At 40.0% G+C, this 72,089-nt stretch overlaps 4 protein-coding genes across 4 annotated transcripts; 2 read left to right on the forward strand and 2 right to left on the reverse strand.

Moving 5' to 3' along the window:
* The first annotated feature begins 27,163 nt into the window (after positions 1 to 27,163).
* Positions 27,164 to 30,562, forward strand: LOC137041880 (uncharacterized). Its single transcript, XM_067418555.1, has 3 exons — positions 27,164 to 29,641; positions 29,909 to 30,127; positions 30,227 to 30,562. Exons 1-3 carry the CDS (start codon positions 28,794 to 28,796, stop codon positions 30,432 to 30,434), a joined length of 1,275 nt encoding a protein of 424 aa, XP_067274656.1. The 5' UTR covers positions 27,164 to 28,793; the 3' UTR covers positions 30,435 to 30,562.
* Positions 30,563 to 31,533: 971 nt separating this feature from the next.
* On the reverse strand, positions 31,534 to 33,827 carry LOC137041881 (uncharacterized). Its single transcript, XM_067418556.1, has 5 exons — positions 32,853 to 33,827; positions 32,597 to 32,721; positions 32,198 to 32,513; positions 32,016 to 32,101; positions 31,534 to 31,762 (listed from the first exon to the last, which is right to left on the reverse strand). Exons 1-5 carry the CDS (start codon positions 33,010 to 33,012, stop codon positions 31,706 to 31,708), a joined length of 744 nt encoding a protein of 247 aa, XP_067274657.1. The 5' UTR covers positions 33,013 to 33,827; the 3' UTR covers positions 31,534 to 31,705.
* A 16,857-nt stretch (positions 33,828 to 50,684) lies between these two features.
* Positions 50,685 to 55,246, forward strand: LOC137041035 (cell growth-regulating nucleolar protein-like). Its single transcript, XM_067416960.1, has 8 exons — positions 50,685 to 51,023; positions 52,679 to 52,844; positions 53,519 to 54,061; positions 54,385 to 54,414; positions 54,547 to 54,582; positions 54,707 to 54,774; positions 54,921 to 54,964; positions 55,160 to 55,246. Exons 1-8 carry the CDS (start codon positions 50,817 to 50,819, stop codon positions 55,206 to 55,208), a joined length of 1,143 nt encoding a protein of 380 aa, XP_067273061.1. The 5' UTR covers positions 50,685 to 50,816; the 3' UTR covers positions 55,209 to 55,246.
* Positions 55,247 to 59,642: 4,396 nt separating this feature from the next.
* On the reverse strand, positions 59,643 to 66,971 carry LOC137041882 (uncharacterized). The gene is made up of 20 exons (XM_067418557.1): positions 66,935 to 66,971; positions 65,576 to 65,845; positions 65,078 to 65,192; positions 64,710 to 64,787; positions 63,963 to 64,161; positions 63,634 to 63,803; positions 63,454 to 63,555; positions 62,961 to 63,193; positions 62,702 to 62,880; positions 62,518 to 62,608; positions 62,211 to 62,355; positions 61,783 to 61,982; positions 61,526 to 61,643; positions 61,355 to 61,446; positions 61,166 to 61,277; positions 60,891 to 60,977; positions 60,629 to 60,811; positions 60,387 to 60,539; positions 59,977 to 60,172; positions 59,643 to 59,822 (listed from the first exon to the last, which is right to left on the reverse strand). Exons 2-20 carry the CDS (start codon positions 65,675 to 65,677, stop codon positions 59,795 to 59,797), a joined length of 2,583 nt encoding a protein of 860 aa, XP_067274658.1. The 5' UTR covers positions 65,678 to 65,845; positions 66,935 to 66,971; the 3' UTR covers positions 59,643 to 59,794.
* Positions 66,972 to 72,089: the final 5,118 nt, after the last annotated feature.

The raw sequence follows: 72,089 nt of genomic DNA on the forward strand, positions 1-72,089 counted from the left end.
CTACTTGGGTCAAATGACAGCTTCCATTTCCAATGTCCCTCTGTAATAGTAAACATCCGGGAGGCATTTGCAGGTATCTCACCACACAGCAATTTCTTAAAGGAAGGAAGCTGAAAAATCCTATTCTTATCAAAGCCAAAAATGGAATTACAGGCGGCAGGATGGAAGAGCGCCAGAGTTGTAGAGACAGCGAGGAATAAAAAGAATGTAGGGGGCTGTAGTGTTTTACTCAGAGACCATTTCCCTTTCTCACTAATCTCTAAACTCCTACATAAAGCAAGCACTCTACAAAACAAGCCCTCCAAGAACCTGCTACCAATGTGATGAATGCTTACCCCTTGTAGGGAGAAATTACTCATTTCCTAATTGACTCAAAATTGCTTCATCACTCCACAAGTGCTCATTTGAATGCAGTGAGACGGCTAATTAAAATGCTCTCAGCAAACATCGACAGGCTTTTCCTTCAATTACTTGGAGCCAGATCACACTCAAATAAACAAGTGTACTGCTACTGCCAATGAAAGTCCAGTTGTTTATGTCTCTGTATTGGAACTGAGCTATGAGCTGAGAAGGGCATCTTGACCTTGGGGGTTCTTGCATGAACCTCATTTAATGTGCTCGAAGCACCCGCTGAAGCTAATCTCTGCCTCATGGTCCTGGACTGCCCACAGACCATCTGATGCATATTGCACACAAACATGCCAATTGCTTTCTCAAAACAGCAATATATAATCTGGCGGTTTTCAGGGTGTACATGTTTTTAGATAAACAAAGTTGTGTTTACAAGTTGCTAAAATGAGTGTTCCAAGAAGAGGGTTTCATTGCATCAAATATTTAAAAAATATCCTGGGGCACCATTTACAATGATGTGTGTAGAATTATCCTAAATGTGAATGTTTTGGAAATGTCCCTATGAATGATTTATAAAATGCACACAGACATTTTGTCTGGGTATACATGAACCAGTACACACATACACACATGCACGCACACGCACACGCACGCGCACTCTCTCTCTCTCTCTCTCTCTCTCTCTCTCTCTCTCTCTCTCTCTCTCTCTCTCTCTCTCTCTCTCTCTCTCTCTCTCTCTCTCTCTCTCTCTCTCTCTCTCTCTCCTCTCTCTCTCTCTCTCTCCCTAACCGTAACCCTACCCCTAAACACAACCCTCACAAAAAACAACATAACCCTCACAGAAAAAACGTTTTTTTAACCAGATCTCATGCTTCTTTCAGTTGCACATATTTTCAGTCCACATTATCATTGTTTCACACACAAGAATATTGTAATATGTAAGGAGAACTTTTGTTTTAATCACCGAAACACAACTGTATGATCTTCTTTTAATTTAGTACTTTTACAGTTTTTCTCAATCGCTAAAACGCTAAAACCCATCGGCTGAACAAATTTCTCAGTTGCCTGAACTCTTTTAGCTAATTGTGCAGTCGGTTGTCAATACCTTAAACCATTTCACATCATGAAACACAATTTGACTTTTCAGCTAAACTCTAAACACATTCTCATTGTCAAGACACATACTGCACTCTAATGCACACGTCATCCATACGGGTTAACACAAGTGGCAACAATCAAATACAAATGGAGAACACAATGTCATTGATTGAACACAACCACTCAAAACTGATTTAACCTGTTTCAAATGATGAGACACAACCAATATAAGTACAGTGCATTGTAGGCTGTATACTGTACAATTAACAAATCTTATTGCCCTGAACATGTTGCTTTCCATTTGTTTACAGTACTAGTCAGTACTAGCTCAAGAGATTTTGACTGGGTGCAGGTTCATATCAACAAAGAACGAGTTTGTGAGATGCAGAGTACAGTACTGTAAAAATCAGCCTAATCTAATGAAAATGCATATCTATAGCACAAATTGTATTTATCTTGCGATTTATATGCCAAAATGAGTTTTTATGTGCATATGTTACGCATGCAGTTTTCGTGTGCATATGATATGTCCTTTATATTGTGTTATGTGCACGTACTCCAAACAACTCAACCTACCCAATGGGGTGACAATGCAAACCATATGCACGTAGAAAATAATTATGCCGTATAAATCGCACAATAAATACAATTTGTGATGTATATGCATTTCATGAGAATGAGTTGGTAAAAATAGGGCTACAAGCAAGAGGAAGAACAAAAAATTGCAAAGCAAAGCAGAGTAGGAATAATTTCTGACCAATTTTGAGCTACTATGATCTCAAGACAATGACAGAAAAATATGAAATTTGTTTTGAGATTAAAAATGTACTTCTGCCTGAGAACTATGTTTTGAAGAATGTGTTTTCTATTTTTTGCTGTATTGTTTACTGATTGCTTGATAGTGTTTATCATTTTGATCACTTTGTTTATGATTTGAGAGCAGTGTTTGATTTTGAACACAGGTAAAACTGTTTTGAGGCGAAAGTTTCATTTTGCAAGAGGAGTCAGAGGTTTTGTGAATAGTGCTTAAAGAGGAGGTTTTGTGTTTAATGGTTTCAGAATATGGAGCAAGGTTTCAGAAATAGGGTTTTAGCAATTGAGAAAAACGGCTCGGGTTATGTATATAACCCTTGTTCCCTGAGAGGGAACGAGCACTGCGTCGGAACGACGATTTGGGGATACTCCCTTAGCATGAACGCGTCTGAAGTATGAATGAAACTAGTCCAATCCTTATTGGTCCTACGTCATGACGTAGATGTGACGGCATACCCGGAAGCTATAAAGGGGAGCCCGGCGCATAGTAGCGTCAATTATCGCGATGAAGCATAATGCTCTCAGGCGATACGCGGTGTGGCGACGAGACGCAGTGCTCGTTCCCTCTCAGGGAACAAGGGTTATATACATAACCCGAGCCGTTCCCTATATCGAGGGAACTTCGCACTGCGTCGGAACGACGATTTGGGGAACGAGTACCCACTAGGCCACACCAAGGATACGCCTGCCCTATTGTGAGCTGGAGACCAGGCACAATCAGGACTGGAGTACCCTGCCGCCGGGGGTCGCAGGGAGGTGTAGGCTGTAAAACCTTATAAATGTGTGCTGAGTAGCCCAGCCAGCCGCTTCACAGATGTCCTGCATAGGGACTCCGGACAGAAGGGCCACCGAAGAGGCCATGCCTCTAGTCGAGTGGGCTCTCAAGGCAATAGGTGAAGGCAGATTGCGCACCTGATATGCCAAGGCTATTGCCTGCACAATCCAATTACTGATAGTAGGGGTTGACGCAGGCAGCCCTTTCTTGGGTGAGCCAAAACACACTAAAAGTTGGTCTGATTTCCTCCACTGAGCTGACCTTTCCAGATAGATCCTTAGGGCCCGAACTGGACACAAAAGGAATCATCTCCCTTCTTCCGCCGTCACATGGGGCGGAGGATAAAATGCCTGAAGAACCAAAGACCTGACCGTACTGGATGGAACCTTCGGCACATACCCTGGCCTAGGGTGTAGTACGGCCTTTACTCCTCCCGGGGCAAACTCCAAGCAGGTTGGCGTGATGGCCAAAGCTTGAAGATCTCCCACTCTCCTGAGAGAGGTAATAGCTAGGAGGAACGCCACTTTAAGCATTAGATTCTTAGGTTCTGCTGTCTCCAGTGGTTCGAAGGGGGCCTCAGCCAGGCCTTCGAGAACCACTGCCAGATCCCAGGTTGGAACTGTGGTGCGCACTACAGGTCTTAACCTACGCGCCCCACGAAGGAAGCGTACAACCAACTGATGCCTACCCAAAGGCCCATCACCTAACGGAGCGTGGAAAGCTCCAATAGCTGCCACATACACCTTAAGTGTGGACGGGGTAAGCCCTGCAGAGAAACGATCTTGGAGGAACTCCAGTACTGAAGCCACTGGGCAGTTAACTGGGTCCACCTCACGTTCTCTACACCAAGTGACGAAAACATTCCACTTGAGGCTGTACAATCTCCTAGTAGACGGGGCCCTAGAGCTAAGTAAGGTCTCTATAACGTCTGCCGGCAGGCCCTCCTCTCGGAACCTGGCCCCCTCAGGGGCCAGACCCAGAGGTTCCAGATTCCGGGGCGGGGGTGAAATATTGTGCCCCCCGCCTGTGATAGGAGGTCCCTCCTCAGAGGGACCTGCCACGGGTGATCCGCCAGCAGCGCTATTATGTCCGAGAACCATACCCGAGTTGGCCAACAAGGAGCTACCAGAAGGAGACTGACTCCCTGTTGCCGAACCCTCTCCAGGACCCCTGGGAGCAGAGCGACGGGGGGAAATGCATACAGACGCCGCCTCGGCCACGTCTGTACCATGGCGTCCAACCCCAGCGGGGCTGGGTGCGTGAGGGAGAACCACAGTGGAAAGTGGGACGTCTCTCGAGACGCAAACAGATCCACTTCCACTGGGCCGAACCTCCTGACAATCGCCTCCACCACCTCTGGGTGGAGCCGCCATTCCCCGGGCCTCAGCCCTTGCCTCGATAGTATATCTGCCCCCTGATTCTGTATCCCCGGGATATACATTGCCCTGAGGGATAACAGTCTGTCTTGTGACCAGCGAAGAATGAGATGCGCCAGTTTGCATAGCGGGCGCGACCTCAACCCCCCCTGGTGGTTCAGATATGCCACGACAGCCGTATTGTCTGTACGGACTAGAACGTGGTACCCGCGAAGCTCTGGGAACTCCTGAGAGCCCTGTAAACCGCCATCATTTCCAGGCAGTTTATGTGCCAGGTCGAATGATGGTCCTCCCATAGACCCCTCGCAAAGCGGCCTTCCATGACCGCGCCCCAACCAGTTAGGGAAGCATCTGTTGAAACGGTTTTCCGGCAACATGATGCTCCCAGGACTGGCCCTTGGGACAGAAACCAAGCTTTCTTCCATATACCTAGAGCCCGAAGGCATTTGCGCGTGACTCTGATCATACGGAATGGGTTCCCTCTGGGGGAAAACCCCTTGGTTTTCAGCCACCACTGTAGAGCTCTCATATGTAGCAGGCCGAACGGAATAATGTTGGACGCTGCCGCTAGATGCCCTAACACTATCTGAAAGTGTTTCACAGTGATACTCTGGCCTAGCTTTATTCTTGAGACTACCGCCAGAATGGTCTTGATTCGTGCGGGGGAGAGTTGCGCCCGCATCGAAACCGAATCCCATACTACCCCCAGAAAGGTCGTTTTCTGGGCTGGCGCCAACACGCTCTTTTTTGTGTTGAGCCTCAACCCCAAGCGTTGGATATGTGCTAGAACTACATCTCGATGTTGAACTGCCATTTCGGACGACTGGGCCAGAATAAGCCAGTCGTCGATGTAATTTAGTACCCGGATGCCCTGAAGTCTCAATGGAGCCAGAGCTGCATCCATACATTTGGTAAACGTGCGAGGGGAAAGAGCTAGACTGAAGGGAAGCACTCGATATTGGTACGCTTCGCCCCCGAAAGTGAACCTCAGAAACTTCCTGTGGCATGGAAGGATGGAGACATGAAAATAGGCGTCTTTTAAATCTATCGTGACGAACCAGTCCTTGGGCTGGATCTGACTCACGATCGTGGGAATGGTTAACATCTTGAACCTGAATCTCCTCAGAGACCGGTTCAGATACCTCAGATCTAAAATCGGCCGAAGCCCTCCATCCTTTTTTGGAACTATAAAGTACCGGCTGTAGAACCCGGCCTCCCTCTCCGACGGCGGGACCCACTCTATGGCCCCCTTTGCCAGCAAGGATTTTACTTCTTGTTCCATTACCCGAACCCGCTCTGGCACCACTGCAGTCCATGTCACCCCATTGAACTTTGGCGGGGGGTGATCGAACTGCAGTCTGTACCCTATTTCTACAGTACGCAGGACCCATGTGGATATATTCGGAAGGCATTTCCATGCGGCGAGATAATCTACTAAGGGAATCAGCCTCTCGAGGCTGGTCTCGGGTGTTATTTGAGTCTCGTTTCCCGTCCCCTGAAGCGGATGCCCGGCAGGGGACGAAATACGATTTTCGATATTTGGACACTCGTCCCGCCCAGTCGCAGGTCTTACTCGAGGCGACTGGATCGAAACGTGCCCTAGGAAAAACGATGTGGCCCGAAGCGTCTGTGACGGCGGGATTACCACATCGTTTTCCCTTCGAGAGCGTCGCGCGAGAGACAACCTCGGTTGTTCCCGCGCGAGGGGGACCGCTCTCTGAAGCCCTACCACAGCTAGGACTTCTTCCCAGCAGCCTTCTTAGCGAGAAGGACGTTCCTTAGATCGCCCTTCTGCACGGAAGCCTGCTGGTGAGAGCGCCGCCTCTGTTGCCAAGCTCCCGGAGGAGGGGCTCTAGAAGCGACGCTCTCTTTTTGCACCTGACGGTGCGAGGAGCTGGCTGACGGCTGCGGCTGCCCACTAGTGGCAGCCTTTGCTGGTTTTGGCCGACGAGGGAGAAACTGTCGGAAGGCTGCTGACTGTTTCCTCGCCTCCTGAAACCTGTCGACGACCGAATTAACGGCGTCGCCGAACAGGCCAGAAGGCGAGATCGGGGAGTCTAGGAGAAAAGTCTTATCTTTCTCCTTCATCCCCGACAGATTTAGCCATAGGTGTCTCTCCACTGTCACCATAGAGGCCATGGAGCGGCCGATGGCACGGGCCGTCTCCTTGGTGACGCGGAGAGACAGATCAGCAGCCTTCCTAAGCTCTAATACATCCTCCGGGGAGGGACCTTCTCCCTCGTCAAGCTCTTTTAATAGGTCGGCCTGGTACGCCTGCAATATCGATAGCGTGTGCAGAGCGCTACCAGCCCGACCCGCCGCCATATATGCCCTGCCCACCAACGCTGATGTGTCCCTGCATGGCTTGGTGGGCAGTACCGGGGCTTTTAGGGACGATGCCGATTCGGGTGAAGGATAGCTCGCGAGAGCATCTTCCACCCGCGGCATCGTCCCGTAGCCTGCCTCGCGCGCACCCATAACATTAGCATAATCTAATACTGGGGGGTTGGATATGCGCGCGGAGTATGGTCTATTCCAGGACCTACACAACTCGTTGTGCAGGTCCGGAAAGAACGGCAAGCCCCGGCGAGGCGACTGAGCCCGGCGCGGGAGAAACCGGTCGTCCAGCCTGCTGGATGGCTGGACTTCCTGCCTCTCTTGTGGCCAATCGATATTTAACTTGGCCACGGCACGAGTCAGTACCTCGATAAGCTCCTCTTGGGCGGGTGGGTGCGGTGGTGACATATATGCGGCCCCACCCGCCTCGATGTTGATATCTTCCGGATCCTCGGATCCGGAGAGAATCAACATCTGATTCACCACCCCGGGGGAAGAAGCCGCTTCGCGGGCTTCCACACGAGGTGGGAGAATCTCTGAACTATCAGAGGAAGATTGAGAAAGTGCCTCGGCAGTCTCAATCTCCGCTGATACGTCCAGCTGCGAGCCCCATGATCTGCGACGCCGCGCCGCCTCAGCGGACGCAGGCCCAGAACCACGGGGCTCGCGTGGTTGGCCGGCCTCGTCAAAGACCGCCAACCGAGACCTCAGCACCCTGAGCGTCAGCAGCTCGCAGTGGCTGCAGGCGGCTCCCTCGAGAGCCGCCTGAGCATGCTGAACGCCCAGGCGCTGTACACAAAGAGAGTGCGTGTCCGTTCCCGAGATGTAGCGGGGACACGGATGCACGCACCTCTTGAACTCAGAACTAGACATATCTTCGTTCTAGGTCTCTTTTTACTGATATAATATATTATATATATGGGACAGACAACAATAAATAGACAGACAATGTTCAAACACACACAGAGCGTTATGCTGAAGAGCGATAACTGACGCTACTATGCGCCGGGCACCCCTTTATAGCTTCCGGGTATGCCGTCACATCTACGTCATGACGTAGGACCAATAAGGATTGGACTAGTTTCATTCATACTTCAGACGCGTTCATGCTAAGGGAGTATCCCCAAATCGTCGTTCCGACGCAGTGCGAAGTTCCCTCGATATAGGGAACTGTAACAATCAGTTCATCCAACGGCATACAATGCAAGATACATGTTTCAAATCCCCTTCGTTGCTAAATTAATTACAGTATCACAGGCTGAATGATAAGTAGGTATAGTGTAAGGGGAGAGAATATACAGATTGTACAGTATAAAAATCATTATGCCAATGCCCAGAAAGATAGTGAACCAGACATGCGAGTTGTGTGTGTGTGTGTGTGTGTGTGTGTGTGTGTGTGTGTGTGTGTGTGTGTGTGTGTGTGTGTGTGTGTGTGTGTGTGTGTGTGTGTGTGTGTGTGTGTGTGTGTGTTGTGTTAGTGTGTGTGTGCGAGTAAACATAGAGCAAAATAGAGTATAAGGGATGGATAAGGTGGATGGAATCAAATGCAGCATTTTACATTACAATATGTGATTCTGTAAACAGATTACCATGGTAGAGGCTGCCACATTACTGTAATTAACCCTTATAAAGGTTAGTTACAGTATAAATTCAGTCACATGGCACAGTGAGAACATTTACTGCAGCAAACTCTGTTCTATAGCCTAGAACCTCATGGTTGTGTCATAACTTTATCACACCTTTTGATAACACTGAAAAAATACTATTACAAACATTATGGATTAATTTACATAAGTTAGGTAATGTAAGCATATTTTCTTATGTGGCATCTGTAGCCTGTGATACTGTAATTAATTTAGCAACAAGGGTGATTTGAAGCATGTATATTGCATTGTTTGCTGTTGGATGAACTGATTGTTAAAAGTACTAAATTAAAAGAACATCATACAGTTGTATTTCGGTGATTCAAGCAAATGGTCTCATTACATATTACAATAATCTTGTGTTTGAAAAAATGATAATGTGGGCTGAAAATATGTGCAACTGAATGAAAGCATGAACTCAGGTTTTGAAAGAATGACTAACTGTGTTACAAGTGTGATTTTTGTACTAAGCGTTTTGAAAATGTACACCTTACTTGTGAAAAGAATACCAAAGCAAATAAAAAAATAAAAAAATGATAAACTTGTTTCCTCATACTAGGGAGCAAAAAAATGTCCCCGCAAGGACAAGGATTTAGGATATTGCCATATTTATAGTTGTCCCCATAATGTAGAGTGTACAGAAAATCATGTTTTTGAGAAATTCCAATGTAAACACAAGCTTATTTTTAAAACTACAACACATTTGATGCATAATTATCCTGCATATGAGCCATATACCACATTAAAGCTGAGATTCTCCCATTTTCAGTGATATATGACACATTTATGGGAAAATTCTTAAAGTTTTGTAAAACAGGCCTATTTATTATGATGCGTATGTCCAAAAAGCACAAAAACATTCAAACGAATTGGGGGTACAAGAGCTTGATTGTAGCAACAATTACCAAGTCAATTAATTGAAATTATTTGTATAACTTTATTAATAAAATTAAATATCCATGGAAAAAGTCATTAATAAATAAATAAATTAATATATTACATTTCCGTAGAAAATCTCTAACTTAAATGATTTTACATTAAGTACAGTACTGGAGTAAAAATAAAGAGAAGGATAGTTAAGCCAAAAATGAAAATTCTGTCATTATTTATTTACCCTCATGTACTCTCAACCTGCACTTTCTTCAATAAACCCGGGTATATCCTTATTCGGGGTAATTACACCGAGATTAATATCAGAAAAGCTGTTTAAGCAATCAGCTATTTTCTGTTCCTGCTCCCGTTTAAGTGCTGCCATGTCAAATAGCCTAGATAACTTAATTCATTAATCCAGTGTTTCCCAACCTTTTTTCAGTCACGGCGCCCTTTGAAAATGTTCTAAATTTTGTGGCACCCCCTCGCATACGTTACGCTAGGGGTGTAACTGTCCAGATTGCTCACGATTCGGTTTTAGGTTTTAGGTTCACAGTTTCAGGTTCACGGTTTCTGTATGGTTCAGTATTTGCTGGAAAAAAGGACTACTGTCAAATAAAAATAAAGAAAAAAACAAATAACTTAAATTCAAGCAGCAGCACAAATAATTACTATTGAGCAAAGATAATAAAAAAAAAATGTCTTTTCTTTTCAGGTATGTCTAACATTAGTTTTAGGTAAATAAATTGAAAAAAGTAATCAAATGAAAAATTATTGCACATTTAACTGTTTAAATTAAATATTAATCCTTATTAAACTTACAAAAGCTATTCAATCAAGAGCAGTGAGTGATTCCTTCTTCTTTGACATTAAACAGACAGCAGTAAAGGCTACTGCTCCTTTAAGACCCGGGTATCGCTTTCTCGACTATATGTTAACTTAAGGCATACACAGACTATGTCTGCTTGGATACTCATCAAGATGGACATGTTGACATCGGCTACTTCTTGTGTGAGTTTGTCCGTTCAAGCGCAAGACTTGAAAGAGAACTCAATAGTTTAGCGCTGAGACGTGCATGTGCGCGCTTTCAGATGACCGCACAAAGACCAAACTTTTCACATCGCGATCGCACGTGAGTTCTCAATCGCGTCTTCTGGCTCTACACCCGTATTCATATTCGAAGATACGGCAGCAGTGACATGCATTGAACAAAGTTTACTAAGAGAGACTGTTTGCCCACGTTTTTCTTTTATTATGGCTGTTGTTGTAATGTATAACTGAGGAGCCAGCACGTGTATCCATCGACAGAAACATACATAAAGCATTATTTTCAAGTTACAACCTATATTAAACATGCGCAGGGGCGTAGCACCAAATTTTGGGCCCTGGGTACAAACCATCTTGCTGGGCCCCCGTACCATGTATGTGTATGTATAGAAAACGTCTCAGGTTACGTATGTAACCCTAGTTCCCTGAGGGAACGAGACGCTGCGTCGAAACGCTGTGAGAACGCCTCTGCGTTAATGCGTCGTGAAGCGCCTGTAGAACCATTCCATCGGAAAAAAGATTGATCGTCGGCGTGATGACGTCATCGACCGGAAGCTATAAAACGTCCGTGAAAACAAACAGGAACTAACTTCTGATAAAGCCTGAAGTAAGTGATCACGGACACGCCGGGAGTATGGCAAAGCGACGCAGCGTCTCGTTCCCTCAGGGAACTAGGGTTACATACGTAACCTGAGACGTTCCCTTTCGGGGAACTCGAGCTGCGTCGAAACGCTGTGAGAACGCTTATACCCACAACGCCATAGGACCAAGTGTCTCGTATGTGTGAAGCCGAAGCGCACACGGTTACGAGAGTACCTGTGCCCCAACAGTAGATGCCAGGTCTAGTTCGTAGAACCTGACGAAGGTTAAAGGAGACGACCATCCGGCCGCGTTTACAAATATCGTGGAGGGAAGCCCCCGACAAAAGTGCTTTAGAAGCAGCCATACCCCTGGTTGAATGCGCCCGGACAGCCAGTGGAGACTGCTCCCCGGCCGCCTCATAAGCAAGTGAGATGGCCTCGACCACCCACTTGCTCATCCTCTGCTTAGATACTGGGGCCCCTTCTTAGGGGGCCCGAAACAGACAAACAGCTGATCAGTTTTCCTCCACAGGGCAGCTCTGTGGACATAGTATCTAGTGCTCTAACAGGGCACAGCAGATTAATCCTTCCTGGTCTGACGTCGTGAAAGGAGGAGGACAGAATGCTTGAAGAGTAATGGGGCCCCGTGGGCTCGTAGGAACCTTGGGGACATAACCCGGCCTGGGATGTAGAAATCCCCGGCGCAAACTCTAGACATGAGGGCCCTACAGACAGGGACTGAATATCTCTTATTCTTTTGAGAGATGAAATAGCCAAAAGGAATATAGTCCTGAGGTGAGGAACTTATCCGACACCTCCTACAAGGGTTCAAACGGAGGCTCGGACAAGCCCCGCAAAACACAGGCTAAGTCCCATGCTGGGACCCTCGAGTGCATAACAGGCCTCAACCTTAAAGTGCCACGGAGGAAACGTGTAATCCGAGGGTGTCTTCCCAAGACACTCCACCCAAAGGGACGTGGACGGCACCCAAGGCCGCCACGTACGCCTTTATTGTGGAGGGGGTCAACCCTGCCGAGAACCTTGCCTGCAGAAACTCCAGCACTGTACCAACCGGGCAGTTAACTGGGTCCCACTGGCGTTCTCTGCACCATGCTGAGAAAAGTTTCCCTTTCAGAGCGTACAGTTTCCTCGTGGACGGAGCTCTGGAGTAAAGGATGGTCTCTACGACCTCGGCCGAGAGACCTTCCTCTATGAGTCTAGCCCCCTCAGAGGCCAGGCCCACAGTTTTCCACATCTCTGGGCGTGGGTGCAGGAATCTCCCGCCCGCCTGAGAGAGTAGATCCCTCCTGGTCGGAATCTCCATCAGAGAGCCTTCCAGGAAAGATATCAGGTCCGAAAACCATACTCGGGTCGGCCAGTACGGAGCCACTAGAAGTACCTGGGCCCCGTCCCGGCGTACCCTCTCCAGAACTCCTGGAAGCAAGACAATCGGGGGGAAGGCGTACAGAGGTGGCCTCGGCCACCCCTGTACCATGGCATCCAACCCCAGCGGGGCTGGATGGGTCAGAGAAACCACTGCGGGCAGTGAGAACTCTCCGCCGAAGCAAATAGCTCCCATATACCTTCCATAGGAGCTCCACCACTCCTGGGTGGAGTCTCCATTCCCCGGGCCTCGGCCCCTGCCTCGACAGGCTGTCTGCTTCCTGATTCAGGACCCCCGGGATATATACTGCTCTGACTGACAGCAATTTCCCTTGGGCCCACAGGAGGATCCGATGTGCCAGTTTGTCCAACGGACGGGACCTCAGACCCCCCTGGTGATTTATATAGACGACCACCGATGTGTTGTCTGCACATGGTGGCCCCTGAGGTCGGGCAGGAACTGTTTCAATGCAAGAAACACTGCGAGCATCTCTAGCCGATTTACGTGCCAGTGCCGCTGATGTTCCTGCCATAGACCCTGGGTTCCTCCCCCAGCCCGTGAGAGAGGCATCTGTCGTTAGCGCTACGCGACGAACATGAGCCCCTAACACGGGACCCTGAGATAGAAACCCCGGGCTTTCCCACATGACCAGAGCACGTAGGCATCGCCGCGTGACTGTGATCGTGCGGAGCGGATTTCCCCTCGGGGAGAATCCCTTTGTTTTGAGCCACCACTGCAGTGGCCTCATGTACAGTAGGCCAAGAGGTATTACATTGGACGCTGCTGCCATGAGACCTAACAGTTTCTGGAACTGTTCCACAGTGACGGCCCGGCCTAGCTTCTGTTCTTTGGCTGCTGCCAGGATCGATGCTATGCGTGTTGGCGATAATTGCGCCCGCATTATTACCGAGTCCCAGTTCACACCTAGAAAAGTGGTTCTCTAAGCCGGAGAAAGCACACTCTTCTTGGCGTTCAGCCTCAACCCCAACTTCGACATATGCGCGAGAACAGCATCTCGATGCTGAACCGCCATCTGCTCTGTATTCGCTAGAATCGGCCAGTCGTCGATATACCTCAGTATGCGGATGCCCTGTAGACGCAACGGCGCCAGTTCTGCATCCACACACTTGGTAAATGTGCGGGGTGACAGTGCTAGACCGCAAGGAAGCTAATGTCGGGCGTAAGCCCCATCCTTCTTCGGCACGATGAAGTAACGGCTGTAAAACCCAGACTCCCTGCTGGGAGGGGAAACCCTCTCTATAGCCCCTTTTTGCAGGAGTGTCTGTACTTCCTGTACCATTACCAGAGCCTGCTCCGGGCCCACCTCTGTAGGTAGGACACCGCTGCAGGACCCAATGAGATATATTCGATTGACGTTTCCACTCGTCTAGAGAATTTACTAAGGGAACCAGCCTCTCGAGGCTGGCCTCTGGTGTACTTTGAGCAACAAGCACAGTGCCCTGAAGCGGCGGACCGGCAGGGAACGACTGACTTGACTGCTCGGGAGCCCCCCGAAGGGGGAGCGGACCACCCTCGAGTGGCCCACGGGGACCGCCTGCGCCCCGTCATTGCGGCGGGGTTGGCCGCGCGGCCCCCAGAGGGCGCTGCAGGACAACGGGTACCGTAGGCAGAGGTAAACACCGTTTCCCTTCAGAGGGGACTACCCTCAGCGTCCTTTTGTTTCTCCTGCCCTCCGAGGAGGGGGCGGCCCCCCCTCAGGTGGCCCGCGGAGACCGACTGCGCCCCGGCATTGCGGCGGGGTTGGCAGCGCGGCCCCCAAAGGGTGCCGCAGGGAAAACGGGTACCGTAGGCAGGGGTAAACACCGTTTCCCTACGGGGGGAACCACCCTCAGCGTCCTGGCGCTTCTAGCGTCAGGAACGCTTCGACGAGGCCTTCTTGGCGATCAGGACTGTCCTCAGATCAGGCCTGCCCCTCGAAGGCCTCGTCTGAGAGCGCCGCCCCTCGTCCCCGCGCTGAGGGGGAGTTCGGGTGGCGACGCTCTGTTTTTGTTTTGCCCTGTGCGAGGCGCTCGTACTCGGCTTGGGCTGCTTGATGTCAGCAGCAGCCCCAGGGACCTGGACCCTGAGAGGGAGAAACTGCTTGAGCGCCGCAGCTTGCTTTTTGGACTCCTGGAACCTCTCGGTGACAGTATGGACTGCGTCACCGAAGAGGCCTCCAGGAGAAAGCGGCGCATCCAGCAGAAAAGCTTTCTCCCTCTCTTTGATGTCAGTGGGGTTCAACCATAAGTGCCTCTCCGTGGCCACCAGGGCTGCCATAGAGCGGCCCACACATCTGGCCGTCTCTTTGGTGGCCCGGAGAGCTAAATCGGCAGAAGAACGAAGTTCCGTAATAATATCTCCCCCCACTGCATCGCTACTGTCCAGATCCCTCAGCAGGTCAGCCTGGTATGCCTGCACGATTGCCATAGTGTGCAGGCATGCAGCCGCCTGACCCGCTGCCGAGTACGCTTTGCCCACCAACGCCGACGTTGTTTTTAGAGGTCTGGTGGGCAAAGACGGGGCTTTAAGGGACGATGCCGAGGAAGGCGAGAGATGGCTCGCGAGCGTCTCTTCAACCTTTGGCATCGCCCCATACCCATACTGTTTCAGCCCAGCGATGTTACTATAGACCGAAGTCTGTGGGCTGAAAACGCGGTATGATGCCGGTCTCTTCCACGATCTTGCCACCTCAGTGTGCAAGTCGTGAAAGAACGGCAAGCCCCGCCGCTGAGGCTCTGAAGCGCGAGAAGGCAGGAATCTCTCGTCTAATTTACTTGCACTTTTACTTCCTGCCTCGTATCTCTCAGTTGGCCAGTCGATGTTAAGCCTGGCCACCGCTCGCGTCAGAACCTCAACGAGCTCCTCGCATGCAGGGGACTGAAGTGGCGAGTCTTCAGTCTCGATGCTTTCAACGTCCACCTCCTCAGAGCTGGACAGATGAAGCACCGGCGACTCTCTCGGGGGGGAAGAAACCGCCATGCGTGCTTCCATGCCCCGAGAAGAGCCGCTGGATGGTGCAGGTGAGGGCAGAGATAAGGCAGCGCCCGTCTCTAACCCCTCTGCAACATCCAATTGTGATCCCCACGACTGCAGCCTCCGCTCCGCCTCGGCGGCAGCGGGACCAGAGCCGCGGGGAACACGAGCCGAGGCACCCTCCTCAAAGAGTGCCCGGCGGGAGCGCAGCGTTCTCAGTGGCATACGCTCACAGTGCTCGCAAGCAGCCCCCTCGAGGGCTGCCTGGGCATGCTGCGCTCCCAAGCAGGCTACACAAAGAGAGTGTGTATCCCCACTCGTGATGTAACGTGGGCAGGGATGAACACAACTCTTAAAACTGCTTTCACTCGCCATAATTCTCTATCTATTTTATTTTCTCTTTGTTTTGTTAATATATATGAAATATTTAACAAAAAGGGTGGAAAAACTCTTCAATGGACAGACAAAAACACCAAATAGACAGACAGGTTCACACAGATCGCTTGCTGAAGGCTCAGAAGCTAGTTCCTGTTTGTTTTCACGGACGTTTTATAGCTTCCGGTCGATGACGTCATCACGCCGACGATCGATCTTTTTTCCGATGGAATGGTTCTACAGGCGCTTCACGACGCATTAACGCAGAGGCGTTCTCACAGCGTTTCGACGCAGCTCGAGTTCCCCGAAAGGGAACTGACTTCTAAGGCCCCCCCCTGCCTCGGGCCCTGGTTACTCAGTACCCTTTATCCCCCCAGTCCCACGCCCCTGAACATGCGTCATCAGATGTAAGATGAACCGCGATGCAAGTGTGTGCTGAAACCTTTTACGCGGCACCCCGGTTGGGAAACACTCCATTAATCTGACGCAACACCATCCACAACATGTTTTAAATAGACACATAGCAGGCCTAATATGACTTTAAATTAAGATGGTTATTATTGGCACAATGTTGAGCTACAAAAAAAAAAGAAGAAAATATTAAAGTATTGGCGATGAACCGAAAATATCTCGCCAGACATCTGAACCCGGCTTAAGTCGCAATGACCTAATTGCCGCTGGTGCTGATTGATATTAATGTCTTTCTCGTCCTAATGGTAAAAAAAATAAGTTCCTAAACCGATCTATCATACGAATCAGCTGGTGATGTTGCTCTGAAAACCCCCTGAGATGATTAAAGTCGATGTTTAGGGAGCCCGCATCCGATATTTTTTTTGTGCAAAAGTATAAAGTGTAGTGTCAATAAAATCACTAATTTTAGTTTTTATAATGTTATGAATTAAAAATTGAGTATTGTATCTGAAACCATTTACAGCAATAAACACAAACTACCTATTTTCGTCATTTTTATGGCTATGGCACTTTGACGATCAAAATCTCATAATTACATTTTGCGACTTTAGCCAGGGTTTCCCAGACGGGGTCACATTTAACTAAATAATGGAATGTGGAAGATTGGACACTTCATGCACTCAACCATTGATTTAATTATGTAGAGGAGGTGGAGGGGCTATCAGACTCCTTATAAATAACCTTATAAAATGTGGATACTGCAGGATTGAGTACCTAGTAAGTACAGGTGTAAAAGTGCATAGTGTGTACTGCTTCACCCCTAAATGGGATGTAAAACATGAACTGTGACATGGTTTACATGTCAGATGGTTTCTTCCTTTTATAGTTCTTGTCCAGAACTAGCAGTGTAGTCACTTGTCAAATGTCTTGTTATGTGATACTCCAGGGAAGCAGACAGCACTCTGCACTGCAAATGTGATCAAGTAATGGATCTTGAAAAAAGCAAATATTGTGAGTGGTGAACCACCTGAATGCCATATGACAGTATCTACAGTTCATGTTCTTTCAGTGCATTGAGTTGAATAGCTTAGAAAAGAAGCAGCAGTTGGCAAAGAAAGCAGTCAGCAGTTCCTGAGTGCATATACCCTGATGTCTCATTACATTGGGAATACATTTCAAGTTTTCACTCCAATAAAAAGGAATTCAGCAAAATTATTCTTTAAAAATGAGATTCATCATGATGACATACTGTTTACGAATGAATAAAAGTTGCAAGACAATATTAACAATTATAACGTTTATAAAAAATAAAATAAAATAAAAAAAACTGGAGAAAAAAACAGTATGTTGAGGTTTGACCTGCTGGGGCTAAGAAAAGATTAACATTTAAATACTCCTCCCATATTTTTTGTGTCTGAAAAAGAAACCCCTAAAAATGCATAATAAAGTCAGCTGCAAAACTAACTATCCATGCCTTTTCAGTGCTAATTTCTCACTTACTCTTTAGTAAATTCTGACTGTTAGTAAATTTGGCCCTTTGAATGATCTTCAAACAGTGACTCATGATAGCACTTTTATCTCTTTATCTTGGATTGCCTGGAACATTCATCCCTTCCTCATTGCACTGAATTCCCATAAGGTTTCCCTCTGCAGTGGACACCCATTTTGTTCCTGGGAGCCCACTACCATGTAATTCCATCAAAGTTATTCTAGTGTAGAATGACTTGTGAAGGAATAGCATGTGTTTTTCATCAAATAAACTATACATTGCATGACCTACAGTTTGAGCATGTATATTCCTTCAAAGCAAAATTAGTTTAGTACAACTGCAGAAATCATAACTACAATAGATTTAGTCATTAGCAAGCAAGAGTCTGTTTCCATAGTTACAGTACTGGAAAGTGGAGCTGTTGTTCACTGAATATTTTAAACTAATATTTGTTATAGTTATGCACTGAATATTTAAAAGTTCACTGACAATATTTTGATCATGTTACTCACAGTGAAATCCTGAAATGGAATTTGTTCTGTTATTAAACTAATGTTTTAGGGGAAAACTCTTCATATTTCAAGTACTACATTCCAGTGAATGCTAATACCTTCCGTTTCCTACTCCACTGAATTTCACAGAATACAACACGTTTTTGAAGAGCATAATGAGCTCAAGTAAGAGGTTCCAAAAGTATATACTACTTATTTTGTTTTTACACACTACCGGTTTGTTCAGTAAGGAAATGCGAAACACTTCTTTATTCAAGTTTCTGCCCCTTATTATTTCCTTCTCGTTTTAGCTCAGAATTGATGTTGACTAGTCTGTCATCACATCTGTTGTCTCAGCTTTTTTATGCAATGTCAATGGATAAAACTTATGCACACAGGTAGGCCCCCATGGTGCCTATACACATTCTACCCTAATGCTGCTCTGTGCAGATTTTTATAAACAGTGTTTTCATAAACGAAGCTGACATCTTTGTTTATTGGCACTGTTCCAGAAACATTTTTGTTATGCTGGTTGAAATTCTCTTCACATCTACATAGCACTGTTTTAAATGTATTTATATGTATATATACCGATTAGGCATAACATTATGAAGGTGAAGTGAATAACACCTGTTAATAAGTACCCGTGGTGGGATATTAGGCATCAAGTGAACATTTTGTCAAGTTGATGTGTTAGAAGCAGGAAAAATGGGCAAGTGTAAGGATTTGAGCGAGTTGGACAAGGGCCAAATTGTGATGGCTAGATGACTGGGTCAGAGCATATTCAAACCTGCAGCTCTTCTGGTGCAGAGTGTATCAAAAGTGGTCTGGCGACAGGGTCATGGGTGGCCACTCATTGGTGCATATGTGAAGCGAACACTGATCTGATTAAACAGATAGCACTTTAATGCTAGTTCTGATAGAAAGGTGTCAGAATACACAGTGTATCACAGTTTTTTTGCGTATGAAGCTGCATAGCTGCAGACCAGTCAGGGTGCCCTTGCTGAGCCCTGTACAGTGTCAAAAGCACCAACAGTGGGCATGTCAGCGTCAGAACTGGACAACGTAGCAATGGAAGAAGATGGCCCGGTCTGATGAATCACATTTTCATTTACATCACATGGATGGCCAGGAGCGTGAGTGTGACTTACATGGGAAACACATGGCACCACAATGCACAACAGTGTGATGCTTTGGGCAATATTCTGCTGAGAAATCTTGGGTCCTGCCATCCATGTGGATTTTATGTGACACGTACCACTTACCTAAGCATTGTTGCAGACCATGTACAACCTTTCATGAAAATAGTTTTCCCTGGTGACTGTGGCCTCTTTCAGAAGGATACTGTGCCCTGCAACAAAGCAAAAGTGGTTCAGGAATAGTTTGAGGAGCACAACAATGAGTTTGAGGTGTTGACTTGGCCTCCAAATCCCCCAGATCTCAATCTAATCAAGCATCTGTTGGATGGGATGTGTTGAATAAACAAGATTGATCTATGGATGCTCCACTTTGCAACTTACATAACTTAAAGGATCTGCTGCTAACGTCTTTGTCCCAAATACCACAGCACACCTTGCTTACACAGACATCACACATGATCACTGTGTTTCATGCTATGCAGAGTTAGACAGATGTCAGTCACCGAGCACCACAACCTAAACAGCAGCCACCTTTTACAGTTCCAACTGAACCAAAACAACAAGCTTAGCTGCGTTCACGCAATAACTACTGTAATGGAAATCCGTGTAATGGAAATGTGTGACGTATACAGAGAGTGATTTGTGACTCAAACGTATGCGTTTCAATGGCGTATCAACACCTACATTAATCTGCAGCAGTCAGGTGGAACTGGTCAGTTCTCTTTAAGTTATTTATGTTCATTGTAATTGTAATGCTATGTGCTTTGAGACATGAGGTCGTTTAACTTTGCAAACTCTGCTGTTTGCGTTCATGTGTTTTGAAGGAGGTGGGGCTTTGGAGACATTCTGCTTTCAAAGCTAGCTCACTATAAGCTGCTCCGAAAATTGTCTACCCTTCCTTTAATTCGAGATCGAGTTTTTTTCACCCCCCAGCATGAATTCAATGTTGGTCCAGGCTGATTTAGGGTGGTTTGAGCTGGTATAGTGCTGGTCTCACTGGTGGACCAGTATAGTCATGTTGTTCTCAAGAAAAACTGAGGTTGAAGTATCTGGTCCACCAGCCCTCCCACTTTCCATGCTGGTGACCAACAATTCAGCACTCATCATGCTGCTTTAAATGGGTGATGAATTGAGAAATCAACTTTCCCTTGAGCTTTTGATATATAAAAAGGTCATGGTAATATTAGAATATCCTGTAAGTTTCAGAGCTGAAAACGTCTTTGTAGTCAAAGAAAAAACTTTTATAGACACCAGGCCCAGAAAACAATTGTGTTCGCATCTTGACGTCATCGACTGACAAAACACAGCTTCTAAAGAATAATAAGCATGTGTAATTCAGTAGCCCTGCCCACTGACTCATGGAGCTGTTCGGATTGCGCTAGCCAGCAGCAATAAAAATGCAGAAGAATATATCAAGATATTGCGCTTTTCCTGGTTGTGAAGAACACAGTCGCTGCATTAGCTTCCTTCGGATCCTAATATTAGGAATGTGTGGTAGAACTTTAATTTTTATAAAGTTCCAGATCGTCGTGAAGTTGGGATGACATGGTGTTCACTTCATTTCACTGCGGAATCATTTGTAAACCAATCTAAGGTTGATGCTGGATTTGCAGACATTTGATATTGAAACACAATGCTATTTCTTTTATTTTGGATCCGACAGTAGGAATGGTGCAACACACTTATGTGAGTAAAAACTTTTTATATGTAATAGTATTGCATTGATATAGATAATTTTGCTTATGTGTATTTGTTTAACAGAACATACTTTTAGCACGCTGGAGTCAGACACGTATGGGCCAGGGCTCGCAAAGCCCAACTTTCCGGGGCTGTGTGTTTTCCAGACTGGCTACCAAAATGGAAGCCTGTCGGCAGGCCGATGAATCTCATAATATTTGTTTCTTGTTCTGCGCTATTCTCTCTCTATTGACTTGACATCTGAATGGGCGCGCACGTGTGTATGTGTGTGTGTGTGTGTGTGTGTGTGTGTGTGTGCGCGGTTTGTGCTTATTTCAACTGATCGTGCAGGCTGTGTAATACAAAAAAGAATAGTCCAATCAATTGCAGGTGGATGAGAAATAAATCATTGTGTTTGTTTGATAAATACATTCTTGAATCATTCCGGTTGCCGCTGTCAAAACAACCACTCCCTCATGTGAACTAAACTGACACTGGGGCATAGATATGACAGGAGCTGAAGCTCATTAAATATGCAAATCTTATCCAATCCTAACCGTGGGCGTTTACTTTCAAATCTTCAGTGCAGCACACCCATCAAAACCCAGTGTTTTGGAGAGACCCTCAAAGCCAGTGTAGAAAATAGCCTATTACTTATTGATTATGATGTTTTTGAATATAAAAAACACACAAACATCATTAGTTCACCTCAGACAACAGTAAAAAATAAATAAAAAGACACTTCATGACACCTTTAAGCATGCAAAACATACCCTTATTCTGGTGATTCATGGATGGATTTTTCACCAGGGTAGCTGGACTGGCCTGATAATGTGAAGGTTAAAAATATGTTTATTTGAGATGAGCTGTTTGTAATGAAAAAAGGCCAAAATGATTCAGGTTCAATCAATTAAGTCTTTGATTTTACTAATGAAATATGCATTTTATTATCAGAATGCATCTTAGTTTTGTAGACATTGGCAGGGTGTTAGGTATTGACTGAAGCCGCAAACCTCATCTCTTATTCTGTTAATGGAAAAAAGCCCAGTAAGGTGTTAATTAATTCAAGAAAAGTGCAGCCTGCTACATATATATGCATTTACTCTTTGCTGTGCTATCAAACTCGCATTGAAGTGTCAGTCAACAGCAACCCAAGCATTTGGGGCCAGCTGGCCTCTCTTCCTCGTGGCCGTGTGTTTAAATGCCGGCTGTTTAAAATGGAAGTTTCCCTGCTGATGTGCTAGGCAGGCCAGACTCTCTGAGAAACACCACCAGAGGCTCGCAGACGGAGTATTTCAACACGTCGGCAGAACATGACAGAAATTAGCCAAGTGTGACGGGAAAATACAGGGGCGTGAAATTAACCGCAGGCCTCTCCCCGCTCATCTTCCCCAACACATTGTGTCGTTACGCGCTGATGTATTCATTTGTATGTTTTCCTCCTAATAAACATAGGGTACAGATTCATACATAATATTGAGCATTTCTTTGAAGGTTGTTGTTAATTTTGCTGTTCAGCCAAAATGAGCACACACACACAAAACCCCTGAAGCTAGTTCTGTATTAAAAAACATTTTCCTGAAAAGTTCATGTTCAGGTCAAAAGCTAAACAGTACATTGAGACTCAGAAAAGGGCAAACCTGCTGAAAAATGCAGGATAATGTATGTTTTGCATGCTGAGACCATGCTGGATGCTGGTTTGCTGTATACCAGCTTTAACCAGCATAAACCAGACTAACATGGAATTCATGCAGGTTTATGCTGGATTTTTTCAGCAGGGAAAACAGTGCTAGGATGACATCACCCCTCAATATTTAATGTGCTTGATAGTGCTCTGCTGCACTCCATTATGCACAGCTCTCTATATTGTTAGGATGACTGACTGCTATACGTTATTTTTTTAAATGATATTCTTTGCTGTTAACAGAAAATATGACTCCCAACACAATTCTTCAGTTTTAATGTAGAAAGAGTTTCAGTTAAGATAAAACATTTCAAATTTGTCAACCGTTTTACGATAGACATATAAAATGACAGACATGACATGAGGATGGACATAATATCCAGATGAATATGAACTATTTGAATCAGAATCAGAACAAGCTGTATTTACAAGTATAATAATAATAATAATAATAATAATAATAATAATAATAATAATAATAATAATAATAATAATACCTTTTATGTAAATGCACCTTTCAAGATACTCAAAGACACCATACAATATAAAACAAGGTTTAAAGAAAACATTCAAAAAACATATCAATCAATCAATCAATCAATCAATCAATCAATCAATCAATCAATCAATCAATCAATCAATCAATCAATCAATCAATCAATCAATCAATCAATCAACCAATCAATCAACCAATCAATCAATCAACCAACCAATATATCATATCATATCATATCATATCATATCATATCATATCATATCATATATCATATCATATCATATATCATAAAAGCTATTCTAAACAGACATGTTTTTATCTGAACTTACTTGAACACAACTAACTTAGAATTTGGAGCGGACAATAAGTCTGCCAAAGATGATCTCAAATAACATACAGGGATATACAAATGAAGAAGGTTCCAAAGGTAACAAGGTGCCGAATTATGGAGATCTTTATAACTAAGGAGAGGAAATTTACAGAAGGGAAAAGGTACACGGTAACGGACGGTAAGCAAGTGCAGTTGAAACAGAATAGGGGTAATATGATCAAAGGTTTGTGAGTGGGTAATACTCCTGGCTGCTGAATTCTCTGTTAACTGTAGTGAAGTTGTTTTTCAGGAATACCAAATAAGAGAGAATTACAATAATCAATCCGAGAAGTAGGCATGAATAAGCACTTCAGTGTTGACACTGATCACACAAGCTAAATCATTGCAATCAAGTATTTAGCTTTTAAATGCTTTGCATCTTGTCCCTTTGTAAGTAATAAATACCCAATTGTGCATTTACAGATCCCCCTAATTTTTATTTATTTTACAGGTAACAAACCAAAGGAATGGAGCCGAAGCATTGCTGTGCCAGGCATGGTAAATACAGGAACATCCTTCATGGAGATGGTGCAAGCTAAGCTGAAACTTGCAAGGCAAGATGAGGAAAAATTTAAGAATACTTTTCTCAATTTGCATGGGTCTCAAGTTATTTATCTATATTTTAGTTATGTTTAATTCCCTGTAAAGTAGAAATAAAAACTTTTATTAACAATGTTATATTATTAAAATGTTCCCTTTCGTTCAGTCACTCCGACTAACGTCAGTGACTGACGAATGGGGGTTTCGCCTAGAAGCCAATCATCTTCGAGATCTTAGAAAACGCCCAATGGCAGTGCCAATGCCATGGGCATGCGAGATTTGCATGCGTAACTCCGCCTACCCACCTGGGTATATAAGGAAGTAGCTGGCATGAATCGCATTATGTTTTCTGCTTCGGAGCCAAGAGCATCTCTTCACTCCGGCAAGCCTGAATTCTGAAGTCCTTCAGTCTTCGAGACGAGCGGTTCTCCAGGGTGTTGGTGTAACGGCGCGTTCCAGCGATCTCACATTGCCTGCCTGCTGATCTGTGCAGTGATCTGCAACAGCTGTGTGTGTTTTCCCTGGGCGCTTCGGCACTCTGCAGAGCTTCCTCTCACAAAAAGAGCTTGCGTGTGGCACGTCTTTTTCAAGACGGGTTGCCCGCGCACTTCCGGGTGCGGTCGATATCTGTTGCTGTCTTTGGGACGCATTCACTGCTCGACGTGTTTGGGCCCAGCACGTTCGGACAGTGTTTGTGGATGTGCTGTGTTCCCTCTGTGGGAACATGACCATCGCGATGTTGTGGTCGAGACTCAATGATCTCTGTAAAGAGAGAGAGTCCCCTCTGCCACACCCCGATCTACCATCTCCGAGAGAGGTGGTACTTTGGCTGGTGGCCAGGGTGACCTGAGGGCGGTGCTGTGGTATTAAGAACCCCGACAATCATTCCTCGGGCCACCAGACCGTTCCTACGGTTTGCGTTCGAAGGGCGGGCATTTCAGTATTCCGTACTACCAATCGGGCTAGCACTGTCCCCTCGCGTCTTCACGAAGATTGTCTAGGCAGCCCTGGTGCCACTCAGGCAGCAAGGGGTTCGCATCCTGAACTATCTCGACGACTGGCTCATACTGGGCCACTCTCGGGACCGGGTGTGCGAACACAGAGACCTGGTTCTCCACCACTTAGCTCGTCTGGGCCTTCGGGTCAACTGGGAGAAGAGCAAACTCTGCCCAGTGCAGAGGATCTCTTTTCTCGTTATGGAGATCGACTCGGTCGCCATGTGTGCGCAGCTTACCGGCATGCGCGCACAGTCACTGCTGACTTGCCTCCGTCAGATAAAGAGCAAGAGTGCGGTTCCACTGAAACTGTTTCAGAGGCTCCTGGGGCATATGGCATCTGCAGCATTGCTTCATATGAGACCGCTTCAGCACTGGGTTCGCGATCGAGTCCCGAGATGGGCATGGCAGTCTGGCACGCTCCGGGTCCCAGTGACTCGGGCCTGCAGACAGACACTCACCCAGTGGTCGAACCTCAGATGTTGTTGTGTCAACAGATGCGTCCACCACGGGCTGGGGTGCCATGTGCAATGGACATGCAGCCACCGGCTCTTGGTCAGAGAGCCAGAGCCGCCTGCATATCAATTGCCTCGAGTTGCTGGCAGTAAGGTTTGCCCTGCACCGCTTCCTAGCGTTGTTGAAGGGTCAACACGTTCTAGTCAGATCGGACAACTCGGCCGCGGTCTACGCTCCCGCCGCATGTCTCAACTCGCCTGCCATCTCGTTCAATGGTGTCAGAAGCGGCTGAGGTCCCTTCGTGCTGTCTATATCCCGGGGATCCTGAACCGTGCAGCCGACGAGCTCTCACGGATTCAGCCAATCCCAGTCCAGGAGTGGAGACTCCATCCCCAGTCGGTCCAGCTGATCTGGGATCAGTTCGGGGACGCACAGGTAGATCTGTTTGCCTCCCACGACTCGTCCCATTGCAGCCTGTACTATTCCCTGACCGAGGGCACGCTCGGCACGGATGCACTGGCGCAAAGCTGGCCGCAGGGCCTACGCAAGTATGCATTTCCCCCAGGGAGCCTTCTTGCACGTGTTTTGTGCAAGGTCAGGGAGGACAAGGAGCAGGTCACGTTGGTCGCCCCGTACTGGCACGGTCGGACCTGGTTCCCAGAACTAGTTCTCCTTGCGACAGCCCCTCCCTGGCCAATTCCTCTGAGACAGGATCTCCTCTCTCAGAGACGGGGCACCCTGTGGCACCCGCGTCCCGATCTTTGGAACCTCCATGTATGGTTCTCAAGCTTGCGCAGGGCACTGGAAGACAGCCGAGTGGCGTTATTTCATTGAGACCCCCATTCGTCAGTCACTGACGTTACGTCGGAGTGACTGAACGAAAGGGAACGTCTCGGTTACGTATGTAACCCTCGTTCCCTGAGGAGGGAACGGAGACGTAACGTCCCGCTGCCACTTCCGCTGTCCCGCTGGAATGGCCGAGAGTTCAGTCTTGGCTCCTCAGCAGGTAACATAATGCGATTCATGCCAGCTACTTCCCTATATACCCAGGTGGGTAGGCGGAGTTACGCATGCAAATCTCGCATGCCCATGGCATTGGCACTGCCATTGGGCGTTTTCTAAGATCTCGAAGATGATTGGCTTCTAGGCGAAACCCCCATTCGTCAGTCACTGACGTTACGTCTCCGTTCCCTCCTCAGGGAACGAGGGTTACATACGTAACCGAGACGTTCTCTATTTTTAAAGTCCAGTATCAATGAAGATGATGTGTCAGTGAAGGATATGTGAAGAAACCTCTCCAAGCATTCTTCCCTGACGACAGGTAATTCATCACATAGGTGATGCAGTGGCGGTCAAAAGCTTCTTTGGAACATGCCCATTCACATCTACTGTGGAGAGATGGTTTCCTGCTGATGGAGAGCTTCTGGGACAGTGACATAAAAAGCACTTTCCAAACAACTTAAAAATAGTTGGTGACAAACATCCTTTGGAGTTTGTGCGCTAAGCTTGTGCCTTTCACTGCAATACTGGACAAAGATTTTAAAATAAACCTTTTGGTCCTAATGTTGGTGCTAGTAAAAGTTTAAGAGCTTATGAATTTGGTAATACTTCACAATAAAATCTAATTTGTTAACATTATTTAATGTATTGGCCAACATGATCTAACAGTGATGAGCATTTTTTTTTACAGTGTTTATTAATATTTGTTGACCTTGCTTAATAAAATATAGTTCAAAGCTAGTTAATGAAATGTATAGTCATTGTTCATCAATCAACTCAATCAACTTTATTTATATAGCGCTTTTACAATCACGATTGTGTCAAAGCAGCTTCACAGTGTCAAACAGGATAATATTGCGACAAAATTAGATTTGGCTGTACAGTCGTACTGGAGAAAACAGTGATGTTATCAGCTTATTTTAATTTATCATATAGCGACAATGTTGGCAGATCAGTATTATAGTTTATAGAATTAAATAAGACCTAATTCATATATTTTATTTGTATAATAAGTTGAATAACTTTAATCATATTTTTAGTGTCCCCAACTGAGCAAGCCAAGCCAAAGGCGACAGTGGCAAGGAATCAAAACTCCATCGGGGCATGATGGAGAAAAATAAACCTTGGGAGAAACCAGACTCAGTCGGGGTGCCAGTTCTCCTCTGGCCTATTAACACACCGTGTAAGATTATTATTCTGGCAACCTTACAGGTCGGAAATCATATTAGATCGGATTATTCAAAATTTTCAGGGTATCACGGAAGAGACCGATTTATTTAGGATGGGGCGTCAATTACACAAGAGTATGAATACATGAAAGATCGGAATTATTGCGCCGAAGACGGGTTTTGAGCATGTCGTGCCAGTGAGGCAAATTCGGAGGAGACACCATTTGACACGGCTCAGCAGACACTCCAGGATGCGTTGGTCATGTCCAGGCAGGTCCACCATCCGATCCGGACAGGGCCCAGATCCGGGATAAACCTCGGGATAAACAGAGAGACTAACATTAGCGTAGATGTCACTCTTTTTATGATGTAATGAGTACATCAGGTGTTATGGGAAGTGTTCCCGGTTCCGGCTGACCTAGTTAATGCAGCCTAACAATCAGTCAATTGACTTGAATAATGAAAGTTAAAAATGTTCTATGTGTATGCCATAGTAAAGAGATGTGTTTTTAGTCTAGATTTAAACTGACAGAGTGTGTCTGCTTCCCGAACAATGCTAGGAAGACTATTCCACAATTTAGGAGCTAAATAGGAAAATGATCGACCGCCTGCAGTTGATTTAGATATTCTAGGTATTATCAACTGGCCAGAGTTTTGAGACCGCAATCGACGTGATGGGGTATAATGCGTTAAGAGCTCGCTTAAGTATCGGGGAGCTAAACTATTTAGTGCTTTGTAAGTAATAAGCAAGATTTTAAAATGTATGCGATGTTTAATAGGGAGCCAGTGCAGTGTTGACAGAACTGGACTAATATGATCATACTTCCTGGTTCTAGTAAGAACTCTAGCTGCTGCATTTTGGACTAGCTGGTACGGTGGCCGGGAAGTGCAAAACAACATTACAGCGTGTGAAACACTTTTACAACGCTCGAGACAAATTTACATTTTGGAAAACATTTTTACCTCTCATAAAACACAATTACATGGGCAAAACACTTTTACCAAGGACGAAACAAACTTACATTTAAGAAAACAAATTTACATTAAGGAAAACAAATTAACAAGACGCAAAACACTTTTACCAGTCCCGAAACAAATTTACAATGACAGATTCTGACGGAAAGGGAACGTACCACACACCGGAAGTGACGGTGAAAGGTGTTGTTGTTGGTGGTGGTGAGAGCGGTAAATTTGTTTCGTGGTTGTGGAGTAACGTTAAATGCATGTTGTAAACAAAGTTTATGGTGACCGAACATGGACTCCGGACGAGGGATGTTTTGCCCTTTTTGTGGCAAACACATGAACAGCTTAACGCGGTTCTGCTTCGCGTGTGGTCGGTGTTTGGAGTTTTTGAAGGACGCGGAACAGACGGAAACACCAAACATACTGCATCAATGTGTGCAATATTTTAATGAGGGCCACTCGTACTCTGTAATCGTGGACATGATGTCAAGTCTACACGGTGTAAACATCAGCTTGAGGACTCTTAAAAGTAAACTAAACGAAGCCGGGTTGTACCGCAGAAAGAATTATTCCTCTCCAAACTCCGTGAGTAACGCCATCAGATTGGAACTTCGTGGACCTGGACAACTATTTGGCTACCGCACGATGTGGCAGGTACTTAAACAAAAGTACAATTTTCGAGTGAAGAGAGATGATGTGATGAATTTGCTCCGGGAGCTTAATCCTCGAGGGTGTGAGAGCAGAACCCGCAGAAGGTTTACTAGAAGAACCTACCACTCAATGGGACCTAACTATATGGGGCACGCAGATGGTTATGATAAGCTTAAGCCATTCGGTTTGGCCATATCGGGATGCATAGATGGATTTTCACGTAAAGTACTGTGGCTTGAATGTGGACCAACAAATAATAACCCAACAGTGATTGCTCACTATTTCATGTCATGCGTGCGAAACCTCGGTGTCATCCCCATGAGACTGAGGACTGATTGCGGCACTGAGAACGGCATAATGGCTGCAATTCAATGTACCTTACGCCACCATCACAGTGACTACTACTCTGGAGCGTCCAGCCACATGTACGGCTCATCTGTAAATAACCAGCGCATTGAGTCCTGGTGGTCTATATTTAGAAAGGGAAGGTGAGTGGTCTTCATAAAGGGTCATTGCATCTTTTGGTCATTCGATTTTCTTCTCAGGAAAAAGTATTTAAAAACAAAAATTGAGCACATTAAAGATCAATACAAAATGTAAAAAAAATATATAACCCGTCAGGAAAAGTAGTTGGTCTTGACAAGAAAATCGAATTACCAAAAGATGCAGACCATACATTTCATTACAACTAACCTTTGATTTTATTATTCAAGCGTATAAACAAGTACAACTACAATTTGTATCAATTTCTATAGGTCTCAGTTCTGGATGGAGTTATTTGCGGACCTTAGAGAAGCCGGATATTTTAACGGGAGTCATGAGCATCACTGCCTATTGAGATATTGCTTTGGTGATGTTATTCAGAAGGACTTGGATGAGTGTGTGAGACTGTGGAACAGTCACAGGATTCGCCCTTCCAGAACAGCAGCATGTCCAGGAGGAGTTCCCAATGAACTCTACTACTTACCACACAGGTGATACTTTAATCTGTTTATCAGCAAGCATGTATTATTCTAATGTCTTAGCTTAAATGGAAAGAAAAGCATTCTATTTATGTTTTCTATTTAACATAGGTTTGGCTCCAGAGATTGCGGATTTGAAATTCAACATGCTGAATTGGATGCCCTTCCTGAGGCTAGCCTGTCAATGACTCCTTGTGGGGACCCAAACATGCAGGAGTACTTGGACTTTTCCATGGAACACAATCAGTTACAGAAGCCGGAGAACTGGGAGTCTGCATCAGAACTGTACATGAAACTAAAAGAAATTGCTCAGCTATGAAATGATCAAAAGGGAGTTTTTTTGTAGTGGTGGAATACTGCTGTCTGTCTGAACAAATGTTTATGAATCTGTCACCCACGGCTTAATTGTTTTTAAGTGTGAACTAAATAAATCAAAAATAGTAATAAGTGTTTAGTACATTTTTGCAGTATAGAAAACAAGAACAAATCAAAAATAGTAATAAGTGTTTAATACATTTTTGTAGTATAGAAAACAACTTCATGAACTACTTGTTTATTTATCTAAAACAGTGATTCACAAAGGTATCCCAGTTTGAGAGTCACAGATCTAAAACATTTTCAAAATGTTAACTGTGAGGAAAAAAAAACAAAACATGCTCACATACTATTATATTATAAAAAACTATTTTGGCAACTGCACTTTAAAGTGAACCTTTAACACCAATGTTTCCAGACTCTTAAAGGGTTAGTTGACCCAAAAATGTGAATTGTGCCATTAATTCCTCTCCCTCATGTTGTTGGACTGCCGTCAGACCTCCATTCATCTTCAGACACAGATGAAGATATTAGTGTTGAAATCCGATGGCTCAGAAAGGCCTTCATTGACACCAATGTCATTTCCTCTCTCAAGATCCATAAAGGCACTAAAGACGTCGTTACAAAGCCCATCTCACTACAGCGCCTCTACAATCATAGACTTGATTTTAGCAACTTGCCTGCTAAAATCAAATCAAATCAAAAAATCAAATCATGTAAACATTATGTATACACAAAGATTCCTATTGGTTGATAACCACTAGAAAAAACATCTCATTACATCCTCCCACTTCATTCTCACAAGTTTTTTTTAACAGTTTGTTTAATTTGTGTCATTAGTGTTTATTCACCTGCAAGAGCTTGTTATGTTTTCTTATGGCACACCAATATAAGCTCTTGCAGGTGAATTAAGTAAAGCTCACACAATCAGCTGTGGGTCCTGGCACCTCAGTCAGTTACAGAAACAGCCCATAGCATGTAGCAATGTTGAGCTTATGTGCAGTCTTGCTGTATTTTCAGGTGAACAAAAGTGGTAAAATATCTATAACAGCAATATAAATGTATAATGTGTATGTGAATAAATAGTGAAATATGTGCTAGTAGTTTTATCACAATTTTGTGAGTTAAATTAAAAAAAAAAGTTAAATTGCCCTTTTCATGGTAGTGAAAGCATTGTAGCCTAATAGTATGCGAGTTGTTATTATTATTTCCAGTCAAGAAGTAAAGAAATAATTTTAACCCATGCACGCCTGAAAGCTCCTTTGTGTGCAACACCTACCTTTCGTCTTCCAGTTTGAGTTTGGGAGTACTTTGATTTTCTGGTTCAAAAACCTAAGAGCAAATTGATAAAATGTATCAACAATTTTCAACAGCTTCCATTATTGTTCCATGACCACATACAGCATATATCAATGCTGAATGGTTTACTATGTCACTGTATAATAGTTACTGCAAAATAATCAAAACAAACCTTTATCCACTAAAATATTGACCAGGACAAATATTGTATGCGTGAAATCAAATGCAAATCTAATAAATAAATACAAACATACATAAAAAAAGAAAAGAAAAATAACTGATGTACCAAAGTGTCAGCTCGATTGAATTCAGCTGTACTCCGTGTTGTAAAGACAATTTCGGAATCAGAATCTGAGTCTGAGGTATCGTCCACTGAAAAAAATAATCGAACAAACATTACATATCCACCAACAGAGTATCAAAATATGTATTAAATAAAAATTTAATTAAATCATGAGATCCACTAACCTCTTTTATAGTGTTTTTCTAGGCAAATGAAAAAAGTGATCCTGCAATATGCCTTTCCTATTTCCTTTTTATATTCTGCCAATTGAAATGGCCTTTCTGACCCAGGCACATGGACCACCTCTGAGCAGTCTGGATACAAAAGGACATAAGGTCCTTCGTGCATGTCCTTGTTAAATGTTCTCATTTTCTGTACAGCTTGTTTCAGTAGGTCAGGTGCTGCTACATCCGGGTCTGTAAATAACGGGAGTGTTTTCCCTCTTAGAGGTTTTAAATCAGTTCCACCAGATTCATGTGGCACCATCAATCCTACATTTATCTAGTAACAAAGATAATATATAATTAATGTATACAAATACACATAGGGTATTGCAAAATCGTATAGGACGGTGAATAACTTACCTGGACGTGCTTTCTTTCTTTAGGCTTGCATCTTCCTTTTGGCCCATAGTTAAAAGACTGTCTTTCTTTAGACTTGGAGCTTCTGTACTCCATGAACTGCTTGTATGATGGGCTTGGTTGTTCTGCTGAAATGGACAGAGTTCCGTTTCAAAACAGAAAATTATAAGCCGCTCAAAAAATATTATTAGCATTAATATTTTTTATTTACAATGCCTCAGATAGCTAGCGTTTTGCCACACTAAAAATAACAACTTACTTTGCTTAGCACTGTCCTGCTGTCGAGACGTCCCCGGTTTTTCCGTCTGTTCCGCGTCCTTTAAAAACTCCAAACACCGACCACACGCGAAGCAGAACCGCGTTAAGCTGTTCATGTGTTTGCCACAAAAAGGGCAAAACATCCCTCGTCCGGAGTCCATGTTCGGTCACCATAAACTTTGTTTACGCCATGCATTTAACGTTACTCCACAACCACGAAACAAATTTACCGCGCTCACCAACAACAACAACACCTTTCACCGTCACTTCCGGTGTGTGGTACGTTCCCTTTCCGTCAGAATCTGTCATTGTAAATTTATTTCGGGACTGGTAAAAGTGTTTTGCGTCTTGTTAATTTGTTTTCTTAAATGTAAATTTGTTTTCTTAAATGTAAGTTTGTTTCGTCCTTGGTAAAAGTGTTTTGCCCATGTAATTGTCTTTTATGAGAGGTAAAAATGTTTTCCAAAATGTAAATTTGTCTCGAGCTTTGTAAAAGTGTTTCACACGCTGTAATGTTGTTTTGCACTTCCCGGCCACCGTAAGCTGGAGTTTGTTTATTAAGCGAGCAGGGCAACCACCCAGTAGAGCATTACAATAATCTAGCCTTGAGCTCATGAACGCATGTACTAACTGTTTAGCATTTTGCATTGAAAGCATGTGCCGTAATTTAGATATATTTTTAAGATGATAGAATGCGGTTTTACAGATGCTAGAAACGTGGCTTTCAAATGAAAGATTGGTATCAAAGAGCACACCCAGGTTCCTCACTGACGGCGAGGGCTTGACAGAGCAGTCATCAAGTGTTAGACAGTATTCTCGGTTACTACTTGTGGAGCTTTTCTGTCCAATAATTAAAAATTCAGTTTTATCTGAATTAAGTTGCAGAAAATTACTATTCATCCAATTTTTTATATCAGCTATGCATTCTGTTAATCTTGTGAATTGGTAGGTTTCATCAGGGCGTGAGGAAATATAGAGCTGAGTATCATCAGCATAACAATGAAAACAAACGCCATGCTTCTTAATGATATCTCCCAGTGGTAGCATATACAGGGTGAAAAGCAACGGTCCTAACACTGAGCCTTGCGGTACCCCATACTGAACTTGTGATCGGTGTGACATCTCTTCATTTACTGCTACAAACTGATAACGGTCAGATAAGTACGATTTAAACCATGCCAAAGCAGTTCCACTAACGCCAACATAATTTTCGATTCTATTCAGAAGAATATTGTGATCGATAGTATCAAATGCAGCGCTAAGATCAAGTAACACTAATAGAGAGATACAACCACGATCAGATGATAAGAGTAAATCATTTGTAACTCTAATTAGAGCAGTCTCAGTGCTATGATACGGTCTAAATCCTGACTGGAAATCCTCACATATACCATTTCTTTCTAAAAAAGAACATAATTGTGAAGACACAGCCTTTTCTAGTATTTTTGATAGAAACGGTAGATTCGAGATTGGCCTGTAATTGACTAATTCTTTAGGATCAAGTTGCGTTTTTTTAATAAGTGGTTTAATTATAGCCAACTTAAAAGTTTTCGGTACATATCCTAATGTCAAAGATGAATTAATGATATTAAGCAGAGGATCTATGACCTCTGGAAGTATCTATTTTAATAGCCTAGTCGGTATAGGGTCAACCATACATGTTGTTGATTTTGATGATTTTACAAGTTTAGCCAGTTCTTCTCCTCCTATAGCAGTGAATGAGTGTAATTTTTCCTCAGTGACCCAGCAGTGCTCTGTCTGAAGTGATACTGTAATAGACGGCTGCATGGTTATAATTTTATTCCTAATATTATCAATCTTACTAGTAAAGAAGTTCATAAAGTCATTACTGCTGTGTTGTTTACAAACATCAGAAGCTGAAGCTTTATTTTTTGATAATTTAGCCACTGTATCGAATAAATACTTAGGGTTGTGTTTGTTTTCTTTTAAAAGAGATGAGAAATAAGCAGATCTAGCAGTTTTTATGGCCTTTCTGTATGCAATCATGCTCTCTTTCCACAAATTGCGAAAAACCTCTAGTTTTGTTTTCTTCCAGCTGCGCTCCATTTTTCTGGCTGCTGTTTTAAGGGCCCGAGTGTGCTCGTTGTACCACGGCGTTGGATTATTTGCTTTAATCTTCTTTAAGCGCCGGGGAGCAACTATGTCTAAAGTGCTAGTAAGGAGAGAGTCAATAGTTTCGGTTGCAGCATCAAGTTCATCTTGGCTATCTGTAATGCTGAGGAGATGGAACTGATGAGGAAGATTATGTACAAAGCAATCTTTAGTCGCAGCGGTTATCGTCCTGCCATATTTGAAGCGAGGGGATGGCTTTGCAGCCTTAGGTAAATTAAGTATACATGATATTAGGTAATGATCTGAGATGTCATCGCTCTGCTGCAGAATTTTAACAGTATCAACATTTATTCCATGTGACATTATTAGATCTAAAGTATGATTAAGGCGATGAGTGGGTCCCGATACGTGTTGTCTAACTCCAATAGAGTTTAGAATGTCTCTAAATGCCAATCCCAATGCGTCTTTTTCATTGTCTACGTGGATATTAAAATCCCCAACAATTAGTACTTTATCTACAGCTAATACTAACTCCGATACAAAACCAGCAAATTCTTTGATAAAGTCTGTATTGTGCCCTGGTGGCCTGTATACAGTAGCCAACACAAATGTCAGAAGGGATTTATCATTTACACTACACAGTGTTACATAAAGCACCAAAACTTCAAAGGAATTATATTTGAAACTAGACTTCTGAGTAATACTGTTAAATATTATTATAAATTACAGCCACACCTCCCCCTTTACCTTTCAGACGTGGCTCATGTTTTTAACAATAATCTCGGGGGGTGCACTCATTTAAAGTAATGTAATCATCAGGTTTTAGCCAGGTTTCTGTCAAACACAGCACATCTAAGTTATGATCTATAATCATATCATTGACAACAAGCGTTTTTGGCGAAAGGGATCGAATATTCAGCAACCCAAGCTTTATCAATTGTTCATCCGTATTATATCTGTTGTTTATTTGTTGGACATCAATTAAATTTTTACTGTTGAATGGTTTTGATGGTTTTTTGTATTTACTAATTCGGGGAACAGACACAGTCTCTATGTGATAATATCTAGGTGAAAGAGTCTCTATGTGCTGGGATTTAGCTGACTTTGGTGACGTGAGACAGCTAGCAGACGGTTGGTTTAGCCAGTTTGTCTGCTTCCTGACCTGGGCCCCAGTGAGTCAAGGTTTAGCTCTAAGACTATGTGCCAAATTACTAGAGAGAAGAGCAGCACCAGCCCAGGAGGGATGAATGCCGTCCATCTTCAACAGGTCAGGTCTGCCCCAAAAACTTTTCCAATTGTCTATGAACCCTATGTTATTTTGCAGACACCACTTAGACAACCAGCCATTTAGTGATGATAATCTGCTAACTATTTCATCACTCCTTTTCGTGGGGAGAGGACCAGAGAAATATACGGCTTTTGACATCGTACTTGCGAGTTTACACACCTCTTTAATGTTAATTTTGGTGATCCCCGACTGGCGAAGTCGAACATCATTAGTGCCAACGTGAATAATAATCTTAGAGAATTTATGATTAGCTTTAGCCAGCACTTTTAAATTTGCTTTGATGTCAGGCGCTCTGGCTCCCGGTAAACATGTGACTATGGTGGCTGGTGTCTCTATTTTCACATTCCGTGTAATAGAATCGCCAATAACTAGGGCACTTTCAACAGGATCCTCAGTGGGTGCGTCACTGAGTGGGGAGAACCTGTTTGATGTTCTAATCGGAACGGAAGAGTGGTTTTTTGATCCGCGACTATGCTTTCTCATCGTCACCCAGCCCTGCTGCGCGGGCTCAGCCGGAACCAAACAATGAGTGTTCACTAAGCTAGTCGCATCCAAAGCAGTATCTAAAGCTGTTACATTCTCACTACTCTCACATAAAGCTTGGATGCGTGTCTCTAAATCTGAAATCTTCTCCGTCAGCCTGATTAATTCCTTACATTTATCACATGTGAAGCCCTGTTCGCCAACGGAGATAGATATGCTAAACATGTAGCATGCAGTGCAAGTGACAATGACAGGAGAAGAAGACATGGCTTACCGTATTTGTTGATGAATCCAAAACTTACCACAGTTGTCTGATGGAGTCTTTTTAATAATCCAACTCACCACAGTTGTCTATAGAACTCAGAAAACAGGAGACCTGCATGCTGGGATGGAAAGCTACCAGGCTAGCGAAAAACTAACGTGTGGTAGTGATTTAGATTAAAAGCTAGTAATGTCAAATTTAAATTGATAGGCTATATTAAACACTATATGGTGATGAGTAAGCTATATTTAGCAGTGTAAATTACAAAGAAAATATATCAAATAGAGATTCAAACACAGCTATACAGAGCTACAAACACTGTGGTGGCAGCAGCAGCAGGCAGACAGACAGGAGCAATCGATCAGGAACAATCAATCAGCCAGGAGCAATCAAGCAGGGATCAATCAGCCAGGAGCAATCAAGCATTGTATTGTTAACATGCAAGTTAACAATACATTAAATAATTAATGCATATGTAACCCAGATGAAATAAGTTGTATAATATACATTAATACAAATTATCAGTGAGGCTCACAAAATAAATGATTGGAGATGTTAACAAATAATTTCCATAGAATAAATTGTAAAGAATAAATTATTTGTAGTATTTCAAAGTTGTTGTTTCAGCCAATCAGAATTCGGTTAAGACCGCCCACTCACTGACGCAACAGAAGGCGCGAGACAGGAAAAAAAGAGAGAAGAGAAGACGGAGGAAAACTCGCTAGATTTAATCATCAAGAAAATAGAAAAACTGATCAAAAAACTTGAAAATAGTGTTTAAAACGCTTCATATCCGTTGGAAGAGCAAGATATTGAGAGGATTTTGTTGTCATGTTACTCCTGTGACGATTGATGGGTTTATTACATCCTGTAATGCTGGACAGTGAATACACTCAAAAAAATTACTCTTTGAACGAACATAAAAAAATCATGGAAAGTATTTCCACATGATTAACTTGCTTTATTTCAGCATTATACAATTCTGTTATTCCAATTTAATGTACTTACGTTGGGTCAACTTTTGGGCACAGCTTCATTTAATAGTGTCAGCTCAACTACACAAATTTGTTATAATCTTGTTGTATTAGCTTAAAATCATTTAGTCCAAACTGCTAAAAAAAATCATGTCATTCCAACTAGATAAAGTAGGATAGAGAGGGATAGAACTGATGGCCATATTTATTTTATGGGAACTGTGTCACATGATTTTGTTTTCTTTATTTCTATAAAAACTATTAGTCAAGAACACTTGATCACTTGCTAATTGTAATATGCAAGCAATAATAAAGTATTTCTCGTGACTGGCATTAGCACAGTTACAGCTCATTGAGAACAGCACAGCTTAACCACAAGGTCTACACTTCACTATAATGGTAACCTCAAAAAAATCAACACAACATAACACAAGTTTTAAATGTCCAATATAACTGTCAAATATAACATCAAACATTAACAGTTCTTTCCCTTCACTAAAAAACACATTAAACAGCACTTTAGCTGTGTCTCATTTCGTTAAATTTCGAAGGCTGCGTCCTCCGGAGGACACGTCCTGTGTAGGATGCAGTATACGGAGTGTCCTCAATCAGAATTAAACGAGACGTCCTTCGTAGGACACACAGGCTGGAAGTATCACGTTGCTATGCCAACAAGTTCAGCCACGTTGCGCTCTCACGCGTTATATGAATGAAAATTATTTATAACTTGAAAATGACTATGAAATGTTTCTTGTCTTGACAGCAATGTACTGTTCTAAATGTTTAAAATGCACTACAGTTGTAATCCTGTTTACCACAACTATCTGTTTGAGGTAATAGAGCTTAAAAAAAAACAACAAAAAAAGCTTGAACTACTTAATTTAAACACCACACCTATGCTCGCATGTATATTTGGCGGTAAAATGTCAAGTAAAATGACACAAGTAAAAAACTAAAGATTTCCAGCTTTTATTTAAGCTTTTATTCATTTTATTTCAATAAACTGAGCAAACAGCTAGAATCATTTTTTTTTGGAGTGTACAAGATTGTATTGGCTAGATGTTTTTGTTACATGCATGGCATGCCCAAAGTAGTTGTTTTTTATTATTAAAACAACTTTAACTGTTTGTAGCAGATCCTCAGCCCAAGCACATGCTCTACACTTCACCACAATGGTAACGTCCAAAGACACTAACATAACACAAACTTTTAAATAACAACAAAACAAAACATTAAACATTAAAAAAGTCTCTCCATTTTCTCATCTCATTAGAAATGCATAAAATAGCACTTTATTTAAACATTTACTCTCCAAATTCAGCCCATTTGCAAAGCATGATGGGAAGTGAAAGTCTTGTTTGTTCGGCTTACTTGATTAAATCATGTTATTTCAAAATAAACACATCAAGTTATGTCAAAGAGTAACGGTTTTAAGTCAGTTTAACATGAATCAATTACATTTGAACCAGAAACCTGATATAATGGTGTTAAATCAAGATGAATTGCTTAAATAAAGTGAACAGCATCATAAGTTCAATTTTTTTAGTGTAGTAACGCAAATGTTTTTGTTTTCTTTGTTACTACTTTACTTATTTTGGCTAGACATTTCGTTTGTTGGACATATTAACTGAATTTAGAAATGCTTTGGAAAAGAAAAAAATGGCATTTAATAATTAAAATAGTTTTTTTGAAATGAAGACAGCGTTTGGAGTAAGGCCGGAGACACACTGCAAGCGTGGCGTTTCTGCTGCGTGTCAGCCGCGGGATGGCTGCGCAGGGTTTTCTCTGTCTTTGCACACCAGAAGCGTGTCTGACGCGGCGCTGCTGCTGCTGGGAAGCCTATACTTCATGTTAAATATAAATATTTTGCCTATTGATACAGCAAAGACAACGTCGGCAGTAGCCTATTGACCATACATATATATGGTATTGATGGCAAAATAGGCTACAGAATATTTCGTTCTGTATTGACAGGTTTAATATTTCAAAATCGATAATTATGTTGTTTTTTATTATTACAAGTAGGCCTATATCTGCATTTATGTTAACCTAAAGACTTTCAAACATGAAAATGTAATTTATTAATATGTATTCGTGTCAAAATGGCATATAATCATCTTTTCCTATGCTATTTTGCCTAGAAACGCTTCCAACACGCTCGCGTGTCGTGTGAAAAATAGGCGTCTCCTCTATTTGAAGCATGCACGCGTTTTCCGCGCAGCTCGGACCGCGCGTGAGCCGCGCGGCTGACGTAGGCAGTATGCAAGCGCTAACCGGTTAACATGGGAGCCGAAATAAAAACGGACACGCCACGCAGCCGAGACGCTCACAGCACGCTTGCAGTGTGTCCCCCAGGGCCGGTGCTAGCCATTTGGGTGCCCTAAGCACAAATGCTTGGCGGTGCCCCCCCCCCCCCCCCCCAACACCCCACCACCCAACCCACCCTACCCTATCCTCCCCTCCCCAAACAAACACCCACCCACCAAAGAAATAACTACCATTCAGAATTTCTTATTTAGGTTCTCTTTACTTCCAAAATAACTGCTGCAAATGAATAATTGAAACTGAACAATGTAAACACAGAAAGTTAAAAGTGCAAAAAAAAAGTTTTGTGTAAATAGAATAAGTCTATGAATTTTATAAAGTATGAATTTTAAAGTGCACGTTTTAAACTGCTAATAACCATGCATAACTGCACAGTACAAATTACTCAACAGAGGGACTACATCTCTATAAAGAGTCCATTCTGCTATTCTATAGAACTATATTAAACATTTTCACTACCATCAGTTGTCAGAGGCCCTACATAGGCACACGTCTACATTTCCTAGCTGCAAAATCAGCTTTCAGGTCATCATATGACAGTTTCTGAGCCACGTCCCCATTGATAACCACAAGACAAAATATTCAGGGATTCTACTGAAAACCAGAGGGAGTCTGGCACAGAGATTCACCTTTTTCTCGACTAATTTGGTCTAGGCCTATGTTTTGAAGTACTTAAATTGTCTGGTTGTAATTGGTTGCAATCACTATGGCACATCCAGTTAGAATGCAATAAGGACTCTGATGTTTCTTCTGTAACATTTATTTTCCACCATAAGTCGGGGCAAGTTTGTGGTTCTGAAAATATACATACAAATTGGTAAATAATAATATACAAAAGGATGCCAATAGCAGTACACATAAATGATGTGTAATTATGATAACAATGGACAAATAACAGTACAAAGTACTAAACTGTTACACAAGAAATGAAATCCGCACTTACTAGCCTATAAATTGTCATGTAGGCTTATTTTATCATCATGTAAGAATCCTGTTCTGAGCGGGGCTCGAACTCCCGGCCATAACGTCATTAGCGCCATTCCGGCTGCCTTTATGTAAACAACACAACGGTGCATTTACGGCATACACATTTAGCTCGCGAATGTACAACAAAGAATATAGCACTCATGGTAAATATATGTAAACATGTCTTATAATAATTATAGTACAGAGGAATACTCGTTCTCCATTAGAATTGTCTATGCACGATTGCGATAGATAAGGATCTATGCTACTAATACTTTCAGTTCGCGGTAAACTATGATTTTAAATAATCATAGTACATTATTATGTACACATGACAGTCCTTCATAACAGCCTATATTACTTTTGTATTGCATTTGTATATTAACATGCTTTTAGAAATATTTTATGTTATTTATACTAGTAGGCTAGCCTATTGTGATGATTTCACGACCCAGATTTTTTAGTGCCCCCCCAAGCACTTGGTGCCCTACGCGCAGTGCGTGATGTGCGTGTGCGGAGCGCCGGCCCTAGTGTCCCCGTCCTAAGTGCATGCACAATAATTAGTTCCCTGAGTCCACAAATAAAAGTAGACAGTTTATAGCTTATAATTATGTCTTGAACTTATCTGTGTAGCTAAAAATTACAGAGTATTGCGAGTTGTTTCCACTGTCTTACAGTTTTTGCCTGATGCTAAAAGTAAAGTAACACAACTTGCAAAACTGAACACCAATCAGGCAACCAAAAATAGGCCTCAGTGAGCCATTTTGAGAACTTTGCAAGCATTGAGGCCGGGGGAGAAAGAGAGAGAGAGAGAGAGAGAGAGAGAGAGAGAGAGAGAGAGAGAGAGAGAGAGAGAGAGAGAGAGAGAGAGAGAGAGAGAGAGAGAGATGGTCAAAGAGCTATACACAGAACAATATTCAGAACCATATTTCAGATGATATTAGAGCAACTTTGGTGGTTCATGTGGTAAGTAATGGCCAGACATTGAGGGAAGCTGGGCAGAGAGTTCACCCACATCTAAGCCGGTTCACAGTTGCATCCATCATAAGGATATTCAGATTGGAAAACAGCAACTCTCCATTCCAGACTGTATCTATCTACATACTGTACCGTATCACATTACTGTATTGCAAGTTGGCTAGTGCTCCATTAGTAACATTTTTTTTAAAAGTTTTGTGTAACATACAGTACAGTACATAGCACTGTACCATCGAGATTGTACTGTAGTGTGAAGTATAGTACTGTGATGTACAGTATTATGTCATTTGTAACATTTCAGTACTTTCATTTTTGGTTGTTGTAAAAACCTTTGTTGAAAAAAGAAACTATAAGTGTTGCATTGTTTCACAGAATGCTGTGGAGAACTGCAGTACGAAGTACTGACAATAATGTAAAAATGTGTACATTGAATGCAATGTAAGTTGCTTTGGATAAAAGCGTCTGCCAAATGCATGAATGTAAATGTAAATGCTAACTGATGAACTGAATAAAAACAGTGAAAATTAAAGACTACAGTGTTTTATATAAAGTAGACTAGTCTTTTCGCCCTGATATAAAAGTGTATTCATATGATGCAAGTGTGTATCATTTTGTCATCAGAGTTTCAATTTGACACAGATATGAATGGTATATTTCCCAGTGTTGTGTCATGTTTACTTGTGTGTAGAGTTTTGGCAATATGAGCGAAGTTTTGCAAAATGTGTTCAAGCAATGGGCAAAAACTGTAAAGGAAGAAGGAAAAAATGAGAAAACGTTGGCGCTTTTGAGAAAACATGAGAATGAGAAAATAGCCTAACTACGAAACTAAATAGGCTAAGTTTAGGCATAAACATTAGCTTATAATAATATGATTTTAATGTATATGTTGATTATGAAGAGTGAGCAGCATGAGTAAGATATAAGATTCACAATATGTTTGAGATGGGGAGTCACATGATTTTGACCACTTCAAGTTTTTTTTCTAGAAAGTCTTTCTTAAAAAAAATATTTCGTTTTGTATAAATTGTATTTTTATTTTAATCGATATTTCATCAATTAATTGCCTGTATATTAAATAAGAAGCAAACCAAGATCGTCTGGAATGGATTGACGTGCGTAGCTGGCCTGTTTCCTCTGCCTTTGAGTAAGGCTGAAGCTATAGCTCTTTCTGTTTTAATACATTTCTTGAATATATGTCTTAATTACAGTAGGCCTATATATTATTTGTGGCTGCACCGGAGTCCCTCATTACTAGGTTAAAGTTACACCACTGTCCTTATTAAGAGAAAATATGTCCTTTTAACTACATTATATCTTGTTAAGTTGTTATTACGACACAATTGAGTGGAAAATATAGACTATTATATAGGCCCTATGTTGCAGCAATGCGACATCGCACCTGTAAATAGGAAAAAAAAAACGTTTCCATTGTAATTTTGTGAAAATGTCCTTTTTCAAATTGCCTGAAAAACCACCTCCTGAGAGTGTAAAAACTTTTTTGCGATATCTGGTAATATGCAAAATTGCGATGCTGTTTGCAAATGTTCGTTAGAACTGTGGTTTCGGGGAAACACAGAATCGTTGAACTATGTTGGTAACAATGGAACTTAAAGGGTTAGCTCACCCAAAAATTAAATTTATGTTATTAATGACTCACGTGATTTCAGCAGTTTAGATTGCGTGTCAAACTGCTGAAATCACATAACATTGGTGATCCGAATCATTGATCGAGTCATTGATTCATGGCCATTTGAATCTTTATTTGAGGAACACGGAAGAGAAGACAATGCTGAATAAAGTAGTAGTTTTTGATATTTTGAACCAAAATGTATTTTCGATGCTTCAAGAGATTCTATTCAACCAACTGATGTCATATATCACTACTTTGATGATGTTTTTATTACCTTTCTGGACATGGGCAATAAAGTGGGAAGAGACTGCATATGCTCTGGGACTAAAATATAAAATATCTTAAACTGTGTTCCGAAGATGAACGGAGGTCTTACGTGTATGGAAGGACATTTGGTTAGGACATAGTCATTAATGAAATCAATTTCATTTTTGGGAGAACAAACCCTTTAAAATTCTACTGAATCTATCTCTTCCTGTCATTTGTACACATGAACACACTTTTCTGTAATTATTTAAAAAGTAAACCCAAGTAAATTTTATATTTGATGCTAATCTTCAAACAGACTTTCTAGCCTTTCACCTCTGTTTAAGACTATAGCAGCCAGATCCTTTCACGTTATGACCTTTTGACCTCCTCAGGCCTTTAATCAGGATAAATCTTCCCTAAAGACAATGGGGCAAACAGTCATTAACCTCTGCAGAAGTGGCGCACTGGTGCCTGACAGGAATAATGATCAGGCCAGCCTTGATTTAATGTAGTATTGGCATCAGTCTGAACATCCTTTAATAACATCACAAGGGACACATATACAGTACCTCGGCTCTGTTCCGGCGCCAAACAACAGTCAACAAACAAGTCTGCTATTCTGCTTTTGTCCCTCGTAAACCTTATACAAATGTAGGAGGTTAACCTGCCAAAATACTTTTTGCTGTGCCAGTGTAGATTTGGTTGACAAAACACTGAGGTAATAAAGCTGATTATAGGAAAAGTCTTCTCTTTTACTGTCAGGTTCTAGATCATAAAATATACATTATTTTACACAGAACCAATGCCATGAATGGAGTATTTTATTTCATTGAAGTTAATCACCTTTTTATGGCGTCATAGGAAAAAAAACTGAAAAGTCAGAAGAGGTTAGTCAGAAGTCTCAACACGTTTATTGAACGGTTATGCTCTTATAAATTTTTCATTGCATCATTTTGAATACACGGCTAGCTGTGCATTTAATAATTTGAATGCATGACGTGGAGGCAAAGAATAATGAGCAGAGTCCTATAAAGGATTATATAAAATGATGTGACATTTTAAAAATTCTGCAGAAATCACATGGATAATGCTTACATTAAGTGGTTTCTTACCCCACGAAGGGGATCGTAATGGAGCCATCGTTTGATGATTTTAAGTTTTGTGCAATAACAACTAAATTAGCTGATTGCTATTTATTTCCCCTAATGATAAATTGTATGATGGATCATTATTCTCTACATGCTAAACTATTATCAATATATATTAGAATTTGTCAGTAAATACAGACTTTCATGGCAGAGGTTTCTACTTGGTCATAGAGTCTATATTAGCCCTTTGCTTTGTGGGCAAAAATCCAATTTCTTAAAATATAAAATAAAATGATTAGATCCCAAAATCGGTGTGTACCATGTTCCTCTAAAGAGGCAAGGGAGGCAGTTTCTCTTCAAAAAAATAGATGAGCAAATAATCATTAACAAGTGTAGTAATGTGTAGACATTAAAAAGTGTAGTAATTTATCTAAAGTAGCAACCAACAGCAACTGCAAAGTTACAGCGAGATGCTGCGTCTTTCTTGCCTCCTCTGATACCTTTGACTTTGAACATATACCCCCTAATGCCGAATTCCCACTGCATGATTTTCAAGCTCATCAGATTACTGTTATTTTCACACTCCATGACTATCTTGGGTAGTATTCAGTTGCTCCGTGTTCACACTGCACAATGGATCAGTGACAGGGTTTCACAAGCACACACACGGAGAGGTGACAAGGAATAAACACGAGATCACACGTGTGTCAGATCAGAGTTCTCATGCAAGACTGGAATTTTTATTAAAAATAGTAGACTGCAGAAAGTTTGCAATCCAAATGGCCTGTGTGATGATTTGCAGTGAAAATTAGAAAAGAAAAAAGATTAATGACAGAGGAAATGATTGGAGAGATGCAGGGATCAAGGACCATGTTCTGCAAAGATAAATAAATCAGTTTGGACCCACTTTATATTAGGTGGCCTTAACTACTATGTAGTAACATTTTTATGAATCATTTGATACAATGCACTTATTTTGTACTTACATGTTTTTACATCGTACTTACATTTTTAAAAATACCTGCATGTAATTACGTCTGTAATTAATTTCTGTAGTTACATTTGTAATGACACAGTTGTCACTTCCCTTACACCTAACCCTACTCTTAAACGGACCCACACCACCACAACTGTCCCTAACTCTACCCGTATCCACCTCTATATCAGCAAAGGTGTTTTGCAATACAATTTGAACACAGTAAGTATATTGTACTTATTTTTTGATGTAAGTACATAGTACTTAAGGCCACCTAATATAAAGTGGGGCCGTCAGTTTGCAATGTGCTGCTTCTGCGGCTGGTCAAGCAAATGTTTGTGCTTTGTTTCTGTTTTTTTTTTTATAATTGTTAATATATTGGTAAGACTTTAGAATAATGGTCCGTTATTAATAGATAACTATGCAGGAAGTAATGAAGGACTAATAAGTAGCACTACATTAACACTTCAGCTACTACTATTAACTAATATAGAAACAAGCTGAACTAATCAGTAAGTAACATCGAATTTAGGAGATAGTTCCTTAATAAGTAATCAATAATTACTGAGATTAACCTCATTAATGACTATTAACTATAACTGACCAATTATCACACTATTTTGTGTCTGATATGTAATTAATCATATTCTTTACTCTGAATAAAGTCATACAATTCATCACTTATTACTTAAGTGTTACCTAGTCATTATGCAGGAGCTACTAGTGATCTGCACCATTATTGGAAATATTATTGGAAATAAGTGAAAATATGGTTTTTCACTTTAAATTAAAGGGGGGGGGGGGTGAAACACTCAGTTTTAGTCAGTGTCATGTCAATCTTGAGTACCTATAGAGTAGCATTGCATCCTGCATATCTCCGAAAAGTCTTTATTTTTTTTATAATTATATAAGAAAGATGCGCTGTTCCGAGTCTTTCCGAAAAAAGCCGAGCGGGTGGGGGCGTGTCGTGTGAGCGGAGCTAAATAATGACGTGTGCTCGCTGCTGCTATTGTGTTGAGTCGAGTGCGTCGTAAAGCTGTGTCATCCCTAACAGTGGGAAAAAAACTTTATTCAAAATAAAAATATGGCTTTTAATCAGATACAGCCATACATCTATGATCCGGAATCAGACCCAGAGGCTGCAGTTGAACAGGAGCAGCAGCAAAAACGACTAGAGCAGGACGTCTCTATGTGGTACAAGTTATACACTAACTATATAATATGCTTAGCGGCTTGTGTTATTTACATATTTATACTTGAATTATATTGTCGTATTTTTTTCTTTGAAGGTGTACATGTGGGAAGTGCAGTTGTGCACGTGTGTTTGTGTGTTTACGCGTGGTTTGTGTAGACAGTAAGCGGACTGGTTTTGCACGGCAGGCTAAGTTAGTGTTTACATAGAAAGACACGGAATAGTAGCGCATTTGAATGAAGAAGCGTGCTTATTTAGTTCAACATATTTCCCCCCTCTTTGTGTATTGTTGTTTGGAGTGCTTTTACAATACACAAACATAAAGTTACACATATAGTGGCCAGCTAAACAAATGTACACGCACTACACATCGCATGCTCCATTGATCAATTAACTATACGTGATCATGTTTGGGCTACTTGATGAGCATAGGCAAAAACACAGACATTTGAAGTAGTCTAACTCACCGCCCGCGGTACTAACGTTGGGACCTTTATCGTTGGGACTGCTCCATCCTTCAGCATTAGGCGATCTGAAAATCCGGCGTCGAGCTGGGCCTTGTTTATGAAACAGTCGGCACCGAAATGCAGCGAACAGATATAAACATTCGCGCAACTCAGTTGCTGATCCGGAAAAGCAAATTACATCCACTGTTGCCTTAACGTGGGGTTTTTGGGGAATCTGTGCAGGACTGTCTTGGTCTGGCAACCAAAAACGCACTTTTTTGGTGACATTGTTATGTGCACATCACCTGTGCAGCAGCCTACGAGCCAGCGCTTTGATGGGCGTAGCCTGTTACTTTCGCTCTCTCCCTCTCTCTCTCTCACGCGCTTCCGGTAGAATTGTCCGTAAGGCCCATACAAGGAAATTCCGCCCCCATTAACGTCAAAGGGGACGCATGATCTCAAAAAACTTGCCGAAACTTATGACTAACCGGAAGTAGTATTTTTGACAAAGAAATACTCCCATCAAATGTCCACCTTAACTTTTGAAACTTTGTCTATGTTTAGTATGGGATTCCAAGTCTTTAACAGTGTAAAAAGATCAGTATGCATGAAACAGCATTTCACCCCCCCTTTAATAGTCTAGATCACCATTAGTCCTTGAAGAGTGATTGGGTACTTGAGTAATTAGTGATGCATTTTATTACTTTATTCAGAGTAACAAAGGACAATTTAATATAATGGTCCAGATCATTTGAAGTTCCTGCATAATGACTAGGTAACACTTAAGTAATTAGTGATGCATTTTATGACAACCCAGTCACACGGCAATTCGTGATATGGTCACGTAAATTAATCTATTTATTCGTGGCAGGGACACGTTTATTTCGTTATTTTCGTAAATCCAGCACGTTTCTCAAACTAATGCATTTCAATTGGATGCATCTTTCGTGCAATAGCACGATTCTTTCTGAGAGTCGGGCAGCAGCAGGGAAGCTGTTTAATCAACATTTATTCACGAGATCTTATCACGGTTTATATATGTTAATTATGTATTATTTTCTCGGTCTTTTTCGGTAATTATTTCGAAGCTGGGTTGCTTTGCTGTTTATTGACATTTTTAAGACTATACAACGCTACATCTATCAACATTTATTTCGATGTTATCATTGTATTCATTCATTTCTTTATTTTAATAATATTATTTCGGTCTTATTACCGGTGAAATATTACAGTAAGCCAGAACATTGTCCGAGTGGGGCTTTTATTTAAACTATAGTGTCTATATTGTTTACACTATATGTGTAAAAGTAATGTGTCAAGGACTTGATATTAAATTCTGTAATTTTAAACATTCAAATAAAAAATAAAAAAACCATTGCGCTTCTTACAGCAAAAAGGTAGGCCTACATGTTGTCACTATACAATAAGTTGACGTTGCTCAGTTTATATATATATATATATATATATATATATATATATATATATATATATATATATATATATATATATATATATATATATATATATATATATATGCTCCACTCCAAGGAGTTTCTTCTGATGCCCTGTTGAAATAATAAAAATAATTTTAATTTATTTAATTTATTTTTTCGGTCGGCTTTTTTTTTTTTTTTTTTTTTTTTTTTTTTTTTTTTACAATATCCGGATGATACGGCGCTCTCCTCAATTACTTCCCCTCTGGAGTCGTTGATTAAGGTAGGCTACAATTATTACTTTTCATGAACAAGCCTATATTATATAATTCGATTAAATAGGCTAACGTTACATGCAAAAGTGTAGTCAAGTATGTAACGTTATGTTGTATTGTCATGACTGCATTATGCCCTATTTGATTTTTGTGTGACATTGCTTTGATGTTTCCATTTGTCTGATATAAAACCTTTTAAAATGCTTACTGCACAATATTCGGTTCAGGTTTTTACGGCTGTAATCCTGCAACGTAATCGTGTTTAATTATCCGGACTTCTTTCAGTGGATTGCCCTCTAGAGTCTAGACTAGAGACCTACGCGGAACGGATTTTCCCGCCCGCTCCCGCAAGATTTTGTCCCGCTCCCGCCGAAATATATATTGTTTTCGCCCGCGGGTAAACGTAGCCTATAAGTTTTTTGTTTTTTTTAATACATTGCATATTCTGCCTGCTACTGTTATTTTTTCACTTGCTCCCCCTTGCTATATATATATATATATATATATATATATATATATATATATATATATATATATATATATATATATATATATATATATGTATATATATATATATATATATATATGTATATGTATGTATTCAATTCAAGATTGCTTTATTGGCATGAATGTAAAAATACAATATTGCCAAAGCGAATTGCATAAATAATAATACACATTGACATAAATAATAATAATTGAAGATATAATAATAAAAGAAAATATTACAACACAGTATAACATAACTTGAACTTAAATATATATATATATATATATATATATATATATATATATATATATATATATATATATATATATATAATATATACATACATACATACATACATATAAAGGAAAATAAACAAATGGTTGCGTTTGGATGAACGCGAACAAAGGAACTTAGAACATAGAAATACAGTAAAAAAACAGAAAAGAAAAGAAATGTAGGTCCCGTGGGAGTGCAGGTCTCTACTCCACCAGACTCTAAATGAACAAAACTGCGTCCATTTTAGTTTTTGAGATCTTCAGTGCTCATTAAAAAATAAAATTATATTTAGCTGCACCATCACAAAAAAATGTATATTTTATCCATTGTTACGTAAATTCATTGTCTCTGTCCCATTAACTCCCTTCTCCTAAATGAGTGTTGTTTTTTGTTTTTAGATTCAACCAACCTACTACCAACCTATCCTGCTAGTAGATCACCAAACCCAAAGGCACTTTCTAATAATATAGTGTGATATTAATTCAGAATGTTTCTATGAATAGCCTATATTATACATAATAAATAACTTTCTCTTTTTTCTTTCTTTTTTTCTCAGACAACATGGTCTCTAATAAAAAAAAATGCCCTAACTGCCCCCAGGTCATGCCCTGTGCCACTCAGATTTGTAAGGCCTGTGGGGCAGAGCAGCCCAAGAAGGCTCGGTTGATGAAGAGGCTGCAGGCCCTTGACATAAAGAAGAGGGAGTGGCTTGGGAATCTAAAAAAAAACCATAATGAGGCAGCCATGCGGGATGAAGCCATAATTTTGGTGTGTACAATTAAGACTACCTTTTTTAATAGGGTTGCCACATTTTACCAGTCCTGATCGGGTGACATTTTTGACAGAAGATCATGATATATTTTTTAAAATGCTTTTATTTTTATTTTTGAAAAGAGTGATTTAAACCAGAATTCTGAAATCTAGAGTTTACCGACCTTTAAACAGTTTAAACTGCAAAAGCAACTTGAAGGATCTCTTTCACATAGTTAAAGCCTAGTGTAGGCATGTTAAACTCAAACACACAGTGGTCCGAAACTAAAAACTCAAAGTTGCGAGCCAGGTAAATCTTTATTGAAAAACTGACTTAAATTGAGTATGTTATTCCCCCTTTCAGTAGTATGTAATGAATTTAATGTATTCATGGCATTCATGTAATATTCATAAGGAATTTAGGTACTACTGATAAAAGTTGAGTTTAACTTTAAACGCAGATTCTTCAGAATAGAATAGAATAGAATAGAATAGAATAGAATAGAATAGAATAGAATAGAATAGAATAGAATAGAATAGAATAGAATAGAATGCCTTTTATTGTTATTATACACATGTAAAACAAGATTGAAGCAACTCCTTTTCAGTGTCAACACTTTTCAGTGTTCATACACAAGAAATGTAACAACAAGGAATAAAATAAAAATAGTTCTGAAACGCTATATACATTAAAATAGAAAGATAAATATAGTTTGTATATTGTGTGATTTTGATTGTATCAAAAGTGTTAAGTATTAAATATTAAGTATTAAATATTGAACAGTAATAAAATTGCATAGAACATCAGTGCTATCAATGTTTGGAGTCAGTGCCTGTGTGAGTTCAAATTGGTTATGGCTTTTGGGAATAGGCCAGCAGATTTAACCATTAAGGTCACTGACTGCTTCCTTAAAGGCCTATTAATGAATTAAGTACCCTTTGCCAAAAATTACTCTCCAGAACATTATCATTCACGGCTCCATGCTGGTGGAATGATCTTCCCACCGTCATTCGGAATGCAGAATCCATGACAACATTCAAAAAGCAACAGAAAATTAATTTATTTCGTGAGCACTTAACCTCAAAAAAAAAAAACATACAGTATGAATAGGTTCACCAAATTACAGAACACAGCTATATTGGGTATTTTACTAAATCCTGGATCCTAGATGTCCCACCTTCCTCCTCATAGAACTAATCCTGTTATGTATTTGCAATGTGTTAAAATGCATTGATTTTCAGTGTAAACCTATTGATTTGGGGTGGAAAAAATCTATCGATGGGTGGAATATATATCTACAGGGCTACCAAATTCATACAAGTAGCAACCAGATTTAGACTTTTAAACACTTTTATAATTTAACGTTGAGTCCTGATCTATTAATAATTCTAACATCAAATTCAAGCCAGGGATTATTTTTCATACACAATAAATTTTACAAAATAGAAAATTTACTTTTGAGGATGACTCAGTAATTTTGCTTTTGCTGGTCATAAGTGCATTCAAATTCTGTCAATCTGATCAGAGGAACATAGTATATGACATGTAATAAGGGGCAGTTTTTGTCAATGTTTGGTCTTAAAACAAATTTCAAATCTTGCCTCAAACTGAATTTACACTCAGGTTTTTTGATAACATGCATTTTATCCTTTACAAATAAATGTCTTTGCAGCTTGAGAAGCTACATGCGATGGGCTACAAGCCACTCCTCCTCCTTCAGAAGGAGGGCAATAAAAAGACATCAAAAATATCTTGCCTCACCCCAAGATGCAACCTCGACCCGCTGGCTACACAACACCTTAATAAAATGATAGCATTTTATGAGTTGGTTTGTGCAGGTGAGATATAGTATACAGTTGATTGTCAATTCTTCCCTATGTTTTCAGCACTTATCAAATATTTATAGTTACAACAAATGACAATCATATTACATTTCAACATTGTGGAATGTTGGTTACATGGACAAGACAATAATGGCAAATGACACTTCACTGAAGCTAGAACTACTTTTTGTTGAAGTCGAACAAAAGTTAAGTCGATAAATAAATAAATAAATAAATAAATAAATAAATAAATAAATAAATAAATAAATAAATAAATAAACAATACTCTGGTGTTTTAAGGTTATAATTCCAGCCATGTTCAATACATATCCCTGTTAATATAGGTTATCAAGTGTAGTCTGAAAATTTGGTAAAACATAGCTGGGTTTTCTTTAGATGCCAGTTTGATATTTGGTGTATGTTTTACCAAGTTTCCCTGTTTTCCCCCTTGTTTTACCTTTAGCTATTCACACCTTAACCAACATCATGTAAACTTGCATCAAGTGTAAAATATAGCCTATAGCCCATTTTTTGCCTGTTTTTCAGAAATATGTAAATGCATAAAAGCTAAGAAATATAGTCTTAAAATTCTTGTGTGTGGGAATGTCAAGTAATCTGCCTTGTTGAATTTTTATAATACATTATAGCTCAGCCTCATTCCTACTTTTTTTCTATTCAAATTTGAACAGGTTGGAAGGCGAGCGAGGACACTGTCTTCACCTTGACCCTCACCCCCTGTGACGAGCAGGGCAGCTCAGGGGAGGCAGGGCCTGAAATCCCCAGTGTAGAGGCTGAAGGCCTCCTGAGGGAGGAGGCGAAGCAGGAAGGCCCCAGTAAAGAGGCTGAAGGCCTCGTGGAGGAGGTGGAGCTGGAAGGCCCCAGTGTAGAGGCTGAGGGCCTCGTGGAGGAGGTGGGGCTGGAAGGTTCCGGTGTGGAGGCGGAGCAGGAAGCCCCGGGTAAAGAGGCTGAAGGCCTTGTGGAGGAGGTGGGGCTGGAAGGTTCCGGTGTGGAGGCGGAGCAGGAAGCCCCGGGTAAAGAGGCTGAGGGCCTCGTGGAGGAGGTGGGGCTGGAAGGTTCCGGTGTGGAGGCGGAGCAGGAAGCCCCGGGTAAAGAGGCTGAGGGCCTCGTGGAGGAGGTGGGGCTGGAAGGTTCCGGTGTGGAGACGGAGCAGGAAGCCCCGGGTAAAGATGCTGAAGGCCTCGTGGAGGAGGCGGGTGACATACCTAAAAAAGGTAACTCCGCCATGTTTTGGTTAATTTGCTCACTTGCTTTTTTTCATGATAATTTTTGTGGTATGAAAGGTTACACATGAGGGTTTGTGTGGATGTTGTGTGTGTGTGTGTGTGTGTGTGTGTGTGTGTGTGTGTGTGTGTGTGTGTGTGTGTGTGTGTGTGTGTGTGTGTGTGTGTGTGTGTGTGTGTGTGTGTGTGTGTGTGTGTGTGTGTGAGAGAAAGCAAGTGAATGTGTGCCTGTTTTAATGAACACGTATAAAAATATATCTTAATTGTTCACCGCTTCATACTTAGTTTGATATTTGACTTCTTCAAAACCACAGGGTCAAGAGGAAAGAGAAAGCGGAAGTCAGGCATGTTTTGCTTTTGTCAGTTTTTTTATTTATGATATTGATATTTGTAATAAATGCTATGATGAACAAGACCATTGTTGAATTGTTTGCCCTTTTTTTAGCGGATATATGTCTGTTTTTTCTATCCCACAGAGGCAAAAATGGATACAAGCAACAAAACAAAAAAAAGTAAGTTTAAATGACTTAATAAATTTGCATTCAGACTTGATATTTGATCACTTTGATGTGAATGCTTGACCTGGATATGTAATTGCTGTTGTTGGGTTCCTAATCTGAGTTTTGATGCCTTCAGATTGCTCCTACCACACACACCTAGGAGTTTATCCAATTAGGAGTGCTATGAAAGAAAGAGTGAGAAAGGTAAGCCATGCATAATAGAACACCATAATACACTTTATTTGTTCTATTTACGTCAAACTAGTCAAGAGTTAAGTTAAGATGTTAAGTTAAAATACCCGTCAATCACAGAAGCAAAATGCAAACATGTACTGTTGTTCCTGTCATAGGGCCAAACAGAATTGCTCATTGACTGGGAGCCTTGTGCAGCATGGTATGTGTTCTACTAAATGACAAATACAGAAATGAGATTGCTCTTGCTCTCTATTTTCACTCTCACACACATATTGAAGTCAATCGCTTTTACCTAGACCTATTTTGAAGAATGAGCAAATGTGTTTGAAGTTACATTCCCAATTGAATAATTGAAATATTACATTTAATGTAATTGTCTCCCTTCTGTTTTCAGTGGAAAACAGTGGACTCCTACTTGGGAGCCCAAGGAGTCATTTGTTTAAGTTAATTAATTTTGTTATATATGTTGTTTTATTTTTTTACTGTACATGTTGATATTCAATAAAGTTTTTTTTATAGTAATTTTGTGATATTTCTATACAAAGTAAAGTGTTTTTTATGGTAGATGTTCAACATTTCGTGACATTCCAGAACTGGATAATTCACAATTTCAATGAAAGAAGACAATGTTAATATTTTACAATGAATGTGCAGTATCCATAATGGTCGTCACAAACACGTTTCGATATGTAATATACATGTCAGTTTCCAACATTCATACAATAGAAGGTGATATAGTGTGATTATGTACAATATTTGTTTATTTAGAATTTTGTTCTGTGTGTGTGTGTGTGTGTGTGTGTGTGTGTGTGTGTGTGTGTGTGTGTGTGTGTGTGTGTGTGTGTGTGTGTGTGTGTGTGTGTGTGTGTGTGTGTGCGTGTGTGTGTGTGTGTGCGTGTGTGTGTGTGCGTGTGTGTGTGTGTGTGCGCGCGCGTGTGTGTGTGCGCGTTTGTGTGTGCGTGCGTGCGTGTGCATGAGATTGATTTAGCTGAAACTTGTTATTCTTGGTGGTTTAAATTACCTTACATCTGTCCCCTTTACTGATGTCTTACCAGTCACTGCTCCTGATAGGATGATGTGGTCTCCCCCCCTACTTCCCTGTAGTATATGTTGCAATATGTTGAGATATTCGTGTCATTTTCATACAAACAGACCACTTAACATTGAGAAATCCTACAGTCATGTGTGAACTCACAGCATCATCAAGTGCTGGGTACACTGGGAAACAAGTGTCCTCCAATGTATCCAATCTGTGGCCATCATCACTGTTCTCCACATCTTCCTAAGGGACACTGACATTCTTCAGGTCTTCCCCTGCATTCTCCTGGTGGTGTCCACTTCATAACTGTGTTTGGGTGTTGTTCAGGCATGCTTAGGATCTGTCCAGGGAGGTGCACCCTTCTCTCTGTCACATTTTTTAAAAGTCTTCACGTGGACTCCTTATGATCTCTTTGAAATGTGAAAAATCAATATTGAAAATAGTAATTTATCTTTTCCCCTATTGTTGCCCTTATCAAAGAAGCACCAGTGCTCATCCGGAGTTTTGGTAAAAGACATATTCATTGCCATCCACTAGTTCTAGTCATGCAGCGACTTCATGAAGCGATAGTGAAATACATATTTCTGCATGTGTGTATAGCAGGTATTTCTCCGAACAATTGAAGATAATGAGTGTTCAGGAAAACACTGAAAACAATCAATATTTATGTAATTCTGTTCAGTGCTTCTTTAGAGAGAAAATATTTTCACATAAAATGTTATCTCTTGTAATAGATTTCCTTTGTAACTGGATAATTTTTTTCCTCATAATTTATAATTAAATTTTCTCATAATGTATATTTTATATTATATATATTATCATTTATGTATATTATATATATATATATATATATATATATATATATATATATATATATATATATATATATAAAATATACACACTATACACACATTTTAGTTAAAATACTAGATTGTTTACAAAAAAATATCTCTTTCAAATATATTTAAAATATATTACATTAGTTTAAATACACAAAGGAGTCTTTCGTTTTAAAATGTGAGTTTTATTATATTTTACTAGATTATTAAATCGTTTCCCTTTAGCTGGAACCGAAGGAGAGCTGTCGTCATTTACCATAAATGGGCAAGTGAGTGTGACGTCTCCGTTCAGCTGGGTTGTCATTGGCTGTGACTTTATCGCAGAACTCGTTGTGATTGGACTATCTTTTAACGCATATAAAACGGCGCTTTATCGTACAAAGTATGTTTTAGTGTGAATATTACGTTACTCATACATTAAGTTAACTTTAAAGTGTTTCTACGTTGTGAAAAATTACTCCATTACCGAGATCCAAACCCTAACCCTAGCATCCCTGCCCATTTCAATGAACTACAGCGCCATGTTTCCCGTTCCATTGATAGAATGACAGACATATGGGTAATGTAGTTTAAAATGTTTAGTAATAAAAATATAAATATTAAATAAATAAGATCTTTAATAGACAACTTTGTATGTTTTTATGTTTCTAAATATGTTTATTGTGCAAACATTTATTACATATAGGAGGGACAGGCTGATATTTTACTGTGAGCACTTTTTAAAAAAAGTTTCCATACAATTTCCCATGTATGTCTGAAACTGTGCTCAACATTATTTAGTAAACATAGCATAAGCAGTTGTCCTGATGATTTTCTCATTGATATGCTAACCAGACTTTGAGTTACAGCTTTTTTAAATGTGCATTTTTTTAGCAGTTTAATTTACACAGATGTGTTCTCCTCATCATGGATAACAAACTTTGTTGAATCACATTAAAATATTGGAGTATTTGATCTTTTCCCCCTTTTATATTCTAACTTTATGCTTGTATAGGTTTTGATGGGTATTGTCAGACCATCCAATGAAATTTGGAAATATTTGAATGAAATTTTGTAATACTACAATAATAATAATAATAATAATGATAATGATGATGATGATGATGATGATGATGATGATGATGATGATGATGATGATGATGACGTTAATGATGATTGATGGAATAGTATTTTTTATTTTTGTATGAACACCAATAAATATAATGGATGAACCCAGAGCAACTTGCCATTATCCAACTATAAGTGTTGGCAGTATAACAAAAAAAACAGTATTTATAAATGTACACTTCACAATTACACAATTACAATGCACCATTCGGTATAATTAACATAGAAACAGTGTTAAACTTTCATCTTCATCCCCTCTTCTTGCTCCTCACGTCAGTAATGTCCAGCTGTCATTTTGAATGCAGTAGTGATGTACCAGTATGAATGATCAACATGGATAATCTTCAGCTCAGTTTGAAGTGTTTGTAGCAAATCATCATTAACCCGTTTAATCAGACAGACAGAAGTATAGATAGACAGACAGACGTATAGATAGACAGACAAAAGTATAGATAGACAGACAGACAGAAGTATAGATAGACAGACAGACAAAAGGAAGTATAGATAGACAAAGGTATAGACAGACAGAAGTACAGACGGATGGATAGTTTTCAGACAGAAGTATAGATAGACAGACAGACAAAAGGAAGTATAGATAGACAAAGGTATAGACAGACAGAAGTACAGACAGATGGATAGATGTAGTTTTCAGATCAGTCTGTAAGAGAGTTCATATGAATGACACAGAATGACATAGAGGGGACATATACTGTATTATACTACCGGTCATAATTGTGACCGTCTTCATTTATCTGGAGCCTGACAACAGAATAAAATATGCATTAATATAATTTTAATATGTATGTATAACCCTTTCATTATGATGTGTGCAAATAAATTATGAGCTATTCAAAAATTCACTTAGAAAATGTTCCTGTCATTTCTGAGCTTACACGTTGTCATTGTGTTAAGATGGCCGTACCAAGAAGTGTGGTCACCTGACCAAACTACCCAACGATGTTAGACCTGGCCAGAGCTCATGTAGACATCTTAAATGTGCATTATAAAGATTTGCTTCAAAATAGTTGTTTTTTTAATACCACACTAAAATATGCAAGGAAATTTGCAATCACAATTGTGACCGCTGGGATTAAATAGGTTAATATGATCAAAAATATTTATGTTCTAAGTAAATCATGGTAAATAATTATATTTCGTTTTTTACATAAGGAAATAATGCAAAAAGAGCCCAGTAAAATTGTATTTATTGTACCAAACATCCCGTTCATATCGTATTCACATACTTCATTACACCTCATTGGAAGACACAACATAACATTGAAAGTAGCATAAAAACAAATGAGATTGAAGATAAATAAAAATGTAGTCAAAAATACATTAACGTCATAATCCATTCACAGACTTTTACTCCTACAGCACAAATGAGTGCCACTCTGACCCACAGTGTCAACAGTCCTGCAGATTCAGCTCAACAAACCTGCCTATAACTGTCTCTAAGAACACCTGAAGACTTTGGTTAAAATTTTAGGTGTGCTCAATTAAGGTAGGAGGTAAACTTTATATATATATATATATATATATATATATATATATATATATATATATATATATATATATATATATATATATATATATATATATATATATATATATATATATATATATATTATATATATGTATTATGTATTAATATATATATATTAATGCTGCTTGTAAAAAAAAAAAAAAAAAAAAAATATATATATATATATATATATATATATATATATATATATATATATATATGTATGTATTATGTATTAATATATATATATTAATGCTGCTTGTAAAAAAAAAATATATATATATATATATATATATATATGTATGTATTATGTATTAATATATATATATTAATGCTGCTTGTAAAATATATATATATATATGCAGCTTCAAGACTGGCAATGCCAAACAAAAAACAACAAAATAGTTTTTTGATAGTCTTCACTTTACTTAAACCTGGACTATGTAATTTTTCTGTGTAATAATGTGATACAGGAGAGAAGGAACTCGGAACGGCTGCCCCTCCTTTTCAGTCAAGCAATTACAGACACCTGCTCGGTAGCTCCTCCCTGAGAGACACAGGCACAAACAGACAGAGGAGTAGACATTAAACATGTCCCTATTCAAACTCTGGAAAACAAATGTAGTATTATTGTTCTCTTTACTCAATTTGACAGGTTACAAAGTAAGTATTAAAAAAGACACTTTTCACATATTCATTACCTGCAATCCTCCTCTTCATTTTCACTGGTATCTGGACTGCTGAAATCACTTTCAGTCTCCTGTTTCTCTTCCAGTACCATAGCAGAGCCCTGAGGGCCTAAAACAGCCTTGTACTGAAAGAGCACCTCTTTTAACAAATCTGAAACTTCAGACAGTCGTCTTCTGCAGAGACAGGAAAGGCCCTTGTTTCGCTTGTCTGTAAGTGAAAAGTGACAAACAAATCCAAATTACCATGACATATTCACTTTCTTTGTAATATTTGTTATAACTCACCAAAATTAGATGGTCAGTGTAATGTTTTGCAACTGCTTTCTAGTAAGATACGTCTCTTGCAAGGTAAAGTTAAAGTATGGTGTCCTTATCACCATCACTTCCTTGTTAATTGGTATGGTTACAAAGATGAAACTTGCCTTCCTCTGACATTTTCTTTTTAAGAGTTGCCTGCAACTTCTGCAACCATGAGCAGTGCTGGGCCATCTCCTGAACAAGTATTGACCTTTCCTCCTCCAGCCTCATTTTCAGCATGGCTTTGTTTAACATCTTTAACTTGTCTTCAATTTGTGCTACAACAGAGATAAATAAAATGTATAAATAACAATTTTGACTTGAGTCTTTACAAAACAAATCAGAGGCCTCAGGAAACTCAACTTACTGCTGCCATGAACTTCCCACGGCCATGTTGGGGACGGTTTGTCTCCTGATAGCGACTGCTCAATTTCATTAACATCAATTGGCATGGCAGGCTCATGGCTGTTATAGGTCTCTATGTCTTTTAATAATAGTCTTTTGCTCTCAGCAATTTTTCTGCGGAGGCGGTGACGGAACTTGCCACTATCTGTAAAGACATCAAGCAGAAGGTAAAAATAGTGACCAACAATGAAGTGAGCAATTATCTATAGATAATGTAATTATACCGTTTTGGCGGTATAGAGCCTGCTTCCGCTGCCTCACGTTAAGGTACCGTCCCTCAATGGACTGCTCTAGGGAAGTACCTGTCGTGTCTGGAAACACAGCACAAAAACACAATAGTTTAAAGAAGGACGAGTCGGGAGGGGGGGTGGGTGCCAAAAAAGGCTTACAGATAGTGGCATGCAGTATAGTAAGCTGTAGGCAGCTTAAATATCATGTTCCAAATGATCACTGCCAATGAGGAAGCACAAAGTGAAACATGTTATTGGTTCAAACTTACCACCAGCTGCCCATTCCCTAACATCAGACACCCACACTGTTTCATCGGTGCAAGCCAAGCTTTCTTTAAGGTCCGCTAGACTTGCAGTCTCCTCCTGAAGCCTCTTGCAAGTCTAATGCAACCGTTAAACAATACAGTTACACAAAGCTTCACAGTAACCAAAATTGAAACCATTTACAGAGAACACACCTTCACATATCTTGCAGACAATGCCCGATGTAGTGTTGTGTTTTTTTTGTAGTTCCAGGCCATAGCATGGATTGTAAGCATATCCAAACGTGCTGTTGAGAGTAAATGTTGAGTGAATGTCATACAATAAGCAATAAAAAAATGACATTAGAAGAGAAATACTACAATCACCTCCTTTCGACATGTATTTAGTCGTCAAGGCACAGCGGGAGAGGTAGCTGTTCACCTGTTCAACTTCCTCCCCCGCAGTTGACCCTGCTCCTTCTTGGTTTTTCCCACTCCATGTAATCTAGAAGTAAAAAGACATGTAAGGGATAATGTATTTTCCACTGGTCATTATTGGATAATAAGTAACGACAAGGCGAACAGGACCCTGACACGCAGCAGAGGGACTTGATACAGTTAAACATAATAAACGCTGAACATACCTCACACTTAGTGGAATGTGCTGTAGCATGCATGACGCTTAGGAAAGGCCTAATTGATGTTAGCTCCTGGAGATCAGGAAGAATGTTTGCTGATTTTTGTAAATATGGCCAGTATTTACACATTACATCCATAGCGATAAACCTTGGCTTTGAACTCATCAACTCCTTGTGCAGATACATGGGGTAGGCAAAGATTTCACCTAGGGATATACAAGTTGTATTAGAAATGCAAATATCCTATTATTGTACATTCTAAAGAGAGCATCATAATGGGAAACTCAACCAAGCAGTGGTATAAGCTGAACTAATAGTAATAATTGAGATGCTTCTCCATATGAGTATGGTATTTACCTTTTGTCCAAAGCAACATACAAATAACAACAGTACAAAGGTCACATTTGACAGCAAACAATTTATTATAATCTCACCTCTAAACATATTAAGCGCTTTAAGGAGGAAACCATGCCGACACACCGCAACCTCCATGCCCTCTTCGTCCAACTTGAAGGTTCTCCTAGAAGTCTCCTTCGCTGCTGTCCATGTGGAGCTCCCACATCTGCCTTGTCCAGGTAGCTGTGATGTAAATTAAACACACTATAAACATACTGTATTTTGTATGTAATACAAAATACAAAATACCTTGTATTTTGAAGTTGAGGGCAGTTTTTCACCAATGCAAAGAAAATTGGGCTGTAAAAGCATAGTAATTTAATTAACAAATAATTTGAAACCTGCCTGTTTCACAGCTTTATGCAAGACATCAACAAATGCAGACACAGATGTGTCTTCTGCGATAAATGCCCCTTCAAAAAAAGAAGAGTCAGAGCTGAGGAAGAAACGAAACAGAACATTTATCCATGCTGAATATTGAATACCAAAAAAATCCAGATCAATCTATCCTGGAAGAAAAAAATATCACCTTCCGTTTCTGAGGAACCTGTATAGCTTCCTGTTGCCATCCACAGAGATTGCCAGCATGTCTGGGGTGCAAGCGGGGCAGGTGAAAGGTGCACCACAGGACAAGTTATCTTCCTCAAAAGCACAATATGAAAACTCCAGGAAGCTGCGCTGCAGCGTGTCTCCACACACTGGTCCTGACTGAAAGATGCATTATATTAAATGTTACTTTGGAGATGTCTACATATGGTATGCAATTCTATTATATGATGAACACTAACCCGCCCACCACACTTTGTACGATGCTCCAGCAGCTTTGCAAAGGCTTGTCTGGACAGTGCCGGTGCAATGATTTTCAGTTCTCTTACACTGCTGAAAAGATTTAGGGAATACAATATAGAAGAGCTGGTGGTAGCTGGCCAGTATCCACTGTTTACGAGGTCCATGAATTCTGGAGCCCACTGCTGCTGGCATGTTTGGCATGCAAACAATGGCTGGTGCATGTCATACCGCCCTTGGGTTATAAGAAAACAAACCCATGGATACCTGAGCTTTTAGAAACAAACAGCTGGCACACTTTAAGACACTTGGGCTACATCTTGAGTAGAATCACACCAGCACAGTTCAAATAAGTATATATTTGTTTGTTTTATCATAATGACAATATATATTCTGTAATTTTTGAGTACTGTTATTTTGTACTGTTATTTGCAAAACATCGGCACGGAGCTGAATATTAAAAAAAGATTTTCAATAAGAGTTTAGAAATATTACCATTGATGGAAATGAAAATTACTGCTTTGCCAGGTGACACAGTTATGCTGGAGACTTCACAGGGACATTTTTGAGTTACTCTCACCATTGGCAAAATACAAGCTAGCAAAGGAAAAATAAACAAAATTACCCAACTAGATTAATTAGACAAGAGTACAAAAGAGTTTAGCAATTACCTACCTTGGTTGTGTGAGCTGTATCCTCCCTCCCCTTTTACAAAATATGTGGATGGGGGAATAGCTTTAAAAAAGCCCTGAAGGACTGACTCCCTATCGTGGAGTGGCCATCTCCTGTGATTCTTGGTATCGCAGGTTTCACAGAACCACTGATCTGGTAGACACTCTCTGCATCTAGGAACAAAATCAATGAACCAATTTAGTCATTGAATCAGCTCTTTTAAACAGCCCTGATTCCTCCATAAACATGCAGTTTATCCGAAACATGAAGACATCAATTAGTGATGCACTCTAAAAACCTAAAAGTATGAAAGAACATTAATGAGATCTCACCTAACAACCGCAGGCTTGCTGCAATGGCTACAAAATGGTTGGCCAACATCCTGTGTTTGGATGAGGCAATTAAGGTGGAATGGCCTTGCCTCCTTCCATCTTTGTGAGGCTTGCTGCTGCCTGAAAGTCCATGATGATGATGCCCTCTGAATTTCAGGGGAGTCAGACATCATAGCAGAGAGGCTCTCCATGTTTTTTTCTGCAAAGACAAATATAAATTTGGACCATTTTTTATGCAGATCTAAGATTTCGTAATAACGGGTAAATATCTTGCCAATGCTTTCGGTAACATAAATTTCAGAACTTTTCTAAAGCAACTTTCCCATAGTCTAAAACAAAATTCAGCATTCTTTGAAACATGGATCAGGGTAAATTGTATCAACGTGAAAATTGAGACGGAATTCCATTGGGACAAAATTTTAACTACTACAAAAAAGTGGTTCAATAATAGGACTCATTGTGGACATAATTTCTGGCTTTGCTGATTTATAAGCAGTTGATATGGGTACAATGGACCCTTCGCTAGGACATGCCTGAAAACCGCCACAGGCCAATCGTGGCTTAGCAGCCCGTAACTAGGCATGGGAGGTTTGGCGAGCTTTCAAGTTTTTACATTTTTTGCCAGGATTGCCAGGACAATCTAGTCTTCAATGATACAGGTGTTCCAGGATTTGTGTGAACCCTGCTTTCAGATCTTCTTCAGAAAATTACCTAATAATAATTCAGATGTATTTGACCATATTTTACCAAATTCCATTTGAGGATCAAGTTTGGCTGCAGGAAGCTCTTCAGTAAGCAGGTAGTTCCCAATCTGGTTGAGTGTAACTACAACAGCACACAGAGGAACAAAACCAATTTATACCACCAATAAATACTTTTTTGGTTGAATCTACATTTCTATACATTTCAAATACAGGGGAAATTACATTTAAAAAATAAATAACAACAGAACTTGGAAATAATAAATCAAAATAATAGTACAATTAACCTGTGGATCCAATACAAGCTATAATAAGCTTATTATCTGGATACAAGTACATGTTACGCAAGTCTACCAGCAATACAACTTGATTTCATGATAATAAAGTGTAACCAAGTACTATTATTATTATTACCGTTAGATGAGGCTTTAGGCCGCCCTCCACGCCTCCCCCTTGGCTTGCCAAGCCCTAAACACACCTTTTTTGGGATTGGTGGAGGGGCAACTTGCCTCTGCTCCTGGGATTCTTTCTGGGGGTTGAAGTGAAAATCATGATTAGGCTGTTAATTTATTTTTAACAAAAGATGCAATTGATAAGAAGAAAAACCTCTTACCATACACTTTATAATTTATCCATTTTTAAGGGGGGGGGGGGGGGGGGAAATTAAAGAAAGAATCCTTGATCAATTCATTAAGTTTGGCTTGACCAAGGAGTTCAAAAGTAAAAATCAACTCTTTCATGAAACTGTTTTCTAATAAGCTACAGAGTGATTATTATAGTCTAATATTTCTTCATCCATTAAGATACAATGGATAGTTATTTTTTTTGTACGTGGCAAAACATAGAATAGGACCTGATGTAGGCACTCCACTTCATTGCATCCGAAAATTCAACACCTAAAAAAACACCTACCCTGGCTTCAGTCAAAACATGTTCCAAGCTCATTTCAAGAGCCATCCGTCTCCCCTCCATGTAACTGTCATCTTGAGAGTTGGTGACACGTGTAGTGGCCATCACAGATAGAAAAAGAAGGACAGACACTGAGATGGACAGAGGGGCAGACAGAGATGAGAGACAGACCGAAAGACAAATAGTGCTCGAATCCAGATAGGTTGGCGCTTAAAAGTGCCTTTGGGTTTGGTGATCTACTAGCAGGGTAGGTTGGTAGTAGGTTGGTAGAATCTAAAAACAAAAAACAACACTCATTTAGGAGAAGGGAGTTAATGGGACAGAGACAATGAATTTACGTAACAATGGATAAAATATACATTTTTTTGTGATGGTGCAGCTAAATATAATTTTATTTTTTAATGAGCACTGAAGATCTCAAAAACTAAACTAAAATGGACGCAGTTTTGTTCATTTAGAGTCTGGTGGAGTAGAGACCTGCACTCCCACGGGACCTACATTTCTTTTCTTTTCTGTTTTTTTACTGTATTTCTAAGTTCCTTTGTTCGCGTTCATCCAAACGCAACCATTTGTTTATTTTCCTTTATATGTATGTATGTATATATATATATATTTAAGTTCAAGTTATGTTATACTGTGTTGTAATATTTTCTTTTATTATTATATCTTCAATTATTATTATTTATGTCAATGTGTATTATTATTTATGCAATTCGCTTTGGCAATATTGTATTTTTACATTCATGCCAATAAAGCAATGTTGAATTGAATACATACATATATATATATATATATATATATATATATATATATATATATATATATATATATATATATATATATATATATATATATATATATATATATATCAAGGGGCTATATATATATAGCAAGGAGCAAGTGAAAAAATAACAGTAGCAGGCAGAATATGCAATGTATTAAAAAAAACAAAAAACTTATAGGCTACGTTTACCCGCGGGCGAAAACAATATATATTTCGGCGGGAGCGGGACAAAATCTTGCGGGAGCGGGCGGGAAAATCCGTTCCGCGTAGGTCTCTAGTCTAGACTCTAGAGGGCAATCCACTGAAAGAAGTCCGGATAATTAAACACGATTACGTTGCAGGATTACAGCCGTAAAAACCTGAAACGAATATTGTGCAGTAAGCATTTTAAAAGGTTTTATATCAGACAAATGGAAACATCAAAGCAATGTCACAAAAAAATTAAATAGGGCATAATGCAGTCATGACAATACAACATAACGTTACATACTTGACTACACTTTTGCATGTAACGTTAGCCTATTTAATCGAATTATATAATATAGGCTTGTTCATGAAAAGTAATAATTGTAGCCTACCTTAATCAACGACTCCAGAGGGGAAGTAATTGAGGAGAGCGCCGTATCATCCGGATATTGTAAAAAAAAAAAAAAAAAAAAAAAAAAAAAAAAAAGCCGACCGAAAAAATAAATTAAATAAATTAAAATTATTTTTATTATTTCAACAGGGCATCAGAAGAAACTCCTTGGAGTGGAGCATATATATATATATATATATATATATATATATATATATATAAACTGAGCAACGTCAACTTATTGTATAGTGACAACATGTAGGCCTACCTTTTTGCTGTAAGAAGCGCAATGGTTTTTTTATTTTTTATTTGAATGTTTAAAATTACAGAATTTAATATCAAGTCCTTGACACATTACTTTTACACATATAGTGTAAACAATATAGACACTATAGTTTAAATAAAAGCCCCACTCGGACAATGTTCTGGCTTACTGTAATATTTCACCGGTAATAAGACCGAAATAATATTATTAAAATAAAGAAATGAATGAATACAATGATAACATCGAAATAAATGTTGATAGATGTAGCGTTGTATAGTCTTAAAAATGTCAATAAACAGCAAAGCAACCCAGCTTCGAAATAATTACCGAAAAAGACCGAGAAAATAATACATAATTAACATATATAAACCGTGATAAGATCTCGTGAATAAATGTTGATTAAACAGCTTCCCTGCTGCTGCCCGACTCTCAGAAAGAATCGTGCTATTGCACGAAAGATGCATCCAATTGAAATGCATTAGTTTGAGAAACGTGCTGGATTTACGAAAATAACGAAATAAACGTGTCCCTGCCACGAATAAATAGATTAATTTACGTGACCATATCACGAATTGCCGTGTGACTGGGTTGTTTATGACCACATTGAGAGTAAAAAAAAAGGCAATTTCTCACATCTCAGAGATGCTAATGTTGTGATTAGTAATTAATTAGTAATTCTTTATCATTTTTCCTTGTTACCTATTAGTTATATTAGTGACGCCATTCTCATTCATTAACTATTGATGACCTAATAATAAACTATCTTAGACCTGAATTCAATATTACTTACTGATTAGTTCATCTTGTTTCTATATTAGTTAATAGTAGTAACTGAAGTGTTATGTAGTGCTACTTATTAGTCCTGCATTACTTCCTGCAGTTATTTATTAATAAGGGACCATTATTCTAAAGTGTTGCCAATATATCTATTATTGTGGTTTCTCCCCCTGAACTTCCTGCTGTCCTGCATCTTGCCCTCATTGGCTAGAAGTCATCACTGAGGTCATTTTCAGTCAGAACACATTTCCCACAGCAGGATTTTGAACTTTTTAACTCAGCATAAAGCATACAGTGGGTTTAGTGGGGAGTAATTGAGAATGAATGGGGTAAAGTCACATGATAGGGGGCAATCAATGGCTCCATCGTGCTATGAATAGATATGATTGTGTTTGTGCGATAAACCCCGGCTCTTGTTTTTATTAATAAATAGAACATTATTTTGTAACGGTTTAAGTTTGTTTTAGATCCATTTTTCTGTAGTTTGGGGACTTTACCTCCTCATTTTAAAACAAAACTAGTGTGTGTGTGTGTGTGTGTGTGTGTGTGTGTGTGTGTGTGTGTGTGTGTGTGTGTGTGTGTGTGTGTTTGTGTGTGTGTGTGTGTGTGTGTGTTTGTGTGTCCATGCATGTGTGTATAGGATTCTTGGATATAACTTTATAAAAGCTATAGTAGCTGTTATTATGGCAAGCTGTTTTGACCAGAATATGAATTCTTGATATCATTAATTTACATTTACAAATTACATTTCACTAGTGTAATTTTTAATTATTGATATAAATAATGACATTATTACACACAGAAATGTGAATATGAATTTGTTTACTAGTAAAAGCTATAAGTTTTGATATCTGTAATTGTATTTTCACTAATTAAATGTCACCAGAGACTGACATTCAAATTATATTGTTGATATCAATAATTGATTTCTTGCTAGTTGAAATTCCAATTTCACATAGTCACCTTCCAAAAATAATTATTTACACTTTAGAATGATGGTTATTACAGTTTTTCTCAATTGCTAAAACACTATTTCTGAAACCTTGCTCCATTTTCTGAAACCATTAAACACAAAACCTCCTCTTCAAGCACTTTTCACAAAACCTCTGACTCCTCTTGCAAAATGAAACTTTCACCTCAAAACAGTTTTACCTGTGTTCAAAATCAAACACTGCTCTCAAATCATAAACAAAGTTAACAAAATGATAAACACTATCAAGCAATCAGTAAACAATACTGAAAATCAAAAATAGAAAACACATTGTTCAAAACATAGTTCTCAGGCAGAAGTACATTTTTAATCTCAAAACAAATTTCATATTTTTCTGTTATTGTCTTGTGATAAATGAAAACATGTTCCATCATAGTAGCTCAAAATTGGTCAGAAATTATGACTACTCTGCTTTGCTTTGCAATTTTTTGTTCTTCCTCTTGCTTGTAGCCCTATTTTTACCACCCCATTGTGATATACATCACAAATTGTATTTATTGTGCGATTTATACGGCACAATTCGTTTTTATGTGCATATGATTTGCATTGTCATCCCATTGGGTAGGTTTAGTTGTTTGGAGTACGTGCACATAACACAATATAAAGTACATATCATATGCACACGAAAACTGCGTAACATATGCACATAAAAAAATCATTTTTGCATATAAATCGCACGATAAATAGAATTTGTGCTATAGATATGTATTTTCATTAGATTAGGCTGACTTTTAAAATACTGCATCTCACAAACTTGTCCTTTGTTTCTGTGATACTGTAATACCTGTTCTTTGTTGATATGAACCTGCAACCAGTCAAAATCTATTGAGCAGTCAGTACTGTCAACAAATGGAAAGCAACATGTTCAGGGCAATACGATTTGTTAATTGTACAGTATACAGCCTACAATGCACTGTACTTATATTGGTTGTGTCTCATCATTTGAAACAGGTTAAATAAGTTTTGAGTGGTTGTGTTCAATCAATGACATTGTGTTCTCTATTTGTAATTGATTGTTGCCACTTTATGGATGACATGTGCATTAGAGTGCAGAATGTTTTTTGACAATGAGAATGCTTTTAGAATTTTGCTGAAAAGTCTAAGTTAGATCTGCAAATTGTGTTTTACCATGTGAAATGTATTGAAAACAGACTGCACAATTAGCTGAATGAGTTCAGGCAACTGAGATATTTGTTCAGCCCATGGGTTTTAGTGTTTTAGCAATTGAGAAAAACTGTAACATGAACTAATGATGAACTAATACGTTATTAAAATATTGTGAACATCAGTTAATGCACTGTGAAATAACATGAACAAAAAACCATGAACAGCTTTATTTTTATTAACTAATGTTGACAAAGATTAACAGAGTAACAAATTAAGTGCTCATGGTTAGTTCATGTTAGTTAACTAATGTTAACTAATGACCAATATTCTAAAGTGTTACCAATAATTCAACTCAACAAATAAACAAGTCAAATGACAACTATTTTAGGTAGGTGATGATATCAGAAATTGGAATTGTAACTAGAAACAATCAACAGTTACATTGTTAATGTATGTTCCTAATATCAACAATTGAATTGCTACTAATAAAAATCAGTGAAACATTTTTATATAAATAATTCAATTGTCATAATGAATGCGATCATTAAGATAATTTAGATATCGGAATTTACTCTCCTAATAAATTATATCAGAAATACATTTACAGAATCAGGAATTTATATTTTTACCAGTAACAATGCAATTATTTAGATCAAAAAAGATTATATAATTTTTTTATCAATATTCAATACTCGCTTGACTTCAGCGTTATAACATCACTAAGCTTCCGACAACTCTTTCAGTTTTTATCTAAAAATATTTTCCCAGAACATTTTAATATTGCTACATTCTTGAATACATTACATTTATGCAGACACTTTAATCCAAAGCAACTCGCAGTGCATACATCTTATTAGTTCATGTGTTCCATGGAAATCTCTAATGCATGACCTCGATATTACATTGCTTCTGATATATGAACAGCTGTTGAGCTTGTGGGGTGCTGGGTCCAGCCTGGGTCGTTTTTCAGTCACATTCCCACTTAGATAAATTAAACTTTAAAAACTTTCAGTGGTTTCTGAATCTGAATTCATGCAAAAAATTCACACCACTATAATAGCATAAAATACAATCTTTATTACAACAGATCTACAGGTGTGAAGAAGATTTATCAGACAGCAATATAGATGCCAAGTTACATTAACATCTCTATATCTTGAAATATAAACCATAACAGTGGTCTCACCCGGCGTACAGGTGATAAAATGATTCACCATCAGTGTGCCAGTTCCCCAAGAGCAGACTGAAGGATAGAGTAAAACTTCTGTTATCTGAGGAGAGGAACATTGGAGTGGGTGTAAGCTTATGTTCCCGTAACACAAACAGACCTCTGGCACATTCTTTTCTTTTGCTATTTGGTATACATTTTGAAGAAAACAGAGTAAGGTGTTCTGTATAAAACCAACAATTTCAGCTTTGATGCTAGAGTGAACATGGCCTATCGGGGCCTTTTTGAAGTTTTAACCAAATTCTCCACAAACTCAAGGTGACTGCAGAAATGCAGTCAAGTGTAGCAGTCATGTCTTTGATGCCTGAGTTTGCCTGCGTGCAAGTCAGTCCAGGTTGTTGTGATTCCTGAAGGGAGGGAATATGGGGATTGTTGTGACTGCACCCACAATGGATGATACCCTCATATACTCTCAGGCTGGCACTGTATACACTAATGAAGACAGATGGTGGCATACTATCTCTCTTTTCCACTGTTTTGCATTAGCATTTTGAAAACTTCACTTAACTTGGCTGTCAGAATCTGAAGGGTAAGGTGTTGTTTTTTCATGGTCTGGTCGGTTTTTCAGGTTTGGTCTTGAGTCTTAGATGTTTTTATCTGTCCATTATATCGAAGCTAGTTTAGCAGTCTTTTGATTACCAGCATAAAGTCTGGTCCACTCTGCAGCTTATTTTGGCTTAGATACACACTTAAACATCTGACTGAGATGTAAAGCAAGCATGCACAGATCATTATGAAAACAATGATAGCAGGATAATTAAAAAGTAGCATCAAATAACACCCTCTGT

Source organism: Pseudorasbora parva, chromosome 15 (genome assembly GCF_024679245.1).
Source record: "Pseudorasbora parva isolate DD20220531a chromosome 15, ASM2467924v1, whole genome shotgun sequence".
Taxonomy (NCBI): Eukaryota; Metazoa; Chordata; class Actinopteri; order Cypriniformes; family Gobionidae; genus Pseudorasbora; species Pseudorasbora parva.

Excerpts from the sequence above, each read along its gene's own strand:
- LOC137041880 (XM_067418555.1), top strand. The coding sequence starts at position 28,794 with ATGGACTCCGGACGAGGGATGTTTTGCCCTTTTTGTGGCAAACACATG. Across the intron at positions 29,642-29,908 it reads TCTATATTTAGAAAGGGAAG|GTCTCAGTTCTGGATGGAGT; the intron begins GTGAGTGGTCTT and ends CAATTTCTATAG. Across the intron at positions 30,128-30,226 it reads CTCTACTACTTACCACACAG|GTTTGGCTCCAGAGATTGCG; the intron begins GTGATACTTTAA and ends TATTTAACATAG.
- LOC137041881 (XM_067418556.1), bottom strand. The coding sequence starts at position 33,012 with ATGGACTCCGGACGAGGGATGTTTTGCCCTTTTTGTGGCAAACACATG. Across the intron at positions 32,722-32,852 it reads GCAGGACAGTGCTAAGCAAA|CAGAACAACCAAGCCCATCA; the intron begins GTAAGTTGTTAT and ends TGTCCATTTCAG. Across the intron at positions 32,102-32,197 it reads AGAAAAACACTATAAAAGAG|TGGACGATACCTCAGACTCA; the intron begins GTTAGTGGATCT and ends TATTTTTTTCAG.
- LOC137041035 (XM_067416960.1), top strand. The coding sequence starts at position 50,817 with ATGGTCTCTAATAAAAAAAAATGCCCTAACTGCCCCCAGGTCATGCCC. Across the intron at positions 54,062-54,384 it reads GGGTGACATACCTAAAAAAG|GGTCAAGAGGAAAGAGAAAG; the intron begins GTAACTCCGCCA and ends TCAAAACCACAG. Across the intron at positions 54,965-55,159 it reads TGGGAGCCTTGTGCAGCATG|TGGAAAACAGTGGACTCCTA; the intron begins GTATGTGTTCTA and ends TTCTGTTTTCAG.
- LOC137041882 (XM_067418557.1), bottom strand. The coding sequence starts at position 65,677 with ATGGCCACTACACGTGTCACCAACTCTCAAGATGACAGTTACATGGAG. Across the intron at positions 65,193-65,575 it reads ATGTTTTGACTGAAGCCAGG|AAAGAATCCCAGGAGCAGAG; the intron begins GTAGGTGTTTTT and ends TTCAACCCCCAG. Across the intron at positions 61,447-61,525 it reads TAAATACATGTCGAAAGGAG|CACGTTTGGATATGCTTACA; the intron begins GTGATTGTAGTA and ends TACTCTCAACAG.